At 42.1% G+C, this 60,440-nt stretch overlaps 3 protein-coding genes across 3 annotated transcripts; 2 read left to right on the top strand and 1 right to left on the bottom strand.

The window, feature by feature from the left end:
- Window positions 1-2,931: 2,931 nt before the first annotated feature.
- Window positions 2,932-8,242, top strand: LOC147797359 (uncharacterized). Its single transcript, XM_087143514.1, has 5 exons — window positions 2,932-3,252; window positions 3,682-3,738; window positions 4,578-4,768; window positions 5,226-7,094; window positions 8,022-8,242. The coding sequence occupies exons 1-5, from the start codon at window positions 3,089-3,091 to the stop codon at window positions 8,240-8,242; spliced, it is 2,502 nt and encodes an 833-aa protein (XP_086999640.1). The 5' UTR covers window positions 2,932-3,088.
- Window positions 8,243-9,848: 1,606 nt separating this feature from the next.
- LOC110986884 (stromelysin-1-like) lies at window positions 9,849-20,437 on the top strand. Its single transcript, XM_087143242.1, has 9 exons — window positions 9,849-10,158; window positions 10,921-11,044; window positions 11,457-11,668; window positions 12,050-12,254; window positions 12,851-13,009; window positions 14,104-14,217; window positions 14,515-14,660; window positions 16,407-16,548; window positions 17,180-20,437. The coding sequence occupies exons 1-9, from the start codon at window positions 10,072-10,074 to the stop codon at window positions 17,500-17,502; spliced, it is 1,512 nt and encodes a 503-aa protein (XP_086999368.1). The 5' UTR covers window positions 9,849-10,071; the 3' UTR covers window positions 17,503-20,437.
- Window positions 20,438-20,578: 141 nt separating this feature from the next.
- LOC147797358 (A.superbus venom factor 1-like) lies at window positions 20,579-57,178 on the bottom strand (the record flags this gene model as incomplete). Its single annotated transcript, XM_087143241.1, has 38 exons — window positions 20,579-21,886; window positions 22,166-22,307; window positions 22,935-23,018; window positions 23,258-23,347; window positions 24,064-24,153; window positions 24,417-24,522; window positions 24,967-25,041; window positions 25,243-25,330; window positions 25,885-26,024; window positions 27,189-27,257; window positions 28,539-28,700; window positions 29,118-29,326; window positions 30,018-30,186; window positions 30,968-31,042; window positions 31,428-31,590; window positions 32,450-32,528; window positions 32,950-33,138; window positions 33,855-33,959; window positions 35,010-35,121; window positions 37,574-37,789; window positions 38,065-38,305; window positions 39,232-39,517; window positions 39,905-39,973; window positions 40,418-40,472; window positions 41,433-41,507; window positions 42,060-42,236; window positions 42,922-43,110; window positions 43,582-43,650; window positions 44,250-44,378; window positions 45,693-45,890; window positions 46,913-47,149; window positions 47,933-48,032; window positions 49,147-49,234; window positions 49,772-49,814; window positions 51,831-51,977; window positions 53,247-53,299; window positions 54,251-54,442; window positions 57,007-57,178. Coding segments are annotated over 38 exons (5,028 nt in total), but the record flags the coding sequence as incomplete, so codon positions are not given.
- Window positions 57,179-60,440: the final 3,262 nt, after the last annotated feature.

Below are 60,440 nucleotides of genomic sequence, written 5' to 3'. Positions count from 1 at the left end.
CAGCAAAACATTCCTGATGATTGCTAAAGATGCGGAATGGATGCCCAACACTTTTTGTGCACGTGATTCGAAATGGTGCTATTGCTGAATGTCGTATAATCTGCTGGTCGACGGTTATCTACTTCCAGCTGCTAAGCAGTCAGAATCTTGTGAAAGGTCTGCTGCTTTGAAGGAGGGTCGGAAGTATCCAGGCTAATTGAAGATCACTGTAAGGGACTGGAAGAAGTATTTTGGAAACAAAGCTTGCCATGTCAATAATGGAGGACACATGGTCAAGCTGCATTTTTCTTGCCGGATTTCGATCAGCACTTAGCAGAACGTCTGTAACTGGAAGCCTAGGTATAGGGCAAATGTGTAGAGTTCCAAGGGAAAATATATTGATCATGTGCTGCACTGACGAATGGTTTCTACTACCAGACATCCTTGTCTGCAGAGAGATCTAGGGAGCGAGTGATGCACTATCTGACGAGCTGGAAATTTAGCATACACAGGGAAGGATAGAGCCACTACCGAAGCGCTGTCTTGACACGAGTGAGGCAGCTGATGGCCTTATCCTAGTGGCCTGAAGAAATCACAGGACAGTCTGTTTGGGCTAGTTGACATGAAAGAGTTTTTTTTTAACAGAAATAAAGATCCTGCAAGGGATGGGTCGTCTGGAGGTGCATGTCGTTCAGGCTCCGAAGCGTTCGTTGTGAGCGTACAGGTAGGCTAGCTGTTGGGCACGACCCTGGGAGAGGAGATTCTGACGACACATCCTCAAACGCTGGTAAGCTCAAATGGGAGAGTTCATCCAAATGAGGGTAAAGACAGCATCCTTTCGAGGACAGTTCTGAGAAGGGATGAAAAGGCTGAAGTGGGCTTATGTGCAAATTCACCCGATCCTCTACTTATAAATGAGGCCTGTGCAGCAAAATAGCCTGCAAGAACTGTGATGCTAATATATTTTCGTATGATGCAAATCAGTAGGCAAACGTGTAAGTGAGGCTAGTCAGCGTCACGAAAATTTTCAAGCAGAAGGCACGAACAAGCCTCGCTTATACGTTTGCCGACTGTTACCTGACGGTTAAAGCATGGTTATTTTACTGCACAGGCCTGACTTATAAGTAGCAGTGGGTAGTCGGATAGGGTGGCAAATGGTAGTATGGTACAGTGCCATCAAAGTTCGCCAAGAAGGCGAGGAGCCGGAGCTGAAGCCGTACTCAGGTTGGGTTAGAAAAATTCTCTGTGAAGAGATAAATACATTCTTTGTCTAGAGAGAGCCCCATGGAGGAGGGGGCTCCCCCACATGCCCACATGGTGAGACAGGGAGGCCTCAAGGAAGGTACGGTTCTGTGAAGGCACCAAAAAGACATGTCCTGGTTGACTATGAAACCCAAGTCCAATTTGAGCTGTGTAGCCTTTGACAAAGCGTAGTACGACAAAAAAGACTAGCCGACTAACTACAAATCATCCAGGTAAACATATACATGCTGTCGGTGAGGGGCTGTAGCCAAAAACGTTGGTGGTCCTTGATAAGACCGCAGACGTAACAGTACGGTCTCCTTTCAGGAATGTTTCAAACGAATACTTATGACAGGAAGCCATCACACCTTTGGAGTCAGGAAGAACGTTGATGTAAAGCCCTCTGGAGGATTTAGGAGAGTTGTTATTTTTATGGCTGTCTTTTGTTGCAGAGAGAAAAACTTTTTAAACGAAGTTCGGCTTCTTTGGCCGTGAGAAATGGGAGTAATCACCGGGTTTGTCAAGACTTAAATTGTCATCTGCCTTGAGGCATTTAGATTCTTGAAGCATAGACTCGCCAAATTTATCTGCAGAAGGGTCACACAAGAACAAGGATACATCCTCCAAACGCTCCCTGGAACCAGCGGATGTTCCTCCCAAAGGTTGTTTAAGAACAGACTCTTATGTAAAGAGGTGGTTGGGGTCAAACCAAAAGCAGCCAAGCAGCCCATGATCATCTAGAAATTGGGATATGAAAGGCAAAAGACCTTTCATAGGTAGGAAGGCTAAAATTCTTGAGTACGTGTACAAAGGTAATGACAAACCAAATGAGATTTTGTAGGGCTTCATAAAGAGCGAGTGTGGATATTCACTGAAAAATGTAAAATTCACATATTTTTGTGCAATCTGTGCTCACATTTGTGCCATCTTTAAAATAAAATGAATAACGATGAATAAAGCAGAGATTTCAAATGAAGAGAGTCTTATCGCATTAAATCAAAACCATAGACAAAGTTCAACCACCGAAGGCTTGGAACATCAGCCCAAAAATCCAAAAGTAGGGCGGAAAATTAGAAGAAAGGTCAATTGAGTTTTTGCAGGCAAAATTTCTGTTGAGATGGTGTGTGTTTTTGACTCTAGCAGAAACAGGAGGCATGAAAATAATGAGCAGGGTTGTCAGAGTTTGCGAGGAAGAGGAACTGCTCTTGAGGCGAGGTTTCAAGAGCAGTTCTTGAATTTCTTGAGTGCCCTAGAGAAACAGGGCAGAAAATCGCCAATTAGACGTAGACTGTCCGCAGTTTTTGTCAGAACTGCAGGCTTAGAACTGAAATGAGCGCAGGAGCTCTAACTGTCTATGTCAGGGGTGACACTTCCGTCGTGCCACACAAGAATACCAATCGATTCTCGGCGTAATTCGGACGACGAGAGCGAGCCAAAACACGAGGTTTATAAAGACCTTGGCTGCACAACCGATGTCTGTAGCAGATCAAGTGAACGTCGAAGTCGGAAGGTGATAACGGGCCGCCACATGATCGATATTTACCTGTAGACTTCTGAACAAACTTCTCCTTATCCACGATTAACACACACGGTTGAAAGTGTCGGAGTAAGATAGAGTCGTGTCAAGAACTAAGTAACGACACGTTGCTCAGGGAGAACGCGTGTACATAGCGGTGCGTGTGTTGGTAAAAAGAGGCTAGCTACGCAGGACATAGGGGGACGTGCGGGTCACGTCAAGGCTTGTGTTATATCAGGGGTTATGCTTGCGCATGCGCATTTGGAAATGCATTTGTAGGTATAGAAGTTGTCGTATTTTCTGCAATAGAACCCTCTTGCTGTTGGGAAAACATAATGCAAAATAGGTCCCATGTTGTTACAGTCTCGCAATATTGATCCACTTTTCTCTTATATCCGTAGTTTGTTAGCTCAACCTCCATTAACGAAAGATCTTTTTTACAGATCTCTGTATGGCGCTAAATTGGCCAAGGTTCCCGATTCTGTTTGGCAAGACTTGGGCGCCAACTGTTACACGTAAGAACGCCATAATAATGTGACGTCAAATGTAGTCCCGTAAGAGAGATACTACACTTCGAGGTGGTAGATATTTTTAAAGGATAAAAACTTTGCTGTCATTTTCTGGGCATTTCTTGGCAAAGACGGCTGTCATGCTATTGTGAAAAACGAAGGAAGATAACAGTGTATAGTCATGCATGTCGCATCAAAAAATGTACACATACATGCACTCCCCTCGATCACTCTCCCTTTAAAATTTGCAAGTTGCACTTTAACAAGATCTCTGTCTTATCATTAAACGGATGTCCTGCCTACATGTCAGAGGAGTGCGTGAAAAACTTAAGCCTGACATTTTTTCCTAAGTCAAAAAGGGAGGCACCTGGAAAAATCTGAACAGATTTAACAACTCCAATGAGGTTGTAAACATTTGTTTCAATGCTATAACAGAGCGATTGACAACTGTTTGCAGTTTGCACCAGTAGTAAACCGGACGGACCTCAAAATGTAAGTTGAATGATGTGTGCCCTAGAGTATTAAAATGCAGGCGGTAAAATCGTTCCATCATTATAAAGAGGTAAAAATATTGGAAACAGTCTAAAATGATTAACCATAGATGTTCGTTGTTATAACGACGATGGCGTTGTTCAATTAACTATTCAGAAGGTGATAAAATCAAAAGTGATGGGAAATGTCGAGTGAAGAACAGGGCATACTGTACAAAATGTTGAATTTCCGTACAATTCTTCTCAAAACGTAGCAGATTCACAAAAGAGAAATCGCTGCCTTGCGCTTCCGCAAACATACTCATATTGCTCGCTTCACCACAAAAACGTTCAACTTTAACGGAGGAATGCTGCATTTCCGAAGTGTAACCTTAATGATTCCCCACTCCATGCCACCCGATCCTACTACCCACCGCTATTTATAAGTAGGGCTTGCACAGCAAATACGCCATGCTATAAGCATGTTGGTATCATAGGATCGTGGCGGGACTACTTTCGCCATACTTGCAAGTAGGGCATGAAAAGCGCCCCCACTTGCAACGCAACAAAGAGCCACTTGCTGCGGTGCACAAGTTAAAACTGGTCTAGCGAATGCGACGAATGTAGTCCATGCTACGATCCTATGATACCGACCTACTTATAGCATGGGGGATTTCGTGTGCAACCTACTTCCAAGTAGCGGTGAGAAGTCGGATCGGGTGTCCATGCATCTAGTGCAGATGACTTTTCGAGAAGGACGGTTCGGTTGAATGGGTATTTTTCCGTCCAAATTTCGGCCAGTATTGGAAGGATTCTGAGATAACACCGATGTTCTCCCTGTGTTCTTTAAATACCTATCAGAGAGCTAGTTGGTGATGGTTTCGCCCAGCCGATCGATGTACCGAATGAGATAGCTGAAGTACTGTCCAGGTCGGGCTTCCAATGCCGCCGGGCTCAAAAACAAGTCTGGCAATGTACACCATGTCCGCAAGGACACTATGGCGCTTACTGGATGGATCCTTATCAGGAAACGTGCGTCGCTTGCCCGGCAGGTAAGACCTAGATGGGGAGGACAGCCGAAGTTTTGTGCGTTGATGTTGGTATTTGTGTCTTATGGCATGTCTACGGTAGTTTGTAAGCCCTTTGATAATTCGAAGGCTCCTTTTTTCGTATAGGCACCTGACAAAGTACTGTGCCCATTGGATAATTCAGTCCTGAACGATGTCCTTAACAAACTTTCTGGGGAATTCCATTCCACCTGCATTAATCTGATCAAACTGTGAAGGCCAGTTACATTCTTGATCTTTATGAGAAGAATTTGATCCAAGCTTGACTCGCAAAAACTTGCAAATATTCAGGCCTAGAAACAGAACTTTAAGAGTCCTGTCCAATATCGGAGCGTAGACCGTGGGCTCAGTCTTCTGAGTACTATATCATCACTTTCTAAAACTAAAACGTTTTCTGGTTTAATGGCTCTTACCAATAGTAACAATACTTGACTGTTCCCAGGAGGATTTTACCAAAGCAAGACAGGGCAAATTGCTGGCAAATCCCACTCGATCAACTGTCAAAAGTGCAACGACGGAACTTATGTCACCCCAGCTGCCCACCCTGGCATCAGTCCTGCAGACTGCGTTGTGTGTCCTACGGGAACCAAGAAGAACCTTCACGCTGGCTTTCGTGCATGTTCATGTGTGGATAACTACTACCGCAAGGATCGCTTCGGGGAGTGCTACCCGTGTCCAGCAGAGGGACTCAACTGTACAGGGGAGTACCAGCACCTCCTGCCCGGATTCTGGTGGACTTGGGATTGGGGTTCGGACGGAAACTTTCGATCCTATGAGCGGTTTGTCAAAAATCTGCGCACAATACCAACGACTAAAGACCACTGGACAGAGAGTTTTTTGGGGGCGTTTCCGCTAGTGCACCCTTGCCCGCGTGCAGAGTCTTGCGTGAATAACGGGGACAGCATCAGACCGACTTGTGATGACGGCTACGAGGGATGGCTTTGCTCCGAGTGCCAGAAGGGGTACTATTCCTGGTTCGATCACTGCTTCCATTGCCCGACCCTAGGGATGTTCCTGCTGGAAGTGGCGGCAGTCGCTGCTCTTATTGCACTGGTGATCACTTTAGTTGTCTGGGACTTACGTAAAAACAGCCGGACGAGCCGGTCTGTCATCAGTCTCATTCTGGCCAGATTTAAAATCATGCTGGGTTTTTACCAGGTAATGGGTGAGATATTCTCGGACCTGGATGAAATTCCTTGGCCAGGAACCTTGAAGGATATTGGTTCCTTTGTGAAACTCCTAGAGGTGAATGTCATGCAGTTGATCGTCAGTCCACGTTGCTACCTTCCCGATTTCACTTATCCAAATATATACATCGAGTTTGTGGCTGGGCTAGGCTTTCTTGTGGGCGTTGTATTTGCAGCATGGAGCTTCTATGTTCTCGCCGTGTGCAGCTTACTGGTCAAGAAAACAACCGTTTCCAGGCGCAAGGAGGTTCTGGCAACTTCCAGGCAGAGGTGTTACTTATTTGTTGTCATGCTGCTCTTTGTGTCCTATCCCAGTTTGTCCAGTGTTATTTTCACTCTTTTGCCATCCGGCTGTGACCTGTTTTATCTGGATGAGAACGACGCGTTTAACACCACCAGGCTTCGGTCCGATTACTCCGTCGACTGCACCACGGAGCAGCACGTTCACTTCACTCAAGCTGCCAGGGTGAGTCTCTCGTACGTTGCTGGCTTCCCACTGGTGTTACTCCTGTTGCTTTGGAGGAGTAACAGACAAAAGAAGAGTGTGTGCATCTGGAGTGGAGAGAGTGGAAGAAGGGGAAGTATGTCATCTAACACCCAAATGGAATCCGCGGAGCAGAGTTTGTGTCGTCTGCCCGGGCAGGCTAAAAGCATCAACGCCTCCAACGAGGAGGTGACAAACTTCGGCAGTACTTCATGGCGAGCACCAGACAACCCGCATAGCTCTGCCGAAGGGCAAGGCCACGAGAAGATCAGCTGGAAGACCTTCTTGTGCGAAAATTACAAGCCACAGTTCTGGTACTGGGAAGTAGTCGAACTCGTCCGCAAGATCGTCCAGACACTGTTTGTGCTGCTCTACGGGCCAGACGACCATTTCACCATGTTCGCCACCATCACCATATCTGTCGGGTTCCTTCTCATCCATGCCTACGTCCGGCCCATGAAGGACGAAACGGAGCACCGTCTACAGATGTGCTCTCTTGGTGCCATCTTTCTCAACTTGTTGGCGGCCTCACTGCTTCTGTTACCAACTGATGAGCATAGCCAGTCTGAAGAGGAAAGGAAGGGCGCCCTCGCAGTCTTCCTGATTCTGCTGAATCTCAGCATCGTTATTTTTGTCGCAGGTAAGTTCTGGCGGCTACAATTTTTTATTTTGGAAAAAAATCCGACTTATGTTACCCCCAATGGCAAACAGTTACGTGTTTTTCCCACAGGCGACATAAAAATGTCTGGACTCTATGTAGTTTTGTACTGACTGATGAAGCCGCAGGCAGCCATTTTTCCGTGACGAATACCATGCTCTTGCTGGCTTACATATCATTGTAATTTGTAACTAATTTTGTCCAAAAGGATTTGATCAACAATAACCAGTTAACCTCTCGGCCCAGTGTTACTAAAATAGTTTAAGTGGCCTCAGTGACCCACAGTGGCTGAATACGACATTGCAAGTCCATACTTTTTATATAATGTGCATGGTACTTTCGGAGAAACGGGTGGCTTTGTCTAATGCGACGTTCTTATGATATTGGTACATTTGGTTTGTAAAGACGTTGTGTTCAAGTCGGAGAATCTCCATTCAAATAGAGGGATCTTAACACGATGCTTTTAGCGTCAATCTGCGCACTTCCGCGTTTGAAAACGAGGCTGTATGTGTCAGCTTCTGTTCTTAATACAATCAGACGATTGAAAGTAAGGAGTCAAGACACAAATATATAAAGGTAAGTTAAATTCAGACTTTTTAGGCTGAAAATTTCGTGGAAGAGTCTTTCAGGATGACTCAACACGTAAAATCCAAAGAAAAGTAACGACAATTGACCGCGAACTGACGTACCCGCGATGGTCATGTATCTTGTGCAGTGGGCGTGGTTTAGACTGAAGTGGCGTCACACTTACTAACCGGATACTCCATGTACTGTGTGGACTCCGCAGGCTCGCGCGACGAAGTTCAACACAGAAAGCCTCGGATTCGATGCAGATATGCGCAGACGGCGCTAATGTGAAATCCCTCTATAGGCAAATATGAAACTGGTGTGGCATATAAACTGTTACAGGGGGTCTCGTCTGGGGTGGAGTGAAGACCCTATGGCGGTGGGGATGTTGCGGCCGCACGCTGACGGGGCTCTGCTGGTGTTTGCTGCAACAGCGTGGATCTAACGAAAGCAGTGACCTTGATGGCAGTGGAGAGAGTGCGTCACTGGTGCCCGGCCCAGAGCACTTGCAGAGGCCCTACGGGGAAATCATTACCGAGCGCGGGGGAGCATCAGATGTGTAATCCTTTTCAGAGCCACATTTATCTCTGCACGACATTCGTTCTTCCGGTATTTTTGCGCCCTTCCCGAAAAAGAGATAAAAAAGCCTTTTGTTCTTCTGCTCCTGATTCCTGAAAAGAAGTGTAAATTGTAAAAAGGGGGGTATAGGGGTTTTAATGTTAAATGTTAATGGATTATGACATAACAAAGTAACATAAACCATTTCAATTAAATACCCCAGTAATAGGTAGTAATTAGGACGTATTTAAAGCGCATTCCAGTACCAAAACACTCTCAAGATGCTTAATTACACCATTATTACCCCAAACGCTCTGGGCCCAGCAATATTTCTACGTACCATCTTACCTCCTTGCAGAGTGTTCAACCATCGGTGCAACCGTATGAGGTGCCATTAGGCTAATACACCCTGCATTGCTCTGTCTGCCCTCACAGGTACTAAAAATCGCACAGGTTTAAGGGCAGTGTAAAAGACATTCCGTGTAATTAATTCACTATACCTTTATGAGAGTGCACAATTGTAATGCATATTTTGTAGTTAGCTATTTTTAATTGCATGATTGTACATTCATAAGAATTGGTAACATTTAGTGTGGGACCACACGGGTGGCACTTTTACTAAAGCCACAAAACTCACGTCTAGCCAAATCAAATCTAGCCAACCGTAGCCAACTTATTTGACCAACTACAGACATGCATCTTACCTTTACCATTTCGGATTTTATTCATATCATTTTCCCTTGCTTCAGTCAAAGAACTGTAGCTTAGCCGCTAGGAGGGCGGAGCAACATCAGAAGCTGGAAAATGAAAACCAGTGTTTTGACGCTGGTTACCAAATCGGAGCGGTGAAAAATAGATCACAAATGGTACTGTATGGTGAAAACAGAATAAAATCATCGAATCAAGAGTTGCAGAATATTTCAAATCAGGCCAAATCTTATGAATTCATCGTGAGATAAACACCTTTTCTGAAAACCAAGAAAGTGACATTTTGAAGCTACATATATTTATTTAATTCAAAGGAAGTTGGCAAAAGGGTACATTTTTGTAAAATTGGGTCGTGTATTAATATTTAGGCATGTATAGACCTGCTTTTGTTCGACATGTAGACGCGTTCTCCTCATTAACAATGACATATTTTATGTGGCTATTATTTCTTAAGACCACGCATCTAGTAAATAAAAATCACCTTTAATCGGATACGGGATGCAGGAATAAAACTAATACGCTTGTATTGAATTTTGTCATCGGTGACTGTTTTTTTATACTTGTCTTCAATGACTGTTTGGAAAGAATGTTTACGCGCACCACACATGCACACCACAGCACAAAACAACAGCTTTACATTTGAACAATCGAAGGATGAAAAGATTGATTGGTGTTCACAAACAGTGATGCTGGATGAAAAGTTAAAGCTTGTTATATCTGCTGTCCATGAGCAAGGCCCGTGTACATGTGTACATGTACTGTCTCATTTTGAAAAAAAAAAGTGGATGACGTAGCATTTTCCCAGGCCACACGGCTGAGCAAGGACAGCCTTACGAAACCCATGAAGAAATCTATTCATCCTCGAATGAGCCAGAATAATGATGTCTCCTTTGGTTAGCGGTTCATGCAATACCAGGTCACACGTCGTCTTGGAATAGGGCCTGCATGTACGCCTTTTGTACCGAAAACTATGATCACTCCAAGGCAGGGATCAGGAGACACCGGGCTAGACTTACAGCGAAACTTAGGAATATTGGGAAGACCAGGAAGGCATCAGATGAATCGGTGGTAGTAGCGCTGCAAGCAGATCAAGTTTTCGTTAGTATAGCTCATCGGTCAAATCGAGATGCTGCTGTCCATGATACTGCTGATAACAGCTTATGCTGTCACACTGGCTGACTCGACCATTGTTGAATCCGAGGGCGATGCTGCGGTACGTACAGATTGAATACATAGCCTATTTAGAGATTGTCTATTTAGACCCTCTTTCGTAAACTGTGAAAGTGCATCAGCCTGTTCCGGCATATCACTAACGGGGCAAGATGAGTAAAAACTGGCCTGGGTGAGCTCAGGTCTGGTTGGGAGCCCTTGAAAATGAGCGTGACCCTGCTAGGAGGAGATCCAATCTAAAAAAAATTTTGGCATTCTGCCTAAGGCGCCATACCTACACATAAAAGTTGAATGTTTGAAATGTACACCCCCTTACGTTTACTATTTTTCCTAGACGTTGTCAATGTTTATTGGTTAAATTCTAATTAAGCGGTACAATAACCCCTTAGGACCTTTCACATCGTGAAAGTCCCAAGACAGACTTGCATTAAGTAAAGAAAATAAAGACTATTCAATTTTACCCCATCAGTCTCCTTTTTACTGTATAAAATGTGTACTCATATGTTATAGATAAGCCTGGCCAGTAAGAAGAGAAGTTAATTAAACTAAGGGTTTTGCCCTTACCCAACGTGTATGTTTACACGTATGATAGGTGCATCTTGAAGACATGTTTCCAAAAAGGCTACTGCTGAAAGGTTTGAGAGTCCGCTTAAAATTGCAGATAGGCCTTCCAACCTAATCAGTTTTTTGTTTCCAGTCTTGTCCTGGCTATTAAACAAATCTACTCGAAGCTAAGCCAGGGAAGAGGGTCTCGATAAGGGATACAATTAGTCATTGACAAAATACGACGTTGAAAAATATTCAGAGGTACCTGACCAAGTACGGTTACTTGCAACCAGGGAAGCCCTCGGACGGAATGACATGGAACAGCGAAGCTATGGAAAGGGGCGTTTGCAAATTTCAGTTCATGACTGGGCTGAATGAAACGTGTGAGTAACCTACAGCAATGTCAACATTGCTCTGTGGGTTGTAGCTCTATGGTATATCACTCTACCTTTGAGGCATGTAAAATCTTCCAAGAACAGGTATCTTTACACTATCTATGCTGGCACTAGGGGCACAGATGCGGCAAACAACGAAAGACAGAAATACCCAAAACTGCGGAAAATGAAGTCATGCCTCTCATGCAAACGAAAAGAAATAGCTGTTAACCTGTTAAACTCAAAACACATCGGTGATTTTCCTAGAAAAACACTTAAGATCCATTTTGGACCAGTAACTTCTGTGAGCGTCATCTGTTTGTCAATACATGGGTAGTGACTAATTCACATTAGCATGAACATGTTCAAGAGCAACTACATCTTTTCACGTGTCCGTTGATGAAGAGTTTTCCCATTACAGGTAAACTTGACGAAGCAACACTTGCCATGATGAACAGACCCCGCTGCGGTGTGCCGGACATAACTGACGGCAGTCTGGCCACCAGACGGGTGAGGCGCTATTCCTATGGAAGGAGATGGCCTACCAGTAGTTTGACCTACCGCATCGACAACGTGACCCCCGACATTACCAACAGAGAGGACATAGAAAACACATTCGTCGCCGCTCTCGAGGTAGACTAAGTGGAAAGCAGCTGGATATAAACAAAACCTATGAACCAATACAAACACAAAGCTCTGGCTCACTCTAACCATACACGCTGAGATGAAGCTTTCAGAGTATTTAGTGGGTAGCTTCCCAGATTCATCCAAACTTATCCTTAGAATCGAATGCACCTCACGCCTAAAACAGACGGATATGAAGAAATATAATAATGCAACCAACTGTACATTATTGCATCACGGATTTTACAGCATGGTTCACCCGATCTTGATGAGCAATCGCTGCCACTGCCAACAATGGCTCTCAGTTTGTTGCTGGATTGTTCCTTGTTCCCCTCCACTTGGATAGCCACATTCTGGGACTTTAATCATTCTTGCCTTCGCTATCAACAGATCTGGTCTAATGTCTCATCCCTCACCTTCACGCGCGTGTTTGGCGACACACCCGCTAACATCGCCGTTAGGTTCGCCGTCAGGGACCACGGGGACCAGGCAAGTTTCGACGGCGCCAGAGGCGTCCTGGCGCATGCATTTCTCCCCTACGATGGGAGAGTCCATCTCGACGAAGATGAGCTTTGGACCATGAATACCTACGCAGGTGAGCTTGTAAGCTTGTTTGATGGCTTTTTCCAAGGAGGGATATATTACAAGTTGTATTTCAAGTGAACGCTATATTTCAATCAGTTTATGCCCACACTAACTGTCTAACGTAGCAAAAAAAATGAATAGTTTTAATGAGCCAATGGAAGTATTGCCCACTGGCCAAATGAAATCTATTGCTTGGAAGCCTGAGGAAATACAATGGAAGTATTGTCTTAACATTAATTAACGGCGCTAAGTATTACTGATTGACAAATCAGAGATGGAAACTGATAGCGAAGAACAATCGTGAGTCTTTTGATTTAAGTTTTAATGAGAAATGCTTGAAAGCACTGGATGTCTATGATATAGGAATTTATGTGTATTTGTCTACATACAGATTTCTTTCATTCGCCGACAGGGCCACCAAATTTCAAGACGGTTGCATCCTCAATCTGAATTTTTGGATTATTAACCCTTGAAAGTCAGTTTTTTTTAAATCGATATGACCCACACAAAATCATTCGCCGAATCGAAGTTGCAAAAGAAACCAAGAAGCAGCAAAAATGTTGTTCATCTCTCTTAAAGTTCAACTTTTAAAAATTCTCCATGCAGGAATCAACCTCTTTCAGGTGGCAGCCCACGAGTTTGGCCACGCCCTTGGCCTGGGCCACACCCATGTCCGTAGTGCGTTGATGGCGCCAACCTACAGTGGATATGTTCCCAACATGCAGTTAGACAGCGATGACATTGCCGGAATTCAGGCTCTATATGGTAAGACCCCTTTTCTTTGCTCTGCGAAGGTGCTAAAATTCTCTATGTATCCGTATATCTCCACTTTACCTATACCAACAGACTTTGCCTACAGCTGAGTCATTTTCAGTGGAGGGATGCCATCATTAAATTTGCATACGGACCGTTGGTAAAAATTCATGAGTGTAGTGATGATTTGATTCGCTGACCTTACACGTACGTGACCACCTCCTTGTTTCCCCTTCCTGTTCCATTCTTGCTGACAGCACCACGATTTTGCCAACCAAACTGACTAATGGGAGTGTCACACCCCACCCTCTAGAGACGCCCACGAATTTGTCTACGGTTCAATAACTCTTTACTAGATTACTCGCGATCGGGGCTCGTGAAGCTATCCACCTAAAGCAGAAGCACCCCCTCATCGGTTCAACAAAGCTATGTTGGTTGGAAGTGTTCATTTTGTTGGTAGCAATGAGTGCATGTCCTAGTCATTCGTGAACCGGCAAAGATCAATTCCCACCAAAGGAGCCTCTGTTGCTAAGAAAATTGCCCCCTCTCGCGGTCCAGCTCGAGCCTTGTAATCGCCGCATCACAGCGACAATGGCCATCTTTACGAGTCTCTGACGTGAGCCTGTGTTGCTACTTAACAGTGATCGCACACAACAGATTACACAGCCGAAATGGTGCTTTGATTAAGTCTTTCAGTAACAACCCGTTTTTTATCTTATACCTCTGATGAAGGAGAACGTATTAGAGTCTACTTTAATTGAAGACCCTTTCACTACAATCTCAGTCAAACTAGTCTGTACTGAGCACATGAAAAAGGCTTTTTTTCAAATTTTGATAATATTTACTCTGGGTATGCTTACCTTAGCTGAGAAAGTAAAACCGTTGATGTCACATGAATGCAATATTTACGTAGATAATAGTTACGTGCACGTTTGTCGCAAAACGTCAATTGTCACAGCTAACTCGCTTTTTACCCACATTTTGGTGATGCTTTTTTCCAATACAATTCACTACCTATTCATAACGAATTAATATGACCATCTAGATGGATACTCTTGTAACGTCAGGAGCTGTGAAGCCACAATTATCCGCTCTTCTCAAACTAGGTCAAAAACCCTATGGTTCCTCTGAGGAGGACATGCCGCCTGACCCACCGGGTTGCACCGGCGACGTGGATGCGGTGACAACCACGCGTGATCGAAGCACCTACGTGTTTGAAGGTAAGTAAAACCCTCGTCGATATGAATTGCGGTGTGGAGTACACAAATTGGAGGTAACAATATTTCTGACTGATTCCGTGCACCATGAAAGCACGGAGGGCTTTACAGGACTTGAGCTGTAACCGTCTTGTGGACATGTTTATATTGAAACAATCTATTTCATCGCGTTACAGCTGATGTCAGAAATAAGCTGCCTTGGCAATACCATCTTACACTGTCAAAAACGCTTGATAGCCATCATATGATATAGACAGCAGGTATTGAGAGAGTGTTTAGGGTTTTTGCATTTCCCTACAGGGAGTCAAGTCTGGAAATTTGCGAGTGGGACGAGCCAAATAGCTACAGGCTTCCCCAAACCCATAGCTACTGCGTTGCCGGGCCTGCCTGATAACATAGACGCAGCCTTTTACTACCCACCCAGTGGGAAGACCTACATTTTCAAGGTATGAAGCCCGCGAACGAAATGTAGACTTGCAATCATCGACATCGAAACCGTACCTAGATCAGACAAGTTCAATTTACTGCTGCTTTTGTTCGTCTTCTTTGAAGTTTTAACTCGTTTACGTGGATACGCGAAACAGGAGCTCAGTCGCCCAAAACAAAATTACCCTCGTCACCTTGGCCATAAAGGTATCGCAACGTTGTTATAAGCAGTGTAGCACTTAATCAAAGCAGTGAAGGTTTCTCTGCAGTATTTCTTGGGGACTTTGGAGCAGTTCTGACTGTTATGTGATCGCTTGTACGTGAGCATTTTTGGCAGTGAGCGCACATTACATGACGAGCCTGCTGGATTAAATCAGACAGTTGGACAGATTATGAGGCAACCCGTTTGTGCTTACACTTTTGCAGAATAGGAATGTCACGGTTACGTGGGGGGTGTTGCCACCTTGAAGTAGTGGGTCCGCTCAACTTTTAAATTGAGGACAGGAAACTGCTAAGTGACCACAAATTAATCAAAGAATGATATATGTATTCAGTGCAACATGACGTTCCGTGATTGCATATCAGATTAGATTTAATTATTCAGTCCAACAATTATGAGACAGCATAGGCCACACTATAATATAAACATGGAGGAAGATCTGAAATATGAGGATGACAATAACCAGAAGTGTATTTATTTATGAAGATGAGACTCCTCAAGAGTTGAGAATATAAAGTTAGGTTTGTAGGTGATTGTAAATTAAAACCTACTAAATTCCCAAGGGCACTACACGCTAACTTTCAATAACTTCCCAAGGGCATTGTGCGGACCCGCCTCTCTCCTCTGAGTAAATCTATTGCACAAAATACACACAACAGTCGTCAGGTCGCTGACGTGCAACAGTCGTCGGTCACACGACACATGCACAAAACTTTCTCTACAATGTGCGAAATCATCACATTGTCATTTGTTAAACAACGGCTTTTGCATGTCCTATGCAACCCATTTGATGGACGACGCACAACGGACGACGGGCGACGGGCGACGCACGACGGAAAATGGCATGTTTGGAACTGGTAAATGGCAGAATTGGGACACAACAAAAAGCAAAATGCGACGGACGACGGGCGACGGGCGACAGCAGATATGGAATTCCATACGTTATGTGCCAACACAACTCGATCGGAGAGAGGGAGAATCGCACGTACGCCACGGCAAAGTACGTTGCGCAAGAATAATGCGTCAAAGTTTTGTAGAAATATAACCATTGAGCTAATCCAGCCTCATACATGTATAAATCAAGCAATATGACTAGTTACAAACAACTGACCATTTCATATCCCATCGAGCTCTTTAAATACTGGTTACAAGCATGACAGGGTGGGAACTATTATGACTACTCGGATGGCTACCAAACTCATAACGCATTCCAAGATTAGACTTAAATCAAGCCGGTGCGTCACAGGAATGACCAAATACACCTCGAATATAGTGACTATGCATAAGTTCTATAGATGTCTGAACTGTAACTGCGTCCGAATCTTGTGCCGTATCAGGTCTATTGGGTCTGCCTGTTCAAGAACTGTTAACATTATAGGCATGTGCTTACAGTACAGATGTAGCCGTAGTTCCGGGAGACCGTTTCGCCCACAGTCTTCATTTTTTGGGTCACACAAAATATCCAACGCTACAGTTCCACTGTGCACATAGTACAGTGCGGCGCGGTCTTACCGTTTGTCGTCTGTTGGCTTCTTCGTTTTTTAAGGGGAGTCAATACTGGAGGATCGACAATGAAGAACTGGACAACGGCTATCCACGCGATATCGCCCCCAATTGGAGAGGTCTGCCGAACGACATTGACGCTGCCTTCATATGGAGCGGAAACAGCCGAGTGTATTTCATTAAAGGTACGCCACTGACTTACCGAAGGTCCTTATACCTGTATTAAGAGGTATTCAAATGAAGAAAAATATGTGACTACGTTGGCATCATCTGGTTGATATTGCCATGTTGTTAACTAAAAAAAAAATGCCCAAGTGCAACAGAAACGGGAATCAGTTCCAATAGAATAGAAAAAAGGTAAGGCAAATAATTATAGGGCCTCACAATAATTCCCTATTAAGAATAATTTACTGTTTTTTTTTATTTTCTCCACAGTGTGGGTATTGGAGCTGTCACTGCAATATGCACTTTTACCGTTTTGTCAACACTCGCGCATGTTCTAAAATCAAACAGCTAACAGGTGGCCTCTAAATGTTTTTTATCTGGGACAGAAACGGTAAAGATATGGGCATTTCAGCAAAAACTTTTAGGCATTGAAACTGAGGCACATAACCAAACAATCTTTCGTGATTACTGGTTGCCATTAAACTGCAAAAATATCGGATATGCCTATATTCTATCTTTGTGAGAGGTGCTCTGAGCTGGACGGTGCTTGTTAGCTTCTCCAATCAATTGTACGTATTTGAGTCTGACTTTAATCTGACGTATTTAGTCGATTCTGACGTGCCAATGGACTCGTTTTGTTTGTTGATAAAGGTGACCGGTACTATCGCTTTTACGGTGGCGTTGAAGGTGGGTATCCCCGCCCGTTGAGTGTTTGGCGCATTCCGGGTAACCGGGTCGGGGCAGCCATGCAGTGGATTAACAGGCGGACTTACTTCTTGACCCCAAGTGGAGACTACTACAGGTTCGACGACCGGCAGTTCCAGCCAGAGCGCGGGTACCCGCGATCTGTCGCCGAAGTGTGGCAGAGGTGCTCCAGTAACCTTCAGGAACTACTGGAACCAAACGTCGGTGTCAGTCTGGCACCTAGTCTCCTCGTCTTGATAATGGCTGTTTTGTTATTGTCTATTCCCTAACAAACCCCTGAAGCCTGTGCAGTTCTGATAACGGCTTTTTGCTTCCGAATAATTAAGTCTTCCATTCATTTGTGAATCTTTAACAACTGCATCTTAACCACTTAAAGGACAAGAATAGAAGGATATGTTTGTATCCGAGATACATAAAATCATTAGAAATAACAATCGCTTATACAGGAGTCATTAGATTAAGCCTTTGAAAGAAAATAAATTACACTGAGAAACATCGCTCTTTTCAATCTATTCCGGCTTTCCGATGCAAAGAGGGACTTTTGAAGATTTTTGTATTTGCAATGTTTTCGTCAGAATGTTTCTGTGAAACTTGACAAGGATAAAAAAATATTTATTTTACGAAAAGTATAGCATGACCTATTCAAAATTTACAAAGTTAAACAAGTTTCATTTATGCCTCTTATAGTGCACAAAGCAATTTATTGACCAGTTTTTACTTTAAATTTAGTTTTTTATTTAGAGACTATACATCTTTTTTCCTCTTCACAGAAAATTGGTTATTGGGATCTGACGCCGGTAACAACTTGTAAATATTTTAAATTACTAAATTTACTCGACTATCGGTTTCCAAGGAAGACAGCCAAATTAATTAGAAATCATGCTATGCCTAATGGAAAATTTAAAAAAAATCAGTGGATTGAAGGAACATTTCTAACAGCCACTTGGAGATACCTTTTTCTTTTAAAGAGACGGAAAGAGAATTGCCGAACAGGAAGGGCCCATGTTTAGGACAAATGTTAATCCGTGTGTATTAAACCACCCTTGTGATGTCTCCACATTCAGTAAAGTGTCAATTATTCTTAAGAATGTATAGTCAACTGTAGATTCTTTAAAAATTGTGTACATATTTAAAAAACTCTACATTCTTAAAACCTCACGAATCAAATTTCACTTCATAGACACAGAAGAGCAACTGTGACACTGAATTATTACAATGTCAAACAAAAAAAAACCGCTCAGTTAAGTACACCATTTTAGATGTTCTGTACAAGTTAATGTTCTCTCTGAATTTTAGATTTGACGCTGTTATATTTTCTGTTCAGATTAGTTTTAGTTCATATTTTTTGTCCATTTTGCTTATTAAGATTTATATGCTACTTGTATAATTTTGATTATTTTATTATTTGCCTTTGTCTGTGTGCAGTTCACATTTAATCGAAAGTTTCATTTAAACCTCAGTCGTAACTCTCTTTCTGTTAATTAAAAACTTCAACAATGAAACTTCGTGTTTAATTTTGCAAAACAAATTAATCTTTTCGAAGCCTACCTATGGTACGTCCCAGACGAATAGGAAAATACTCCAAATGCACGTATCTTCCTGCAGGTGACTGAGGGGTTTCAGTAAATTAGCATGGACATGTAATTCCAAGGTCGCAAACGTTATCTCCGTTTCAAGAGCCAGTGAACCGTGGCTCCACATCAGCCGCTCGATAAACTTGCTTATTGGTGGTGTACAAGTCTCAGCTCCGTACAAACATATCGATTTGATTACTTCAATTTAGCAAATATCCGCAGCTAATAGACATGAATCCATTTGGACAGTAAAACAGTGTGCCCTGCGATACACTGATGGGGCTGACTGCATGTCTCTGCGTGTGACTTGATAAGCATGTAAAGAGTACTTGAATGACAAAAAAAAATTGTTGTGCACCAGCTGAAGATTTAGCCCAATAAGCCTTTTGCAGATTGAAACTCAATTACATCTGGAAGTACTGAGGTATCTGATTACACTTAAACATAACAATTTGAATTCCCCAGACTTAATCCACTGTTGCTACACCTCGTGATTCGGGCAAGGGTTTGCATAGCGACTACCATCTCTGGAACGGGCTTGTCCCTTTGTGCCCTTCTTATCCATTGAGAACAGTATATTGTTGCAAAGCGTCTTTATGTAACTAATCAAAAGCTTGCCTCGAATCCCGAGGTATAGCAACAGTGTCTTTAGTATGGAGAATTCAAATTGTCATTTTCACGTGAATTTAAGGACCCCGGTGTGCCAGATTTTATTCAAAATTAACTCACAAAAGCTTATTAACGGTTAGGGCCAGGAGTAATGCTTTTATCAGATGTACATGGCTAGCCAACGCTGGACACAATTGTCCATTAACTTCATGGCTGAAAGCATTAGTAAAGACGTTTTGTCTTTTTGGACAATAGTGGAGGGAGGGATGTGATTTAAGTCTGAGAAACGACTCAAAAGGTGGAATTGGTTTTTACTCGAATAGGCTCGGACACTTCCCGTCCTGGCCCATTGGAACTAAAGAATCTCCACTTCGTCGTTTCTCCAAATTCTCCTTAGCATAAATTGAACTGACGCTTAAAACTATCTCCTCTTACAAAAGTCATAATTTGACACCAATGTGTTAGACGCGTCCTTAATTTCCATGGTAATTTATCCAACAAAATAAGGCCTCGAATCTGTAGCTTTTGGCCTTCAAACCTGTGACTTTGAAGCGAAGTCAACTGCGAGGGTGAATAAGCCGCCGGCTGGATGCCTCGGCTTCGATCAGCAATGCTCTGGTAGGTTTCTCGTTGCTGGAATAGGTATAGCCGTCGTTAGAAGTAAGATTTAGAGCAATATCGGATATGGGTGTTTCTTATAGACACAGAACGCCCAGGCATACCTATTAGTTTTTACCAAGCATCATTTTCAGAAGTTCAGCCGAAGTACCATGTACACCTTATAGCATACCGCCAAACGTAACCTTAGAAAGTTGGATAACAAGCGGTTTATTTGTGATTGTCTGGCAAACTTGGTGGGTTCAAACATGGGCCTGAAACATTTCGGACGACACATTTTCGCAAACGGGCAGAATTCTATCCAACGTTGGTCATAGACAATGACGGCCCCTCGACCGTCGACGGTGTTGACAGGATACAGTGGTGATTGGAGAGCAATGGTGTAGATTACCTTGACCGGGTGATTCTAAAAAATCCTTTTGTTTTCTGTGTACTTCAACCGTTTGTCCGAGAGTTGTCTCCGAGTCGGCAAGGACACACAAGCAGCTGGTGGGGTTGGGACACAGGTTGGATTCCCCCCCCCCAAAAAAAATGGAAACAACTCTCTAGCTTCTTGCATTTTTTATTGAGTTAAAAGCAATCACTAAACATTGAGAAATGACAGCAGATAACGATTCTGTTAAAGTCTCAAATGACACTATATTGCATACTGTTTTATGCAACACGAAGCAAACGTCGTTTTTCTCTTTTTCGTCGTATGACTGAGTGAAACGTCTTAATCTTAAGTGACTTTAGACCTGGTGTCCTTCCAGGGATAAAAGTAAAATGCGTGTCACCCTTTAGCTCGATTTTTTTTCTGACAAATGTTTCAACTCCTTACCCATGGAAACCAAGTCACCAAATAATTCCTTCAAAGTAAGATTTCGTACTGACTGATGACGTCATTTATTCGCTGCATGCAGGCTTTCTTGTGTGAGCCAGACACTGTGACGCCATTGGTACAAATGACAACTAACTTCAAGGAAAATAATTCGCCAATACCTTTCTTAACACTTCAGGTCTGATGAAGTTTACGTGCTAATCAATTATGATTACATGTCAGCTTAACAAATATATGAAGTAAGGCTGAAAAAAATTAACAATTCAAAATTTAAATGCACTTCAAAAATGATATCATTTCCAGTCCCCTCAAACACATTCGCCAAAACTTATGTGCAAGTGAGTTTTGACTCACCTAAAACAACGTAGGAAAAAATCATGCCATCAAGAAATGTTCTTCTTATATAGGTCCCGAGTAAATGAGAAAAGAAAGCGGTGTACCCCAAGATATTGAAAAAAAATAAAACGTCACAAAACGTCCGGTTTGCTCCTGTAGCCTTGAAGAAGATTTTTCTTTTGACATATGAATAGCTTGAAATCTCAATTTTATATGAAAACTTCTCTATTGACAGCAGATTTTAAAAATAATACGCTATACATAACAAAAAAAAAACCGACAAGACTGAACTCTCGATTTTTAAAACATTACAGTTCATGCATGCTATGATAGTTACACGTGCCATACTAATGAAACACAGCAAGGAACCGAGTTGTATCCAAGTCAGTCGCACGCTTAGGTGTTTGCCAATAACCATCGAGTTGGTGCACCGTCAACATGCGATTCTCACGCTCAACTTGTCTTGAAAAATGTCAAAAATGCCTTTCTGGAAGTTTTTTGGAAGATTTCTCGACCATGTAGCATGCGGCTGACTACAGGGTGACGGGCGTTTAAGTACCGCATCCCTCACCAGTGAGCAACTGCCGCTTCAGTTCCACGAGTTTCTCGACTATCCGTTTCCATTTGCCTCTTGTTGACTGTTGCTGAGTGGGATATTTATAGAAGAACATCCTTTCATCGATTACATAGGTGAACCTGTCAAGCACAAAGAAAACCGAAACCTATGAGCAACCAACCTAGGCCAACCACTGAAAAGCACAATACGCAATGTCTCCCTAAAAGAGCCACAGTCCTTTAAAAAAGTACATCCAGACCGCAGGCCGGAGAACACCCCCCACCGATAGCGGGAACACTGTCTGAAATATCGCACACTATAAAAAACACCAGCCAGAAACAATGTATCCCCTATCACCTAAAAGCACTCTCATGGGTACGATTTCCTTGAAAACCACGTTACAATGCACAGGTACTCACACTTCCTGTCCCATGTCATCTTTAGTTGGTAATCCTCCGCTGCCAATCAGCAGGTATTTCAGTCCTTCCTCAAGGTTGGGAGTTTCACAGGTTTTGCTCTTTACGAACGTTCGCGTGGTATCTTCCACCACGTCATCCAGCCCTAATAATGATCAGCGTACAATGAGGCGGTAGAGTTACAGCACATCTAAGTAAGCTGAATACTAAATGTTCATTACGAAAGAAATGCCGTATTTAGAAATACTCTTAGGGCTTTACCTCTGGCATGAAATACTTTGTTGAAGCAGACTATGTTCCAATCTTTTTTTTTATTTATAAACCTAATTTTTCGGGGAGACTGTATTTCAATTTCACCCAAACGTCCTGCCCAAGCTCATTTTTAAAGCGATACTTTTCAAAAGAACCTTTTCAGTGCAACTTTTTCTATAAGGAACTTTAAGCACTGACACCACGTCGTAAACAATATCTGTGTGCTATTCTGGATTGTGAACCTTCAGATTGCAGTTGAAAATGTCAGGAAACAGGAAACACGGCTGATGCAATGAGACATTTTACATTCTACGCTAGAATATTTTCGTGGACAGAAGAGTGCAGGAAACGACAAGTTACAATACTCAAACCCTTGACATCATCCGTCTCAAACAATGCGGCAAATGCAACTTAATCACCTGTTGTCCTTTACTTCGAGGGCACTTTCTGATAACCTCTTCGGTTTTAAAAACCTAGAAGACAAATTAATATTCCCCGAAGCGTCTTAAAATATCCCCACCTTGCTTGAGAGGAGCGCTAATTCTCATTGTGTAGAATTTGAAATTGCCTTTATCCACCACACCGTCCACGATTACATCGTACGCTAATGGAGTAAAAGAAGTGGAAAGAATGTTATTTACAGCCGAGTTTATTGAAGTAAGGACATTACTCTGCTCAAATGCTGATGGCAACATAGATTGCTGAATACACACATGTCAAAGTGACATTTTTCCTCAACCAAATGTCCATTTTCCTGCTTCTTTTTAAACAAAAAATAAAGACGAATGATAACAGAGCCTACATTCAACTCCGAGACAAAAAAACTTCCATAGCAACACTCACCAAAATGGGCCTGGGATGCACATGCCATTTGTTTCAGGTTGTAAACGTTATAGTCACGTGATTTGTCCGTCGGGTCAGGCGCGCACTTTCCTGTTTGAACAAAAAACGGGGCTTCTAATAACTCCAGGAATTTACTCAATTTAATTCTTTGCTTTGCCACTTCTATATTTAAAAAAGGGAAAATGAACGGGGTAAACCATCATTTTTATTGTTTAAAGACGATTTAAAATGATATTATGCCTTAAACAGTTTCATTTTCACCTCTAACGCAAATTCTGCTAAATTCAGTACTAAATGGGGCCTTTTTTCTTTGCTTTATAATTGATTAATGTCTAATGTGAATTGGCTGTGTTTTAATTTCTCCTCTGTGTTAAATCTAATGTAATACACAAGAGAAATAAAAGACCCGGAGTTGGGGGGAAGGGGCTGGATTATTTCACCAAGCTAATTTCGAATCCTCGGTCTGTCGATGGGAATGGTGCTCCTAATTCTTTCATGTACTTGTAAGAAAAATATACTCCTCCCAATCGAAAACTGAAATCCCAAACCTACCACTGGCATGCGATTGTGTCACAGCTAGAGTAGCCTGCATTATAAAAAACGCTTGCTTCCTTGACTGTGCCTTCTCTTTGAACAAGGCATCCAGTAACCAAAAGTGTAACGTGGCAAATGCGTTGCAAAACGTGAGGGAGTGAACATGTAGATAAGACGCATGATCGGGTGGTGGGATTCACTATTCTCTGGTATGTTTTTTTTTCCGAAAAATCAAACGAAATTTTGTAAACGTCGATTAAAAAAGAGCTCACCTGCGGCACACACACAAGTGTCTCCCTTGCACAATGTCCCTAGCATGGCGGAGCCTTCTTTGGGACTTATGAACTTCACACACTCCTCGGCTTTATCAAAGAGTTAAAAGATAATATTTGGTGAGTATTTGGAAACATGACTTGAAATGTCACACGGACAGTAAAGAAAATGAATGTCTCTCGGAAGGAGAAGCTTCTACACTGAACCTCGTCCAAGTGTGTTGCTTGATCGACACACGATACACATGGTGATTTCAGGTCAAGGCTGCCCATGTGAGATACTTGAGCACGTCCAATTTAATTGGTTCAAGCGGAAAATACTCAAACTTTGATGGGCGTCAATTCATACTTACTTGGATTGTAGTAGTCATATACGTGGACTGCGACAGGTTGGACCTTACCCACTTCAAACTTGCGTTCAGCGCGGAATCGGATGCGCGTCGTTTCCAACCCACGGATCTACCAGGAATAAAAAAGAATCGAAACCAATTGATACATTTACTAAGTTGACACATTTTTTTGCGATAATGGATATTACCTTCTTCTTGTGCAGTTACAATGAGGTAAAATTTGCTCTTTTTTCTGGAACTGCAAACATATTTTTAAAGACGGATTTCTGTTGGTGGTTTCTTAACCGCTCCTTGTCCTTTCATTTTGGATCACTCGCACATCAAATTGCATCTCAAAACTCTTTCTTATCCGGGACGGGGAAACCTTGTTTCCACCTACCTCGGAAAGCTTTGCTCAGGTTGAACACAACCTGCCTGATGAGGACCTGCTTTGCTCTGAGGTTAACACAAAGATGTTGGCACATCCAGGCAGGTCAGGCTGCACTAACGATAACTGGTGGTATCAGATGAACGTCCCATGTGAAATCAGTTTGGCCATTGTGACACCACTTACCTCTTCAAAGTAGAAAACGACCGAGTGATCTGTCGTCTCATATCGTTGGATCTGGCCATCACTGTTTTCCATCTCCTATGGGCACAGAATCAATAAGAGGAAATAAACGGAGTAGATAAAATGAAAAGAAACATGCTAAATTCTGCAACGCTTATTTCATTGTTGAAAAAAAGAAATTTACGTATTCTGTCTATATCAGCAAGTTTAGAAACATGGTAAACAGTGTGATTAAGAAACTTGATACAAAACGTTTCATTGAGGAGGGACGTCCCTCACCCTTTCCAAGTCTTCCTCAACCGCGGTGTAGCCGGTGAACAGGCCAACTTCTAAAATAGCCATACCCGTATTCTCGCCTTGTAGGTACCTGGAAAACGAATCTGTCATATTAGTGTGCGAATATTGCCACAGTCAACAAGGCTTAGCAAAGATACATGGGCATACAGTATTCACCTACACATTTCTGACATCCGCAGAGAAACACTCGAACTGGACTTTCCCCTTCAGGTTTCCTTTTCAACTTTGCAACCGTCAACAACCTCGACCTGCTTCTCGGCACAAGAATTGGAAAGAACCCCTCTCTCGCAGTGGGTTCATCTGCACTTAATTGTAAATGTTTACATGCAGCTAGCATTATGTGGTTTGATGTATCAGCAATAACCAGTTTTTATAGTGAACCGGGTGAACCAGTTCCCGACTAAAATTTACGAGGAGGGTTGCTCCTTTAATTGAGGTCTAACATAACATATAAGGCAGAGACTTTGGACAGCAGATTGTATCTTGGAATATCGAAAAGGTTCCTTGTACAAATGTTACAACATTTTCATTTGAACATTCGTTTTCATTTTTCTTTCAGTTCTGCTTATACCTATCCGGAGTACTTGCCAACAGAATTGTTGTAATAGCCAACAATTGTTATACCTCACTTGTATGTCGTACGAAAAGTATTCCTTATCAACGTTCTCTTGGAGATCGACCTGAGGGTTCTCATCCTCGTTGATCTCCAGCTCAAATTCACAGTCTTCTATGTCGGGCTCAGGGGTGTAGTATGTAGCTTCAAACTAAAAAAAAAGGTTGTAAGCAGCTAAAAATATAGATCTTCAAGCTTACCGGTAATCATAGGTTGTTTCGAAGAAGCTCTAGATAACCTCCCACAGCACAGACATATCCGTTTATAATTGCAAGATATTCATTTTAAATCACGTCTCGTACCTGAGATGCTTCGCGATTTTAGTTTCTTTCTGAAGAAAAATTAATGAACAGTGAGCAAAGAGCTGCACTTAGGGAAATTCGTATACGAAACACTTTACAACACGATAACACTAGTGGTATGGCACCTATAGTCTCTTGTATTGGCACCTATAGTCTCTTGTATGGCACATATAGTCTCGTATTTTAAAGCTACAAATCGAAACGAGTATCAGGACACTGATGGTCTGAAGCTAGACGATTCACGGCACCAACCTCCCCTAATTACAAAACCAGATGCTTATGAAACTTTAATTATGATACCAGACATATTACACTAATCTCAATACAGTTTTGAAGTGTTATACATGCGCAACGCATTCATGCCTGAGGACAACACAGACGTAAATACAGGAGGGGAATATACCCCCACCTTTTGACCAGGGGGATGGGCGATTGAATCAACCCCGACACTTTTTTTGTGCTGAGAAGTTTTGGTACATTGTGAAAAAAAGGCCATGAATATGCCGATTTGAAATTTGGTTCTGCAGATGTATATCGGTAGCATGAACATCAAACTCAAACGCATATGGTCTGAACACCCCTGCCCCCTAATTCCTGACACATTACGAGTGATTCACGATAGTGCCCCCAAGAGTTTGCAACGCGACAAGTGAGAAATAGGTATGCGGGTACACCATGGAATCAATCTCTTTTTGGGCGAAGTGTGGTTCTGAAAAGAACTGGTGAGTGTTCTGGCCGTCCTCAGGAGAGGACCTGTTGCTCAGTTTGCAACGCGTTGACCAATCGCAGTGTGCGGAATTTGTCGACCCTTTCCAAACGCGCCTCGAGTCGACAGATTTCGCGCACTGTGATTGGTCAACGTGTTGTAAACTCTTGGAGGCGCACTACTGTGAATCGCCCCTATTGATACCACTGCAGCAAAATATCGTACAAAGCCATTTGGAATACTATTAGCGAATAAAATTAGAGTCACGAACAGACACACGGCCGACTCATTCTGGAAGGAAACTTACTTTGAACTGGCCCAAGCCTGATCCCGATGAAGTGACATACACATTCAGCTCCCGGCTGCTTTCAGGAACCTAAGTAAACACACAATTCACTTGTAGTAATAAAACAATGGTTTGGAGTGGGTTATGTGGGGTGGGTCGTCAGGAATGGTTGTTGGGCCAGGGTTTAAAAATCGTTGGCAGATGTTGTGTATGTTTTTAACTTGGTCTTTTTGTCTTCTCGCTACATGCAGTTGTCTTTGTTATTATTGTTGTCATATTTGTTATGCTTTTTTTATAGTGTGCCCCAAAGAGTTTGCGACGAATTGGCCAATCACAATGCGCTAAATTTGTCGACCCTTTCCAAACGCGCATTGGGTAGACAGACTTCAGGCATTATAATTGGTTGTTGCGTTGCAAACTCTTGGCGGCGCACTATTGTGAATCGCCCGTTGTATCTGTGCATTTATTTTTGGCATTAGGGTTTTAGATGTTTTTAATTACGATATTTTCCGTATCTTATGATTCTAAAGTTCTTGTACACGTACATATTTTGTCAATCTATTTTTACTGGATTTTTAATATACAGTACAATTGAATTTATTTTTAATGAAATTTGTGCTTTTTAAATTAATAAATCATTATCAGTATTTTTATTATCATTTCAATGGTTTTAGCCATAAAAAAATTAAACCATTTTGATAAGCATTAAGCAAGATTTATAGGTTTTGTGGATCTGCTTACACTCGTTTGATTTGTTTCCATTTAAATAAGGAGTTCTCGTATTTGTAATGCGAGTTTCAACTCATAGATATACTGTTGGCCTCCCAAGAACTAAAGTATCACACTAAACTACAGGTAAAGAATAGACACTGATAATGCCCTAAAAGTTTACTACTGTAAAATACTATGACTTACTACTCTAAAATATCGCATCCTAACCAATGAATTCCACGAAACCCCCCGTTCAATATTGACAAATACTTGGACATCAGAAATTGCCACAATACAACAAAACACATGGCTGTTGCGTTAAGAATTGCGAAGTAAGTTAAAATGACAGCTGTCAAGTAAGTGTAAAAAATTATTACTTTGTTGGATGAATGCCTTTTCTACGTGAATATACCTGATGTAGTTACGACTCCTGCTGTATTGAACTGAATTCTTTTAAGGTAATTAGCTCATACCCGATGAGTCATATATTTTACTTACAAATATTTCCTCATTTCAAACCCTTTAAAGGCTAAAGACACCGAATGCAAAGATTACACTGCAGTTGTAGCCAAACTACAGGTACCGTCATCTCCCTACAGGCAAGCCAGTCTTTGTAACTTGATTAATTGAAGAGCGTTTGCTATTTAGCGACCAACTCACACGAAGGGCTTCGGCCCGGCGCACCAAAGCATCGTCCGCGGTCAACTCGAAGTTTTGATCAAAGTCACTCTGCTCACACTTGACTGTGCACTCAATATTGACTTCATATTGTTGCACTCTGTAGGCGTATCCTGACAAAGCCTGAAGAGCCATAACTGTGTCCTGAAACCAGAAAGAGAGAAAGTCTCTTGTGCGAAACCATAACCGAATAGGATTTCTAACAAAATTGCTCAACAAAGGTTTCATTGTTGTGGTGAGTGAATTGAGGTATTGTGCATTGCACCTGTTGCATACAAATGTCTTTCTCTTGATGGACAGCGTAGAAAAAAAGTCACCAAAAATTATCAAAGATATGGTCAAGTGGGTATTAAAGAAGCATGTGTTTATTGCTTTATGATACGCCATGTCATTCTGTATAAGCAAGAATGTATGTCACAACAGAAAGCTACATTTTATGAAGCAAAGCAACCCCTTTCCTATGCGCGATGGCAAAATGTTTATTTCTGTTTACTTTAACTATGCGAATCTTCTTGGCTTAACAGTCATGACGACTGCCAATGGCTTCTGGGATATCCTTACCTGCGTGGACACGAACCCTCCATTGTAGTTCTCCTGATTACTCAGCCAGTTCACAATAGCGTGCGTGTACGGGATGTCGTCTACTGTGAGCAGTGCGAGCAAGGCGTAGCTGGTAGTCTCAACCTCGATGGCCTTCGGTCGACGGCTGTACCAGTAAGGCTTCTGGCCACCACCGAACGAGGAGTCGTCCGCCGCCCAGTAACGAGAGCCTGTGACCACACAAAAAGGAGTTATGTCCTTTTAAGGATGTCCTTATTAAGTGGTCGTTCTGTAAATAGTCCAGAAGCTGCGTGCGCACGCCAGCAGTAATTAAGACACAGCACCAATGTGAACACACTTGTGTTTACTCTGAGTGTTGCAATTTACCCCCCCCAAAATAAATTAAACAAACCAGAATATTAAGCCTAAGTGGGAAATGGGAATGCTCCACTGCACAAGGGGGTCGGCCTACATTGATCGGTGGAAGGTGTCTGTGTCCGGTCTGTGAGCCAGTGTAATCTTGTAGAAACAATGAAAAAAGTGCCTTTTATGTAAAATAACAAACTTTGAGAGATAGTAAAGAACCTCTATAGTTGTCAATCCCACGCGCATTAAGTTTTTACATCAACCTCAAACCAAGGTGATATATAAGTCACTTCATCGGATTCCTGGGTAATTCCAAACCACAGTCCAGTAATTCATGGCCTTGCGGCCACGGTAGTAAACAAATAGCGATAGGAAACAATCGGCTTGATCCAATCGCACCTTGATGTGGTGTGCTAGCAGTGTATGTAACATCTGGAATGGCGTATAAACCTGATCATGGCACTGGTTACTGATTATTACCCAGTGGAACAGCGTAAAACTAGCTGAAGTTCTAAGAGAAGCAATTATATAGGCCTACCTGACTAACTGTCTTACCTCCGGCGTATGTAGCACTATCCTTGAGCATTCCTATGGCCTCTCCCGCCTTATCGCTGTTGGCGAGAGCCAAAGCATATGCCGTGATGGCAATGGCGTATGGGCGTGTTAACTTTCCCAGTTCTTCGCCCAGGAAGGTAGTTGCACGAGCTACAGCATCGTCTTTGTTCTGGTGATAAAACGAAGCCCAGGAAGATAAGCCAGCATCGGCAGTGATACCTGAGAGTTAAACACTTATTAAAAACCCAGAAAAGAACAACGCTGTAACGGACACACAGGCAACATTTTCTTCAATCACATCATTAGCACTGATACATTATATGACTGGTAAAGGTTGACGGTGGGCACGTGGACTTGTTTTCAGTGTACGCAGACGCACCACCAACCGACTCATACGACAAACTTTTTTTCAGTTTGAGTTGAACTAAGGAGGAAGAAACCATCCAGACTTCACAGACGGGGTGGGTTCAGTAGTCCGAAAGTGTAGTACATGTAGTCCAAACCTTTTAATCCCAAGACTAATTCAAATACACAAAACTTTCAACCTCCTTGGTGCTCTTCAGTTTCATATCTCAGAATTATTTATTTACCACATCCAACAGCGGAGGGATCGCCATTATGTATTAGGGTGGAGAATAGATTTGGTAGAGCTCATTTACATGTACAGGCGTCCAAACAGTGGTACGATACACATTTCTGCGAATGCGTAATAATATGGTGCCTTACGGTATCCCGCAGATGCATAGGAAGAAGTCTGCTATGGCTAATCAATACAGAACATCAGCACTGACAGGGGTTTGCCTTTCTTCGATTGTCGTATCCTTGGTTGTTGATGGCAAGAATAAATGTCAGCTACCTCGCGGAATTTGGTCCAGTTTATTTAAAATACGTAATCCTACTCAAAGTGCGAATTAGGCCAAAGCAGACAAAAACGAAAGGTGAAAACTCACAAAGGTATCGCATTCGCATTCCAAGAGAGAGATGAGAACATATGCAGTCAGTGAAGCTTTGCCCTGGACACCTCCCTGCAGAAAACGATCGGAGTAATGAGCATGAGTGTATCTTTACTGGCATTAAAATGTACAAATGCGCTCTGCTGAAAAACAGCTATAGGTGCTACAGCCAGCCTCAGCATTAGATGTACCGCTTTCGTGGTAAAGTATAATTAAGAGAATGTTTCACAGCACAGGTACCGCGCCAGGTGCTGCATATCTGAATCACCTTACTTTGAAATTTGTAAAAAGCGCAAAACGTGTATGCAAGCTGCGGTATGTGTTTTCAGCTTATTAAAAGATGCAGTATCCCCAGGCGTCCCTAGATTGTGCCGTATAGTTTGGCCAGTGACGCTTGGACGTGCTGAAAACCATATTCTCTGTGATCAGTGTGAGGTGGCGGTAGCATTATACTCACGGTCATCTCTCTGTGGTGCACTCTGTAAGTCTCACTAAACGAACCGTCGTCTTGACTCTGCGTCTGAGTTATCAGCCACTCCATTGCCTTACAGATTATTCTCTCATCGACAAAGGCAAACTCTTTCGCCTTGCAGAAGACCTTCGCAACAAAAGCTGTTAACCTACATTTTGCATGCAAAAATCACATAACGTAAAGGTAGGCCTGAGTCAATTCGAATAATTCACTATTTCAATATTCGACCTTCAACATGACTGAATATCCGAATATTAGGCGGATTGTTGATGAATAAACCCTATAATATTACAAAATCAGTTGCAATAACGTACACAATTGTACACTATGACCAACATAATAGCTTCTCTCTTCTAGGGGAGCATCAAGCCACGATTTAGCATGATTTAACAGACAATTTTTTTTTTCTTTTCCTGTTGAAAATTTCTATTCCTTTTAGATTTTTAATGAGTATTTACTTTTTGAATTGTTGTAAGATACATTATTCAGTCGATTTTCATTTGAATCTACTTAAAACAAACCTCCACAGAGCGCTTTTTTTAATTCAAAACAAAGGAAAATTCTCCCTTTCATGAATTTGGCTTTCGAGAGAAAAATATAATTCGGAGAATAATATTCGAATATTTGATAGTCATCGATTATTTGGATATTCGGCCCAGCCCTACGTAAGGGGCATAGAAACAAGGGCTAGTGACTTTCATACTTTCATATTCGCTTGAGTTTAGTCTGCATATACCAAAGTACCAGACAACTAATAAATAAAGTAACTGAGAAGTTCGACATTATCATCACAGTATAAGGAAGACTTGAGAGATCGGCTGTTGCGAGCAGTCAGAACGACTCTAGCACGTTGGTTTCATGAGTTGGACAAGGTGCAGGTGTAGCCCAGCTAGGCATTGGCAAATGCGATTTTCAAAACTCTCACACTCTACAGGCACCCTTACTTTTGAAAAAGCAAACGATGGATATGTAATGGAGGATGTGGAAATTTTAATGCATAATATTACCATGTGCTGCTATCGTAATTTGATGGCCAGACAGAAAACGACCCGTCGTCTTTACGGAAAGTAAGCTCACGTTTAACTCCTAAAAAAAGACCAATCACAAACATTCTACGTAATAGGTATCATTTGAGCAAACTGATTATTACAAGAAAAATGAACCCTATAATCCATCACACTTGCCTTGAATGTCCTGCACACTGACAGGAAAAATGTCGTTTTCTTATGAAGTTGTACCCTTTGGTTAGTTTATGCATTGCACATTGAAATCTACATGCATTTGGATTCCAAATGTCCAACATGTCCTAGTAATGCTTGGGCCCCCTCTCATCAGAAGACCGTTTCGCTTTATCAGGGAAACTTCTCACTTAAGAATGTTTTTAATGGTGTCACAGCTGACAAAACTATCCTTTGAGTCCACTCATAAATTGAGAGTGCATTTCAACGTGGACATAGTGCATAACTAATCCCGGGTGTAATTTTAAACAACTAAAGAGCCGTCTCACCGTCTGCTATGTACTGCTTTGAGGTGGTCTCCAAGTTGGCAGTGAACTGATCAGTGTTTTTCAAATAGGTGTAGACGTAGACATTAGGCCCCAGCCTGAGCATGGTCTGCTCCCCGCAGCCTGTGGGGATCCTCAGTAGTTTGTCCAGGCCTCCTAGTACAGTTTCAACGACGCTTCCCAGCACGTTACCTGGTAAAAATCAATCAAAATTCTTTAAAGTATACAAAAAATGGGAGGGCGAAGCAACTGAGCAAGGAAAACCCTCTAACTGTATTACGCTGATTACACAAGCGACACCTTTGACTGGTTATTTGGCGCGTAATTTTGAAGCAATTATTCCCGCGCGTAAGGATTATGTGATTTTTGCTAGTCATTGAAGGATGGCTATTTCAGCAGGCCAGCCAGCCAAATTCTGTGTGCATATTTTGAGAGTGCATAAATAAACATGTCAAGTAATCAAGGATTATTGGTCACTGATTAGCCTAGGGAACTGGCAAAATGTGATGAAATGGACATGTCCTTCCAAAATAGGTGTCCCAGAATGTTTTTCTATTGATTACATATCATCAACACTGCTGTTCATTCTCAAAAAGGTTTATTTTTGCACACATTAAAACTGCTTTCAACGCAGGTTGGACTGAGGGTCTTGACTGCTCTTACTAATTTATAGTGAACGGTTTATACTTCTGGCAAATGCGAGATAGAAGCGAACTTGACGTCGCGACAGAAATGCAGCGACACTTAGCTCGAGTTGAAATGTGCTCATCTTTTGCGAAGTCGCAGCGCGCCTATTTTATCTGACGTCACAAATTCGCATTTTTGTGTGCTTTCGCGCGAAGCAAGAAACGGCCTCAACTGATTTTCAAAGAGAGTGTGCACTGGAAGGGAGTAACAAAACCACCTACCGATTAGACTCATTCGGGCGCGTTGGGTGCCGGGGATTGCTGCTCCGTTGATTGTGTACCGAATGGCGTCCACCTGCTTCTCTTCTCCCACGTTACCCCATTGCTCTGAATCGCAAATCCATTGTCAAAATATGTAGTTCAAAACATGAGGATTACAGGTTCGGAGTTGCTTCACCCCTGTTCAGGATTTTTAGTATCTCTCAAAAACAAGTGTAATTTTAGATGGCAAGAAGTGAGAATGAAAACGTAAATGCAAGGGAGGGATTAACGTAGAGCCACGAGACGTATACATTCTGCCACACAGTAGCCACTTTTAGTTTGGGTATTGGATATTTAGCCGTTGCCAGCAAACTTAACAACGTTTTGCCAGGCATATGTGCAGTTACTGTTTTTTTTACTTCATCAAGATACTGTGACAAATCTCAGTTTGGTTCTGAGTCAACATTGTCGTTGGTGACTTCGTATTCACAAGGTGTCAATCAGGCCATTTCATAATTTTGGACCTTTTCCCCTTGAAACACGCCTCCAAACCCAAGTAATTAAATGTTTGAGTCAAGTTCACTACACCACTGACTTTACTTGGAATCTGGTGATAATATAATAACCGTTATAGCCTAACTCTTTTCCAAGCATCAAGGGCGCTGTCCACTTGTAGCTGGCTTCTTAAATGTGCTGGTGACAGCTAATTAAATATCCACTGTCTTCAGTTTTCATGTAACACATACCCATTAACTAGTAAAGTCCCGACAGTTGATAAGCTGTTGTAGGTGAGAGAGAGATAGCATTCTATGAATACAGGTAGGCCCTAACGCTTTACGAGGTCCAGTATCCTTCAGCTTTGAAACAAGTCCGATATTACTGTGTCTGTTAATGCTCTGGACTATTAACAGTCCACAACCTTAGCACTTCCAGTGATACGAAGGGCGTGTCTACAAACTCCCACAACTTACACTTGGAACAGGCAAAGACCATTTGCACAGCATTTATACAGGTAAGTCAAAGTATGACTAATGCAGATTACTGAACCTGGATTGATGCTGGTAGAAAAGGCATTAACAATCGTACCTCAAGGGCATCAGGAATCCTCAATCTGGCCTTTGAGTATTCCAATGTGAGGGACAAATGCAAAATAGTATGGGGACAGGTATATCTTACGTCTGTGCTCGTAGAACAGATCTTCGCCTCCATTTGTGCTACTATCTGACCCGCGGGAATTTGCGGGGTCGAGTATTACCGGAACCACAATCTTCTTCTCGAATCCCTCTGGCTGTATGGACCAAAAATAATCCAAACAAAGGGAGGCGTTAAAACCTTGAAACGCTGCATGAGAAGAATAAACTCATTTAAGGTGTGTGTCTGATCAGATCTGGGGCAGCAGATCCAATCTGACAGCTCAAGTCGCAAATCTGATCCGATTTGAGGCAATCTGATGGCCTTTGTAGCTCATTCTAAAAGAGAAACCTGATCCAAATCCAACATAAATACAAACTTACATACACAGGAACTTATCCAATTTCACGATTCAGCAAGTTTGCTGCAAGAATTAACAAATTGCTTGCCACTGTTAAAGACCTACACATTCAGTTCACGGTCGTGAAATGAGAGATTTTGTTTTTTGTTCTCACACCTGCAAGAATACCTACGAAACCACCAATATTGAATGACGTAAAACTGCCAGATACCCCATTTAGCCTGGAATGTATGCACTTGCGTTAAGCAGAAAGGCATTGGCAGAACAGCCCATGCTTTGGGAAGAAAATATGCTGAATAGTTTAACGTGAGTGATACCTTCCCATGTGCCCTTCATGCAGAGTTAAAGGTCTTAATGGGTGAAACTCGAGTGCTCGTATCATTACTCTATCGAGAAAGACGTGTCGCATTACACCGATTCTACAAGAATTGCATTAGTTGCCTGTTAAGGTCAGAATAATTTAAAACATGCTTTTATTTGTCTATAAGGTCACTCCATGGTCTTCCTCCAGCATATATTGATGACTTATTACAATCCCACACGTAGACTTCGATCGAGTAATATGAATCATCTTAGAGAACCCAGGTCATTTTATTATGGGGAGATCGCTCTTCTTCATGTGCTGCACCTTGTCTTTGGAACAATCTATCCCCTTCTCTCCTGCAGTTTAGGGAGGATCTGAAGGTAATGAGGCACTTAATAAATTTCATTGTATTAGTGCCTTGAGCACTTTGGTGGATTTGTGTGCTATAAAGATCGTCATTATTATTATTATTATTAAAGTACAAGGACCCAAGTCAAGTGAGAGAGGGTTTGGGTTACCATGAAAAAAGTGTTGCTGACGATACAAAGCCATGCCACATATAAGAACGCGTTACTGGTGATGATAGATGGCTTCATGCTTTTTTAACATTTTGAATTTAAAGCAAAGTCAGCTTTGGACAGATTACAGGTAAGCATGTAGGATGGTCAGTCCAAATTGATATTATACGATATCAAATCTAAACGGACGGAACAAACTTGAACCCAATCCAACCTGATTCCAATCAAGTCTGAAGTGCACATCTTTGAAATGTTTACAAGGTTTGCGGCACTGAACACCACGGAGATCCATCTTTGAAATGGGAAGGGATACAAAATCTGAGAACTGAACAATTGGTGGAGGACTTTTATTGCAGAACGTTTGGTCGAATAGCCTGTACCGATGAAGGTCCAAGGGCGGAGAGCAATGCAATGACCAGAGGAGGAGGTTTATAGATAATGGATTTGGTGCCCCTCTTTCATTTGAACCTTCTAACGCTATCAGGAAAGGGGGCACTCAAGAAAAGAAAGCTTTGGACCACCGTTAAACTAATCATTCTATGGATCATCCTGTAAATTTGCTGCATTTGACAAATTTCATCTTTTGAAAATCACAGCAAGGTGACAACCTACCATCGCCGAGCATTGAGGTGATTAGAACTTTGGGTGGTTCCAGCCACGTTAAGCGGATTCGAACTTAATCTATGATGCTACATTTATCTCAGTTATCCCCACTTGCTGGTGGGCAGTTTCCTGAGGAATGATGGTGGTGACCTCGAGAATTTACCAAGCCCATGCATGTGCATCCTCCAAAAGACCGACGAGATTAGATCTCTCTTAAAGGTTCACAGAATCAGAAAACATTTATTTCACGTGAAGTATTTCAAAATAACGACAAATACGTAACCATTTCAAAAACATCTTAAATTCAATGTTTACCCCATTATTTAATCGTGACCTCGACTGAGTAAAAAGATCCTGCGTTTCCCCGCCCACAAAAAAATCATCAACAGGCAAACACTGTCTCGGTTCAAGGTAGAAATTAAAAGATACAGTCCTAGCTAGCACAGTGTTTGCTAGTGGACAAAGCTACATGGAACACATTGTGGTCTGCTGCAAGCGTGCGATACTCCATGTACTGTGTGAAATCATACAATATATATTTATGTGTACACTGTACATGTGGGCGTTCTGCCGATGACGTCATCATATCAGCCTGGGAACGCGAACGGCCAAAGGGGGATTTTTTTGTGGGCGGGGAAACACATCTATTCATTGAGTTTGGAGTCACGATTAATGACGTAAACATTGAATTTGTGATGTTTCTGAAATGGTTAGTATTAATTGTTATTTTGAAATACTTAGCGTAAACAAAATGTTATCTATTTCTGTTAACCTTTAAAACCTCACGAACACACGCACACAAAGTAGAAACGTAAAAACTCACGCGAACAGTCAAGTGCTTTATGATACCATCTTGGTATCCTCCCGTCTTGTCCACGGCAACGATTTCTATGGGGACGTCCTTGACCTCGAGTGGTACAATGACAAACTTGACAGAGGCGGGCCTCTTCGGTCTAACTTCGATGGTTGTGCCTTCTGAGTATTCGTCCGGTTGGGCCACTGAGCAGAGTCCGTCCTTGCCTTTCAAATAGATGGTGACCTAAACGCAGAATTGAAAGCAGGGGGGTGAGCGCTGTCTAGGAAATCCTTAGTAAGGGTTCGTGATAAGGTGACGTCCAAACGGCTACCGGCATTTGTCCTTCGTACCATGCTTGTTTTATGATTGTGGATACGAGGTAAAAAGGATCACCTAGCCAGGCTACTGTGATTGTTTGTGGCGCAGTAAATGTAACTTGCAATTGACTGATGTGTAGTAAACATATACCATGCACACACCTGGCATTTTCGTCAATACCTACGAATATATGAACTTGCCTCTAAGACACGGTCGGCATAGTTGAACACGGTCGCGACTATCTCGATCTGCTCGAAGCGCTGGACCGAGTAGGGCATGCCAAGGTCGAGGAAGAACGGAGGGCGGACCTCCAGCTTGATGGGGTTTGCCACGCACATGCCGAAGTTATCTGAGACCCCAACAGCCTCAATGACCCAGGTAGTGACACTGTCAGGCAGAGTAGACTGGTGAAGTGCTCTACCGTCTTCCTCTCCAAGAGGTCTGCCAAAGACATGGACGTGCAAAGGAAAACAGGTGATAACTCAACGCCAAGCTGTAACAGTTTTCTTTCTTTAACTCCACTTGAAAAAAGGGAATCTTCTTCTGGAATGTATATCAACATATTTAACTCTGTTTCTTACCGGTAGTTTACATGTGTATGTAAGGGGTCGTTTTTTTGTGACTGGTATCATGGTTTTTTCTCGTATTCTTAGGACTCAACCGATTTTGATTTTAGATGTTTTTTATGTGTTTTTATTTATATCATTTTTCTGCACATACTATATTGGGGTTGAATATACGTGCAAATGGTAACCCATGTACGTGCATTTTGTATTTCAATTTTAGGTATTGTTAACTTGTACATAAGGAAGGCAACATTCATGAATTTCTTTTTAATGGATTATGAATAAAAACATAATTATCATATGTATATAAATTAAACAAATATATTTGTAACTTTTTTTCTAAATGTGATAAGAGATGACAAAACATCCAAATACACATCCAACTCACAACGGCAATCAAAGTGGTGCTTGATCCACTCGTATGCACAGATCCGCAAGCATAACACACTGAGTATGACAATTTATCTTTAGGTCTCCAAGTATAACAATTTATCTCCAGATCTTTGTGGCTATCTATTTATATCTCTGACAGAGTGCTTGTGCCCATAAACTACTTTCAGCTAGATCTGTAATGTATAAAACTGATTCGCCTGGGATCACTAATGACAAATGCATATGAAACGCCGAGTGAATCAAACCATAACCACCGAATTCCAATGCTATGCAGCCTGAACGAATCTTCTGCTTAAACATGGCAGTCTGCAACCGAATCCAAGTACAGAGATTGTTTTGTAATTGCTTTTGGCTTCTTAGGCGACGAACTGCGCGTTTAGAAAATGGACAGAACATTCTACAGCTTACAGGAGCTCCACATCCTCAAACATCCAGCTCTCCGGGAAGTTGGATCGCACCGAGATGTCCTCCAAGTTGACCCCACTGCTTTCGTCGACGCTAGATCTTCCTCGAGTAATGCTGTCCAACTCCGTGCAGCACTCATAGAAGGCGGTGATGTTTGACGAGGATTCACTGAGGCCCTTCCGTCTGGCCATCAGCTTGGCTCTCACCGCGCAGGTCAGCTTTGTCGGCCCGGCCAACTCCCTCAGACCCTTCTCGCAGTACTCCCTCTCGTCGCCCTCATATCTACTCACTGAAAAGCGCAGAAAAAGAGACGACATATCACTTAGACACACCACTGATTATACTGCATGAAGAACGAAACAAGGGATAGTCGCAATATCTGTGACGCCGCTCAGGATGATCACTTGTCGACCCTTGACAAACATAGACCCAGTGGAATGGCGCTGTACATATAGCTTCAAAGCCATACAGAGGGTCAGAGGTGCGCGAAGAAGCTTTTTTTTGCGAGAGGAGGCCGCATTGGAAAGGGGTAAGCTTCTTCTTTAAAACTGTGTTCTTTATTATCAACTGACACATATCTCCACCATCACAATGCTATTAAAGTCTTCAACTGCAAAGCGGCGCAGCGTTTAGCCAACCCAACCTGATATAGAAGAACTTTAACTTTAATACTTACAAATTTGCTCTCTTTCTGTGTCGTTTACTGAGCGCCGGACCCTCCTGTTTTCAGCCGAACATCCAAGGGCTTAACAAGCCAGGAAAGAAGGAAAAGCAACTTCCAGCTTGAGCTTAAGTATTAATGCACTTCTTTCTCCCCGATACCGACAACGTATTGAAAACGAACTTTTATAGGGCACACTTAAACTAATGCTTCATCTTGCACTGGTATGAAGATTTAGTTACCCCCAAAATTTAACATAAACAACGAACAGAGAGGACAGTCTTCCATTCCGTAATTCTACCTTAGCTTGGCAATCGTCAACTCTAAACCCGGATAAATGGGCCAATTGGGGATCGGGCAAATAATTTCCTCTAATTTTGTATGGAGGATCAGACTGAGCATTGTTTTCATCCAGATTTTTCCTCATCACACAGAATCCACACAGAATTGCTACTCCAATGCACAGAGAACAGTCATGCGGACGAGAATTAAAAGGCTTCTATAACAAAGTTAGATGATCGATCATACCTTCTCTGTGCGGAATATTAAGGTTGGCATTTGACAGAACTGTAATTCCAGCGTCCTGAGAAGAGAGAAATGGAAATAGACGGAAAAAAAACATTTTGAAGCTTGAAACTTTGTATTTATTTTCACCTCACTCTGAACTTTTAACCAATTCGAACAGTTCGTTTCAGGGTAACTGGACTGAAACAACACGATATGTCCGCATGGAACTGTATCACCGAGTAGTTCATAGCTCAGCCCAAAGAAAGCTGGGCTTGGAATGTGTCACTGACGTTTTCTCTGGCGGGCCTATTATTTCTGGTATTGCTGGGGGGCAACAGAATGGAATTTTTCTTTGCAGAAAACGACTGTCCATTTTGCCATCCATGAAAATTGTCACTTTAAGAACAATGATACCAACATCTCAATAATGCTGGTGCCTATATTCAACATGTCTCCAGGGTTCAACTTTCCCCCTATCCTACGCTGGACACGCTAACAATCATTTAGACACAAATTTTTATGGACCTTCGACGTAACCTTCTCACAAAACACTCATTTTCCAGAGACATGCATGCCAGCACAAAATGCTAGCTTTACCATGGGGCCATGAAATGTAGATGAATGAAACAAGGAAAGCCCTAGGTTGGATTGATTGAAACTTTGCAGATAAACTGTATGCCATGACATCCATCCCATGTTTTAATTGAAAAATTAACAGTGAACATCTAAGATCACGGGGTTGGAATTTGCCCCTGCGGTATAAGTTGGTCCAAAATAGCCGCATTCCCTTATCAGACTTGAGCTGACGCACGCCCTGATCAGTTGAAAAAGCCAGGCTAGTGGAAAGTCTTCATTTTGGTTGGTAACACATGCATTTATATTCACTCGTGATTCAGAGAGGTGCAGTTTCCACCAAAGAAGCCTTGGTTGTTACGGAAAATTGCGCCCTCTCTTGGTCCCTTGTGGGGCTGATAGGGCTAATCATCTCAAGTTTTCGTCATGAGCTAAAACAAATAATAAGATTAACCAGCAATACCTTGAAGATGGCGGCTGCATCCTGTCCACCTCCTGGTCCACAGCCTAAATCATACCCGGCCATTCTCTTGAAAACCTAGCACATGACAATATGCCTAACTTGATTAGTATTGAAAGATCAATTTCCGAAATCTCGCATCTTTTCACCAACGGCTGATCTAAAGGTTGGATGTTTAGGACTTAAGCTAAAGATGTACAGTTGGAATAGCTCAAAGAAAGATGACACTTTGTACATTATTTCAGAAATTTGAATTACGAATGAAAGCATCTTAAGTTCAACATGATTACGCCTCCAAGGTTCCTTTTACGGACTTGGTTTCGGCGTGAAGCAATCTCATCTTTCACCTCTTGATTGAAAAGCTTCTTGCTACAGCATGCACCGAACCGGTAAAGTTATCGCAAATACTATCCATGGGGAAACTCGATCATATGACAAGAGTTGACGCAGCAATGGACCTTATTCCTGTGCAGGTCATTTTGATCTTGTTCATCGAATCTACATGTGGTATATAAATAGTGTACTGGTGAATGGGATGGTAGCCGACTATTTTATTTATTCATGTATTCTTTTACTTTGCAAAATATCACACTGGCATAATGTGGATGACAATTCGTTATCACTTTGTACCTTCTTTTGCGTGAGTCGGTGGTATTTACGAAGCTTGAAAACGGCTTCATCCACTGCAAGTAAGCCGACCCTTGTTCCTCTCTTGCCTGTGATCTCTAAATCAACATTCTGGCCGCTGCGGTCCGACTTGAATACGTCGCCCTCTTGAATGACGGGTGCTCGGAATGATAATCCAATCTGGGCAAACAGATTCATTTTATACACTTCTGAAGTAAACAATACATAGTTTCTTTTTTATCTGTGACAGATTCTTCATTTTCACAAAAGTACCTTTCTAAAATTCACCGCTATAGGCCTTTGTCAATAAAAGAAACCCCAAATAGGCGTACTGAATTCGGCTTGGAAACTTAAATTTGCTCCTAAGCTGCAATCAATCACACATGAACGTTTCATCTCGTGGTCTGGTGAAAATAGAAACATTGTCAAGGCAGTACTGCATTTGCCGTCTGGCAGAAATAAAGAATTACGTTTATTTAATAATCAAACATTCTACGTAAAATGTGTAATTAGCAAGTTTCAGAATGTAACTGAAAAGGGTCCAAAAATATCAGATGGAATTTGGAAGACCTTGTGTTTTTTTTTAGCAAAAAAATTTGATTCATGAATTTGATTCAATTAACAGATACGGAGCACTGACATATGCTCACGGGAGCATTTGTCTAATTGTTGGTCCGGTGAGCAGGTCTGAATTGCCCGACACAGACCTGCTAAAACCCAAAGCTCACGAAATCCAACGACTGTGCATGGGAGGTTTTGCTCCCGAATCTTGCCAAGCCCAGCCCGATCCACAAAGTCGAGAAAACATGGCACAAACACGGCGTCACCCACTAAAAAAATATTGGAAAAGGACCAGCTTGCTTACGGGATTCTTGCACTTCTCCTCCACATCGACCAGGAGTGCATCAGTAATGACGCGGCCATCATCCTTTGTGTAGTAGGCGACCACTCGCGCCGAGGGGGCCATGTTGTGGGTAACCATGAAATTTAGGGCTGTGTTCAAGTTGACCAGGTCTTTGGCACCCTTGTGCACTATTTTCCCACCGGCAATTACCTGTCGGAATTAGGGTCAGTGCAGCAATAATACGCATGTGTTTTGTGTCTACCAGTGAGATCAGAGTGCTTCTTTACTGTTTGTTCTTAAATGCTTAGTGGGTTGAAACTGGCATTGGCAGTTTATCATTATAATTACAACATTATCGTGAGCATTTTATTCGACTTTCTAGCTCATTGTATATTTTACAAGCGGAAAATGTTTAATAAATGAGTTTTACTTTCAAACAGAACTGATGGATTTATTTGTCCGTCTAAAACTGGTGTAAGGCCTAATGTAATTGACGTACAGCGAACGTGCTTAGATCATTGAATTTTTTTATACCAGATTCAGTCATCTTCATTTGTAACAAAACTGTCGTGGTCTTTTTCTGGATATTCACGTGGGATTTTTATTAGTGATCGCTTAATGCGGAAGGAGTATTTGCTCTATATGAAATAGACGACAATAAACAGGAGTAACACCACTTACAAAGTAGTTCAATATGTCGACAAGTTGAGGGTGAGTCAGCTGAACTTCTACCGTACTGTGCTTTCCAATCTGACAATAAATACGTATAAATCAAAACTGCCAAAGTTATTCACACTAGGAGTCAAGGCTGGTAGGGATACAAGTAGCGCCTTCCCCGTCAGCGAGGAAAAAAAAGGAAAAAATATTGTGGCACATTTTGGGGCAAAAACGACTGTTTCCAAATGACAGGTTTTGAATAACGTTCCAAAGCGTCCCATGAGATGCTGCTAGCTCTCACTTCTCGATTTTTTTCACGGTATGTTTCTACTCTGCCTCCTCCAGAGAGTGTTGTTTACAAAATTCGGCCACACATCTTCAAAAAGATTTTCAAGTTTCGATCTGACGATATGCAAATGCTTCAACGCCAGCACGAACAGATGTCACGTGGGCCTATTCAGAACACTCCGAGACTCCTAAAATCTATCATGCCCTCCACATGCATTTCAAATGTACCATGTATCTCTATGAAATGATTCTGATGCCTTGGGTTGTTTTAGAGCTCTCGTACAGATGGCTCCCATTAATTTAATACTAGAGTGGCTTTATTCTGTTGCAGTGGTCCAGTACTGGCACCTTACGCAACTGATTTGAACATAACAGATTCATTAGTCTCCAAACTACACGGGTACCTGTTGAGTTCGTCTGACATCTCCAGATGGCACGCGTACCACCAGGTATTCGGAAGACAGGGATTGCGGCTGGATAACCGTTGTGTCTCGTGTGTTTGCACCCTCCAAATCTGGGTCGTCTGTCTCCAACTGCACACAACATAGACAACGCATTTGTTTTAGTTTAATGTCAAACAACTGCAATCATTCATTTCATGCACGTTTACTAGTTCTGCAGCCTTGCAACTCGTGTCGACGGGGTTACTAACATATGCTATTCAGTCTGAGGGTTTCTTGAATTTGGACATTCTCAGAAATACGCTGAAAATTTTACATCTGATTTCGTTTAACTGAAAATGCGTAAGCGCGAATATTATGGCACACTGGAATTTTTGGAGGCCCTCACTTTTTGAAACCCATTGCACAGTGAATTGACCACACGTGCCTATTCGCCCTGAGCTGAAGTGCACCCTCACCGGCGAAAGAAAGGCAGATGATGCTACGTTTTCCACCGGATTCTTGCACAGGTGTGGCGTGCACGCGAAGACCACACATTCCAGACTAAATTCGTTGCGTGTTCTCAGCGTGCTCGGGGTCAAACGTGCATAAACTTACACGCCTATGCGATAAGTGCGTACCAAAGGACTGTCACTTTCACTTCAAAACATGCCCTCTTCTGTTCCAGCTCAAAGCAGATTGGATAATCCGCCACAAGCTACAGCACGGAAGCAACAACGGAAAAACTGTACTGCTAAATTTCTAGACTTGAACAGGTCGGGATTTTCTGTGACTTTGTGTGTTTATGCTTTGGATACGGAGACTGCGTTTACAGTCCTGAAAGGCATGTCTGCAGCTGTGTGACATTTCTTGCTTCACGCCCTCTTGTGTCCACTTGTGAGTTCAGACTGACTAGTGACTGGTGACGCACATGTACATGTTTGACATATGTTGTACAATGATGGCTATCAAATGCGGGTGCCTCATATACGAGTTACGCGACAGCCAGAGCGCAACGGGGGTAGCGGGTTAGCGTAGCGGTTTTCCCTCGCCTTGCACCAATGAGGCCCAGGTTCGAGTCCCAGCTTGTACCAAGCTTAAGTGTATTTGGGTTCCAGTCCATACTCGCTCTCGCAGGTTTTCCCCGGGCACTCCGGTTTCCTTCTGCCTCTAAAACTGGACCTTCTTCCTAACTCCGTAACGTGATGCTGATTAACAAAGTGTATGAATAAACGTACAGTTATTGGCGCAAATAGCCTGAGATGCTGAAAGCGCCATTGAAACAAAAAACAAACAACAGAGTGCGACGACTGTGTACAAGCTAGTGAAGGGAATGACTAACTGGGAAAAAGCAACATAAGTCCGACTTGATTGAGGTCTACTAAATTCCAAACTTCCTGTAGCCCCTTCAAATTCTCCCATTTTGAGGATTTAACGTGTGATTTTTTTTGCTTGCCCGAGGCTTACTGTGACGGTTATCCGGGTAGCGTCATCAGGCACATCCAGCCTGAAGTCCACCTCTCCCTGTGCACCCGACAACTTTCGGAGGACATCACCGGCGTCACCTTGCAGGTTGATGTCTGGGCCATTTGTCCGTGCAGCCACAGCCGACGCAGTCACGGGCACACCGTCAGCTGGAAGGCCACTCATGTATTGAAGATTTGCCTGGGAAAAAAAGAGTGCACTGGAAGATTAAAGCTGACCACGAAAAGATAGGCACGTGCATACTTCATGTTGCATAATACTCGTATTACTTCAAAACATGGTCTTGGAGCATTGCCACGGGCAAGAGAATAAAAGATAAATAACAACGGGGGAAAAAACCAGAAAAAATGAAAAAAAAAACAACATAAAAGTGACAAAAAAGATGAAAGTAACCGTTTTGCAAGAAAAAAACGAAATGCTCTTTTATGATTGTTTATGGTTTATCAGTTCGTTGCTGATGAGTGTTTTGTCACAGTGGGTAGAAAGGACTTTTTCGTTTCTTCGAAAGAATCTTGGCACAGCCAATGGCCGGTATTCTCATCCAAAATTTATATAAGGTTGACAGCGACATTGTATTAACGTGAATCCCAACAGGGGTATCTGAAATCGATATTCTTTATTGGACGACACAATTGATGTTGACGCCAAGTCTAATTGCTATATTTCGAGTAAAATAATGGTAATACCTCCTAAATGCAACAGCAATGGAAAAAATAATCAGAATTATGTCATTATCAAAAAAGACCCTCTCCCACGGGAGAGCCATTTCTGAATGTGATTTAATAATCTATATTATTCGATATAATCTGTTGTACAGTTTGGTGCCTGACTAATTTGGGTTCCATGCCACACTTGGTTTTTTATTTAAATGTGGCTTTAAAAGGTTTTGATATAATCAATCACAAATATTAAATATTTACTGGCATAAATGACATTAATATATTGTGTTTACAATTGTTTATTGAAGTTTTACTTCATTTTTTTTTTACAATTTTCACATGCCAAAATCAAACATGAACCTCCTTTTCGGTTCAATATGGCCGACTTGTAAATAAGAACAACTGCCTAATCAGGAAGCTTTACATCATTCAACATAATAAAAAAAACGCAAAAAAACGATGTAGAGGGACATTGAAGAAGACTATTCTGGAGCCTGGACTAGAACTACAACTAAATCGAACAGTCCACCCAGAGACACACACCTTCACAGAGAACGATAATCCTGGTTTGAAGAACCGCTGGGTGAGGTCCCAGTTGAACTTGAAGGGGGTTGGATTGAAGGTCACCATGGTGTTGTTAGCATTGACGGTCTCACTTGAGGCAATGTCCGTCACAAAGGCCTGGATGATTAGCCGCTTGCCCATCAGTGACAACTCCCAGTTCTCCAATTCCACGTCACCCAAATCCAGGTCCTGGTCGGCCTGGCCTTCCTCGTTCAGCTGTGAACAGAAATTAACAGCTCAACGGGTTTCAACTTAAGCCATGAAAATATTAGCAGCGTTCAATGACTCTTGACAGGTCTGAGCACATGCATTGCATTTGTGTTTTTTTTAATAATCTCTAGGTTTGAGTAACATTGTGTTGGAAGGGTTTGGTGATTTCGAGCGACAGGTATAAATGGGACGAAACATGACCATCACCGTCTTTCAAATGTTGCCAAAATGGATTTCGTCTATTCTAAGGGAAGAGAAATTAAAGTGCAGCGCTATAATGTGAAATATTACGGTCAGAGTCATGTACTTTCAAAGGTAACCTCACTGCCAGCCTACGTACTCCAGCGTCACACCACTGGACACAGCCCTAATGTGGAATCCACAGGAATGCAACAGCAATCATCGTGCATAAAGTCCAAGAATTTTTCTCTATCTCTCCTGATATACAGTGGTATATCGATAAAATCCTCTCCCATAATCCCGAATTTACCGCATTTATATGTGCTTAGGACAGAAATAAAAGGTTTATGAAAATGTGATATTCTTTAGCAAAAGAAGTGCAAAGAATAATTCTTTATTCTTTGCACTCGGTGAATTCCTTGATAAGATATTTTTTTCTTTCAGGTGGAGGGGAGAGAGAGGATGTAATCTTTATCCAACTGTTCAATTACGTTTGCTGATCGTCTGTGACCAGAGAGCAAGTTGGCAAAATTAAAGTGACCTGATCTTGAATCAGATTTTACATTCCATGTCAAATCACCGAGGTGGTGTTTTCGTAGGTATAGTTACCCGTCCTTCTTTCGACTGCAGTTTCGTAAAACTCCCGTCATCCTCAAACACTCCATATATCACGTAACAGTTGCCCACGACTGGCTCCCCAAACAGGTATCTGCAATAGGACAAGATGGTTTAAGGGCACCTTCAAGCGACAACCCTGTCCTGCTGGTCGATTTTCCCTGGTAATCTACACTCTGAGTACCTGGCCAAATCAATTAGTTGTTGACAAATTGTCTTTCTATACTCAGACTTGTAATTTGGAAAATATATTTGTAATTTCACTACCAATGCACCACACCAAAATTAGCCCACTAGAAGCATGGACGTCACAGTCAAAAACGGTGGAAAGCTGTGGAAAACGATGGTTAGTCCTCAGTACAACAATTCAACAAATTCCTAACTTGCAAACAACAAACTACTACAACTATCAAAAACAAAATTATTAAAGCAAATAATAATCCATCATAATGAGGCAAGTGATACCTGCCGAGCCTGAAATGAGCTATCAGCTTTAAAGTTGGTCATCTAATTAGCAGGTAAAATGAGAGAGGTCAACTTGAAACCAACCGGTGTCCGGCCTCCATGATTAAAAAGCCCTATGGAGGCCTATCGAGCAGTTCAATGGTGACACGTCACGCCTATTTCTGCGCCAACCATACCGTCGGTGGTGGTTTGGACGGTTGAGAAGACACAATAGCCTTTTGCGAGTTAAATTTGGACAAAATCAACTTCACTTTCTAATGTCAACATTTTCGTGAAATTCATTTTGACCAAAACTATAGATATCATTTAGATCAGGCGAATAACACTGATCTGTGTGTGGTTATAATCAGACTTTTATCCACGAAGAGACGAAATGTGCGCTCCGTAGAGACAAAGTTGAGCAATGAAGGGCAAATGCTGGTTCTGTTAAGTGTTTTCACAAAAAGACATATTTTACTCTGGAACTCAGTACCATCAAGGAAATATACAGCTGCAAAACTACTTGCATATAATTATGAAACAACCACCGTAAGCCAACTACAGCTATTAAGCTTACAAATTTCGAGATTCTATGACAAACCAAATTGCAACCGCGTGGGATTCTGTATTATTTTGCTTGAAGTCGGGATTGATTTTTGACCACCCCCCAAGGTTTCCCTAGTAAGGTATCTATCTTTTTCCTCTAAGACTGACATTTACTTTGCCCATACATCCACTGAAATGTCTTGTAAGAGTCACCATACCTTGCAGTCACTCTGGTGGCGAGGTTCTCTGTTCCCGGCACAATATACATCGAGCGAGGGACGACCTCCACGTAGAACTTTGGCAGCACTTTAGAGAGAGGAAGCCGAATATTCTGTTCAGGCAATTCATCGAATACATCAACAACTCTTCCATGCAGCTATTGACTTTTTTTGTATTGGAATCCCTTTGCAGAAGTGCACTCCATTTCACAAAAGAGAACAACTAAGGCACAAGCTATATGAGTAGTATCTCTACCCCAACCATTTGTCTGGTTTGAGTTATAAGAAGAAACTCATTGTCATTCTGACTCTAATGTGACGGCAGCTTGAACAGCAGCAGTACGATTTTGAAAGCGGTGCAAGGCAGTTGTGAGACCACCAGGCACCAGCAATTTATTGACCAAACCATTAAGCTCCGCCCATTATAGGTCCTGCCAAGAGTAGGGGCATGTTCCCAAGTCAAAAAAGTAGGAGCCCCAGCTTCCACCGGCAGTGACCCCTACCGAAGTCAAAGCTCTGTAAGGTATTTAAAAAAAACGAGCACAATTTAAAATTTTCCTCTTTAGACTGATTGAATTCTTGCTTGGCATCCAGCCTGGATTGTTTACTATTTGTTTTAACTTACCATACTCTTTAACCTCAAACTGAATAGTTGAGCTGGCTTGAAACTGAAATCAGAAAGAAAAGCCGAAAAAAGGCAATCAATGACGGCTAAGTTCAAGCTAGTTACATGCTGTGTTGAAACTCCCTTCAATGGATCGTCATCCTTGCGCAATCCGGATGCACATCCATCAGACCGACCCCATGAGCACCGCCCCCTTGGTGCACGTGTCTGGAACATGAAGTGTGGCATTGGAGAAGAGGATGTACTAAGTGCTCCCGTATGCAGTGGGCGGGGTTTACTTGATCGGTCTATTATAGACTTAAATAAAGTCGTTAGTCGGTCGCATTTGTCGTCCAGAACAACCGATGAGCCAGAATGCTGCATCGTTTTACATAATAGTGCTGAGCCTCGTGGTCGTGGGTTGTTCAGTACCAGGTTTCGACGCACATCGGCCCACGTCCCCACTGTGCCCGCCTCGTGACTTGACCAACGTGATTCTGGAAGGATGTTGATGTTCCAACAACTGTACTACACATTCATGTTTCCATTGAGAGCGCCAGTAGCTCAAGCCACATAACAGACTCGTCCATTTTATATACAGGGATGTCTATATCCGATTAAAGTTTCAGTTTCTTTCATATCTGGCATTGTATCCCTTTTAATACGACGCTTAGAGTATACATAACTGTTCAAGAACAAAATCTATTAACTATATATCTTTTGGTAAAAGGAATGATGTTTTATGGTAAAGTATTTTTTTTTCATGTAAACACCCTTTTTAATTAAGGAGACTGTGGTTGTTGCTAATAAACGTTTAATTGACCTTTTTATACATCAATTGAACTGCCTCTATAAATAAATATTCATTTATCGAGATTCTTAGCCGATCAGAGTACTCCGTCTAATTTTGGTAGGAAGCCCCATATTTGTGCACGAAAGGGCTTGCAGGTTGTTCAAGTCGGCGATTGGGCACCACCGGACACGCTATTGGGGAGCGAGGTTGCACTGACGTTCCCGCCGAATCGCGAGGAAGATGGACTACACCCGACGTGATTTCAAGTCTAGGTCTATTACAGTCTCCCGACAACTTGGGAGGGGGGGTATTGGGGGCCTTTTACAATGCAAGGGATAATCCATAAATTTGAATTTGTCCAGCAATAAAAGCCTTACATGTTTGTCGGTTACAATTGTCAAGAAATCACATACCGTATGTACCAAAGTGTGACATCATTTGAGCCAGGGCGAGTAGGGCAAACGAATTGAGTAAGCGCGCTTTATAGTTTACGCACACAAGTGTGTAAACGCCTTCAATCGTGGACTCCCTATTGTTCCTCTTTTGTTCATACTTTTAACTTTTCGGAATACCCCCCATATGTATTGTACACGTTTTCCAACCGTGGACTCTTCGGCAACAGTGGACCCTATTGTCCCCTATTGTTATAGGTCCACGATTGAAGGCGTTTACACTCGCTGGTTCTCACGCTAATGCCTTGTCTGTGCACGTGACGTATTTACTTCGGAACACTATACCGTGGGATGAACATAGGTAGCTCAGTATTAGGTAGCGTACAGGCGGCCCAGAATATCCAATAGGCACAGTAGACACTGTACCTGGGGCTTACGAAGCATTATGAAACTGAGTTCCTGCGAAAGCATCACAGTGTGTTAAATCACACACACAAATGCAAATGACGGAACACTTGCTCTAAATTTACTGACAGTTCAATTATGAGAAAGCCACCCCAAACTGGGGGACTCTGGCCCTATAACCAGCCCAAAGAGCTCTTATTCTCGGGACCTATAGACCACTTAATATAGGTTCTGAGGACCGGAAGACTTGGATGAATATTGCGCCTACCGGAACCCCAAATTTGGGTTGAGTAACTCAATTTGGTGGATGAGACAATTTCTAGTTTGTTACCCCCCATGTTTCATGAACAATTTTTTGTGGAAAAGGACGAAAAAGTAGCTCAAAACCCCGATTTGGGTTAAAACCTGAGTTTTTCACACTACTTTGGTTAAAATACAACCCAGGCAAATGCATCAGTGCCAAACCGGAGAGTATAGAGGCCTTTTTTACCTGATGCCCATAATAAGCGGTCACCGTCCAGTTTCCAAACACGGGACTGGGAGGAAGGAAGAATATGTGGGTCATGAAGCCCCCTAAGGGTCTTCCCTTGTGCCGCTCCACGATAATGTTATCCGGGTTGATAATGTCGACTTGTATCTATTTCAAAACAACGCAATCAAAAGGAAGCGAAATTAAGGGGTCACTGGAAACAGTCCTAACACAGTCCTAACATCGACAAAAATGACATCATAAACGATGATGATGACAAAAAATTGACATAGTGCTTTATGTTTTTTTCAATAGAAAATGGGATAGGGTGGGATGGGATGGAATGAGATTGGATGGGTTGGGGTGAGATGGGATGGTATGGGATAGGGTGAGAGGAGTGGGGTGGGGTGAGATAGGATGGAATGGGGTGAAATGGGATGGGATGGGGTGAGGTGGGATGGAGTGAGACTGGGTGAAATGGGATGGGACGGGATCGGATGGGTTGGGATAGGATGGGATCAGCTGGGACGGCATGAGATGGGATCGGGAGATAGAATTGGATCGCATCAAATCGAATCAATCAGATTGACAGCAATCATAGAAATGGTTAGCAACAAGAAGAAAAGGCAACGACATACTGATGTGCATGTTAAAAGCCCCCCCCTGTACTTGTTTTGGAGAGGGATGGGATGGATTGGATTGTATGGAATAGGATGAGGTGAGGTTGGTTGGGATGGGGTTGTATGGGCTAGAGTGGAATGGGGTGGGATGAGATGGAATGGGGTAGGGTGGGATCAGATGAGGAGGGATAAGATGGAATGGAATGGGATGGGGTGAGATGGGGTGGGATGGGATCGGATGGAATGGGGTGGGATGGGATAGGGATGGGGTGATGAGATAGGGTGGGATGAAGTGGGATGGGATAGGGTAAAATAGGATGAGATGGGGTGGGCGATGGTATGGGATAGGGTGGGATGGGTTGAGATGGGATGGGGTGGGATGGATGGGGTGAAATAGGATGGGATGGTGTGGGATTGCGTGGGATGGGGTGAGATAGGATGGGATGGGTTGAGATAAAATGAGAAGGGATGGGGGATGGTATGGGATAGGGTGGGATGGGTTGAGATAGGATGGGGTGGGGTGGGATGTGGTGAGATAGGATGGTATGGGATCGGGTGAGATGGGATGGGCCGAGATGGGATGGGATTGGATTGGATGGGGTAGGATAGAATCGGATCGCATCAAATGGAATCAATCAAATCGACAGCAGTCATAGAAAATTAGCAACAAGAAGAAAAGGCAACGACATATTGATGCGCCTTCTTAAAGCCCCCCAAAATGCGGAAAAAAAGTACTCATTTTGGAGAGGTCCCATAAATATAACAGCCCTATCCCCACAAAATGTCAGAATATACAAAAAATGAATGGGTTTCTTACGTCATGATTCGCCGGCTCCATGTTCTGATTCAGGGCCACAGTGCGAATATTAACTGAATAGAAAGCAAAACAAATCACCACAGGTTTACCACAGAATGGATCGCCCAGAGGACATGACGCAAAACTCTCCGAAACTGTGGCCAAAAGTAACTGCTGTACGAATACATTTTCACAAAGACTATTCCTAAATGAAACAGACTCCCCCCGGATATCACTGATGATCTCAACCACCACAAATTTAAAAAGTTAATTTCAAATTGAGCCACGCTCTAAAGCCTCTCAGTGAGACTTCCAAGCCGAGTATGAGAGAGGACACCTAACCACGTTTTGGTCAGCTGGGTACTTTTACAGCCGATATTCCAGACAGAACTCCACGGGACAGATTATTTTTTCGGCTTTGATATTTGCTTGGGGACCTTGTGGAGGTTATACTTTACAAAATTCCTGGGTGTATGGCAAAGCCTCGCGTCCGAAATACGGGTCATCAACTGGTAGAAACCTCCATGCATAAATGTAAAAGGCTGTAGGTTTGAAGCCATCCAATCAATCACATGAACTTTTCCAAAAAAGCTCAAGTAAACCGCTGAGCATAATAATATTTCAAAAAATTGCCCAAACTGGTGATTTTAATAGTTTTTTTATGATTTTTTTTACAGAATAAATCCTAGGTGAGTAGGAAAGAAAGCACTAAGTATATTTTATCTTCATTAATTAAATATTAGCGTCAAATAACTTCAGAAAACAAAACCAGCAAATGAAACCAAGGATGTCGGGACCGTGAAGAGGGCTTTTGACTTTTCTTCCCAACATCATTTTGAAAGAGCACGAAGCCGCATTTGCTTTGAATTTGACCCCATTCACACCAAAACCTGGATTAGCTCCCCAAATGTTTTTCACATTCAAGAATCTCAAGGCAAGACTTTTTTTTTTCTAGAATCCGGTATCAAAGCAAGCTTTATATACGAGGACACATGCACACAAACAAATCGTCAGGATACACTTACCTTCATGTTTGGGGGTGTAAAGCGGCTTATCCGTCTGGATGAAGACGAATCCAGACTGGTAGCTCAGCAGAATCGGGCGTTGGTCTTGGAATGTGAGTTGATCAGAGTTAGCAGTGACCACCAATGTGACGAATTGCTGCCCGGTTGTCAACCGGTCCCTTTGGACGGTCAGTACAGCAAGTTGCGGTTCATCTAACAATACAGGAAGTAACATGAATTTCATAATACATTGATTAATTTTAAAACAATAACTGTACACCACAAGCAATTTAGGTAATGCTGCCGCTAATGTTATTTCAGTATACTGGCTGACTGCCTGTCGCCTTTATGTGTCAATGTAGGAAATATTGTTGGTGGTTTATCGTTGACCCAACAGCTGCTTTATTTAGCTTACTTACGCTTATTTGCTCAAAACTCTAAACCACAGTTCTCACTTAAAAGAACTGACTGCGATTTCAGGCATGCATGCCAAGAACTGTCGACTGAAGCCATGGCGGCTATGTAATATAATAGAAGTTTGGCAATAGCATGGCGTTCAGCGTCAGTTTGGCTCTGTAAATTGCACTCAGCACAACAAGCCTTTTAGTTCCACAGGATCTGTCCCGGTATCGTCGTTTTGAATGCCAGAGGTATATGACACTGCTCTCCTATGTACACTGCTCTGTTAAGTTTGGCGTTAAACGCAACCGCTATTTGCTACGAAAGCCCGTAAGTGCCACCGCTATTTTATGTTTCACTGCAGCTATTTATTGTTTTGAAGAGCAGCTATTTTTTATTATCATGAGCAACCTTTTTTCTCTCATCTTAGCAGTTATTTTTTATTTTCCAGGGCAATTGTTTTTGTTTTTTAGAAGGGAATTTATTTATTTTTCAAGAGCAGCTGTTTGTATTTTGAAAAACAGCTACTTAGAGTCTTATGGTCTAAGAGTAATTTAATTACGATATTTATAAAAATTAACTTAATATCCTATTTTCTCCTGAATGAAGATCTTTATTATATTGTATCCTGTATATATTTTTTTTCTCGTATGGCCAGTAGCATCAGATACGGAGGCCTTTGAGTCACAGTTATTAGGTTTCCTTTTCCTTTTCCTGGCATTTTTCGCTGTCCTTGTTGATGTGTATGATTATTAAAAAAACAATGTTCGTCCTTGTGTTATATGTCTGTGGGGAATGCTGAATACATGCAAATGATGGTAACACTAACAAATGAATCGTAGAAGTAAATAAGCGTAATAGCGATGCACAATGTCCAGTACAATTAACGAGAATTAAAAACGGCTGATCATTTCCTCGTGAGTAGAACACACAGCTTACTGGTTAAGATGTTTAATAGCCCTAAAATGCGTAACGGCTGCACTTGCTCGAGCAAATTTTGTAATTATGCCTCGATCGGAATGTAACACAACATACAGCAAAGCTACAACGAGCCACGGCATCCGTGCAAAACATCAGCTTATGGCAAAATAAATTGCTGTTCTTGAACATGTTAACAGCTGCTCGGGAAAGTAAAAATAACTCCTCAGGAAAATAAAAATAGTTGCTTCTGAAAATATAAATAGCTACTCTGAACACTAAAATAGTGCAGTGGTGGCATTAACCGGCTTTCGTAATTTCGCTTGCTTTTGCCGCTCTTATTTCGAGGTATCGATGTAGTGATTTTTCTAGGAAAAGTTTTGTGCATGTTTAAACCCTTCTTCAAAGCATGAAACGTGTTTCAAATCATTCCGATGATAGGCGAAATGTAAGGTGCACTTTTTCATTCAAAAATGGTCAAACTTTTCCAGACAAGGGAGGGCGCTGTTAACGTGATGTAAATCCAGGAATATTCTATTCAGATCGCATGCTCATGTTCAAAAGTTGCACCCCATGTTTAATCTTGAAAAAAAAAATATTCATGAGTAAAGTTTTCTTACTGCAATACAATAAATTGTCAAAGAAAATGGAAATCTTTGATAGCAAAGTATAAGAAACAACTAGCATTTCTGTGCAGAGATGAATCCAACAGTGCGGTTTAGTGCCTCGGATTACATCACAGCTTTACTCCGGAATATACAAATTCATGTCATTGTAAAAAAAAAACAGACTCAAAACAGATAAACAGTAGAATGACAAAATTGAAAAATGGGGTTAACTGAAACATAAGGTGCAGCTCAATGATTTTAGAAACTGGTCCCTTTAAGTTTGGCAAGGCAGTAACACGGAGTATGAGCCCGGAGCCGGACCAAGAGAAGGCACAATTTTCCAAGCAACAAAGGCTACTTGGGTGGGAACTGCACTCCACTGGTTCACAACGACTATTAATTGCACGTGTTACAGCAGCATCGCTACCAGTGAACAAACGGTCCACATCAACCAATGAAGGCGTACTTCTGCTCAAGGTGGATAGTATAGCAGGCCTGACCGATTTGCAGGATTTGCGCAGAAGAAATTCTTGTGTACCACGATAAAAATTCAATAATTAGACGCCATCAAAATGCAAAACCACAAAAATACCCCCCCCCCCCAAAAAAACAGTCCACTCGGCCAATTATTTTTAAACTGTGGCCGTTCGACGGATGCCAAACATTGCAGAACGATTCTTCTTCGCACGGTGTCGCCTGTTTTTTTCCTAATGCATAATTAAGGGATTTCATCATGGAAATATTAAAAAGGACTTCTTAACAGCCCCATGACTTGATAAAATCAGCATCCTTTGCATAACGGTCCGCATTAAGTATCGTTGTGATATCATGCACAGATAGGATCGCACATACCTTTAGTCACAAAGACAGTATCCTCTGAGATCCGATCGTTGCTCCCGGCCAGTTGGAAATAGAGCGTCACTGGTATCCGGTTAACACCGGTTCCACGAACACTGACAAGAACGGTTTCCTCAACATCCACGCGAACGACGTTTGGCGCTGCGATGAAATACTGGGCACTGCATGACAGTGAGAAAAAAAGTCATTTCATCTTGCAAATCAAATTTTGCAGAGCATCGAAAGTAACCCCGTGTTTCAACTCTTAAATTACGAAATTGTCCACTTAAAACAGAGAACCTACTTTTTCTATATTCCTTTCTTTGGATCGTTCTACACGATACAAGTTGTCATCATCTAAGTCCAGTATTGTACACGCAAACTGTGGTGAAATTTCGAAGGGGCACTCTTATAGAACACCAAGAGGCGCCAGATGGATGGTGATTGTACATAGGTCGTGTACAATTAAAAATGTTAAGCTGGGGATACCCATGGGGTACAGATCTCTGCTTTGAGAAAGGGTGACCTGGCCCCTCCCTGCAGTACTACTACTTGAAAGAACGCTGTGCTTGCTCAGCTTCCTCAAGTTTTTTTTTTTTTTATTATGAGAGTAAGGGAAGGTTAGATTAAAACATTCACAATTGCCTTACAAAATGCTTTCTTTACAGAGGGCCTGCATGGAGCGCCCTCACAGAAGATATGTTTTGTTATTTAGTTACCAATGAAGTGCTAGAGTGTGTACTCAAGCATATCACATAAGAACAAAGACCTGTCCTCTGGGAGGGGGCTCCACGCAGGCCCTGTTTTTTGGTAACACGTTTAGGTTTCTCGTCATTCGTGGGCTTGTTCAGATGAAGAGAGCGTACATCTGCAATATTTGAAGGAAGATATGGGACTGAGAAAACCTCCCCTTTGTGTTGGCCATTGTTTGACCGGAATCCCAGAATTTCTCTTCAGACGGGGGGGGGGGGTGTTACGTTACAGTAGTCTATAGTCTAGAGTGTCTATAGGGTTAGGGCATGTGTGTTGGGGTATCCCCTCCGTCCCATATCTTACCGAGTATGACCCACAACGAACAATACCAAATCTAACTGAATCTAGTCTTAACTAAAGATATCAAGCAAGGCCAAGCAAGAAACCGAATAAAAGGCGAATGAAAAGAGAAAAATTTCCATGCAGATGGGGCAATCAGGGATAAAAAAGCAAAGACAAAAGAAGAATACCAAGAAGTCTGATTGGTGAAACCCATCAGTCCTATGCTAATGAAAACAATGCGGACTGAGGTTTGTAATATTTTCAGGTCGAGGAAATGTTTTATTTACTTTTCCTAAGGAAAAGCAGTTTCAAGGGCATGTACAAGTAGTTAAGGGGGACTTCCTGGTACACTATTACCTTTTCTTAAGAAATATGAAAAAGGTCACGTGTAAATTATGATTATGAATGAGGGTAGTGTAAAAATTCTGTTAAACATTAGAGCATAAATTCTTTATTGTATTTTGGTAGATTATTTAAATAATCTACCAGCTGTAATCGGTGTATCTCGTCCTGACCTACGGCTGTAATTCTATTTATCGGATATCTTTTCCTTGCGGGTTTATCGTCCCCACGGAGAAAGCCTTGAATCTTATACTTTCCATCGTGCCTCGCATCACGATGCAGCTTGTTAATGCGACTCAAACGACTTTCGCCATCTATGTCGTAATACAGAGACTTCAGGTACATTTCCATGATCGTGTCTTATCGGAGAAAATTTTAAAATGACCGTTTGATATATTTGACCATTTTAACACTAACAGTGAAGTTCAAACATCACCTTTGAAACTTTTTTTTACTAGTACATGAACATGTAATTTTTTTTAGGTAAACGCATTACAATATTCTAGGATTTTTTCCATTTTCTTTCAGTTGAAGTTTAAAAAATTAAAATGGTACAAATACTTACAAGAAAAAAACAAACTTACAATGTACATGTAATAGAAGGTGCGCACAAAATCCATTTTATTTACAATCAAAATATTGTTTTTACATGGTATTTTTCCAAAACATGAACAAATGAACATTTTAAATAAAACGATATATTATAACATTAGAGATTTATACGGAAAGTAAAATTTTTCAAAAGAGAAATACATGGTCCCCCCTCAAAAAAAAAAAAAAAACGCTCGAGCATACTTCAGCTATTTTTCCAGCCTAAAGCATAGGTATGGGTGGGGGAAGAATCTTCTTAGAAGAAGAATGACACCAAGAGCAGCCTAAACGGATGAGTGGTTATGGTGTTAGAGCCAGTTTTGTAAAGCAAGGTCATAATGTTGAAAATTGATCAAAATGTGCCAAGGTAATTATGTTACATTTTCTGGAAAGTGTCAAGTTTACAAATATTTTTTTTTCATTTTGTTTAAAGAACCATTTATTTATCATTTTTGCTATAATCACCCTTCCCCCCCCCTGTTGTACCAAAAATCAATAACCAGTGAATGATTACTGGAATCACTTCCGCTAAACTTTATCAATGGAACCCCTGGACCTTGCTTTACATAAAAGGCTCTACACTCAAAACTACTAAACCGAATCAATTGATCAAGGTGTCATTCTCCTCCTAAGAAGATTCCCCTTCCATACATACCAATAGTTTGGGGCATAAGATAGCCGAAGTGTGCTCGGGCGGTTTTTTTTTGGGCCCCCCTCTATTATTATTACAGTTCGAAGCCAAAATATCAACTACACAACACAGGTTTTACAAAAATCAAATCAAAATTAAACATTTGACTGAAAAAAACACGCCGGCCGAATCCCAGCTATCGAATCATAACTTGTTCTAAACGCTGACAATGCGTTCCTTTTTAGCAACCAAACTGCTTGTTTTTTTTCGGACAAACCATTTTCGTGATTACTCAATACGGGTGATTCACAATAGTGCGCCTCTAAGAGTTTGCAGCGCACTGGCCAATTACGACGCGCGAAATTTGTCGCGTGATTGGCCAACGCGTTGCAAACTCTTGGAGGCGCACTGTTGTGAATCGCCCGTATTGTCCGAGCAATCATCGGTTCCTCCTTAAAAACTATTCCTTTTCAAACCACAAAAAAGAGAAATAATACGATATGGGGCTGTCCATAAGGTACATACGCACTAAGGGGGGGGGTGCCGTTACGTACACCATGCGTACAGAGGGCGAGGGGCGTTCAAGCCATTGTGTACCGTATGCAAACTGAAAATTTGCCTTTAATGGATCTCCATCATATCTATACACTTCCTCATACAAATAACTACCAGAATCAGCTTTTGTGCGTCGAAATTCAAACACAGTATACTCCAGCGTCCAACCCACCATTTATCCTCCCATGCCAACGCCCATTTTTGGAAAACTGCAACATTACTGCTGACACAAAGATCGCAACTTTCACAAGTTGTCCTTTTGACGTTAAAACACAACGAAACGTAAATCATATAT

Source organism: Acanthaster planci, linkage group LG11, assembly GCF_054643075.1.
Source record: "Acanthaster planci isolate LZ-2023a linkage group LG11, COTS_SCS, whole genome shotgun sequence".
Lineage (NCBI taxonomy): Eukaryota > Metazoa > Echinodermata > Asteroidea > Valvatida > Acanthasteridae > Acanthaster > Acanthaster planci.
This window is presented reverse-complemented; position numbering and strand designations above follow the sequence as displayed.

Coding starts and splice junctions, on each gene's coding strand:
- LOC110986884 (XM_087143242.1), top strand. CDS start 10,072: ATGCTGCTGTCCATGATACTGCTGATAACAGCTTATGCTGTCACACTG. Junction 11,045..11,456: donor GACTGGGCTGAATGAAACGT/GTGAGTAACCTA, acceptor TTCCCATTACAG/GTAAACTTGACGAAGCAACA. Junction 13,010..14,103: donor CGGAATTCAGGCTCTATATG/GTAAGACCCCTT, acceptor TTCTCAAACTAG/GTCAAAAACCCTATGGTTCC.
- LOC147797359 (XM_087143514.1), top strand. CDS start 3,089: ATGTTGTTACAGTCTCGCAATATTGATCCACTTTTCTCTTATATCCGT. Junction 3,739..4,577: donor AACCGGACGGACCTCAAAAT/GTAAGTTGAATG, acceptor AATACCTATCAG/AGAGCTAGTTGGTGATGGTT. Junction 7,095..8,021: donor CATCGTTATTTTTGTCGCAG/GTAAGTTCTGGC, acceptor AAACTGTTACAG/GGGGTCTCGTCTGGGGTGGA.